This window comes from Miscanthus floridulus, chromosome 8 (genome assembly GCF_019320115.1).
Source record: "Miscanthus floridulus cultivar M001 chromosome 8, ASM1932011v1, whole genome shotgun sequence".
Lineage (NCBI taxonomy): Eukaryota > Viridiplantae > Streptophyta > Magnoliopsida > Poales > Poaceae > Miscanthus > Miscanthus floridulus.
In genome coordinates this window covers 35,239,372-35,311,460 of record NC_089587.1, presented here as the reverse complement: position 1 = coordinate 35,311,460, position 72,089 = coordinate 35,239,372, and the positions used below count along the sequence as shown (strand labels likewise).

At 42.9% G+C, this 72,089-nt stretch overlaps 2 protein-coding genes, 1 long non-coding RNA gene and 1 other non-coding gene across 5 annotated transcripts; all 4 read right to left on the bottom strand.

The window, feature by feature from the left end:
- Positions 1 to 22,456: 22,456 nt before the first annotated feature.
- Positions 22,457 to 24,567, bottom strand: LOC136471587 (L-type lectin-domain containing receptor kinase SIT2-like). Its single transcript, XM_066469331.1, has one exon. The coding sequence runs from the start codon at positions 24,435 to 24,437 to the stop codon at positions 22,521 to 22,523; it is 1,917 nt and encodes a 638-aa protein (XP_066325428.1). The 5' UTR covers positions 24,438 to 24,567; the 3' UTR covers positions 22,457 to 22,520.
- Positions 24,568 to 43,733: 19,166 nt separating this feature from the next.
- Positions 43,734 to 51,473, bottom strand: LOC136476165 (TOM1-like protein 9). The gene is made up of 10 exons (XM_066473891.1): positions 50,923 to 51,473; positions 49,163 to 49,241; positions 48,402 to 48,500; positions 48,209 to 48,322; positions 47,804 to 47,955; positions 46,692 to 46,773; positions 46,406 to 46,491; positions 46,040 to 46,219; positions 45,001 to 45,488; positions 43,734 to 44,644 (listed from the first exon to the last, which is right to left on the bottom strand). Exons 1-10 carry the CDS (start codon positions 51,021 to 51,023, stop codon positions 44,034 to 44,036), a joined length of 1,992 nt encoding a protein of 663 aa, XP_066329988.1. The 5' UTR covers positions 51,024 to 51,473; the 3' UTR covers positions 43,734 to 44,033.
- Positions 51,474 to 59,684: 8,211 nt separating this feature from the next.
- LOC136471586 (uncharacterized) lies at positions 59,685 to 62,427 on the bottom strand. Of its 2 annotated transcripts, none has more exons than XR_010762063.1 (3): positions 61,977 to 62,427; positions 61,195 to 61,263; positions 59,685 to 60,138 (listed from the first exon to the last, which is right to left on the bottom strand). It is a non-coding gene; the product is annotated as an uncharacterized lncRNA (long non-coding RNA). The 2 variants fall into 2 exon arrangements; XR_010762062.1 differs by having other exon boundaries at positions 61,195 to 61,260.
- A 9,266-nt stretch (positions 62,428 to 71,693) lies between these two features.
- Positions 71,694 to 71,800, bottom strand: LOC136478597 (small nucleolar RNA R71). Its single transcript, XR_010764320.1, has one exon. It is a non-coding gene; the product is annotated as a small nucleolar RNA R71 (small nucleolar RNA).
- Between the last annotated feature and the right edge of the window lie 289 nt (positions 71,801 to 72,089).

Genomic DNA, 72,089 nt, shown 5'->3' with positions numbered 1-72,089 from the left:
CTATCAAAGGACTACTATAAAAATTTCATGTCATTTTACCAAGTAGAACATCCTATGAAAAAATGACAAGGCAGCAAGGCTTGAAATAGCATAAATGGAAAACCCTATTAAAAAGTGTCAAGCAATAGATTTCCTATTTTTCTTAGCATCCACATACTACTAGGATTACCTCCAAAAATTTTCATGAATTTTGGATTCATAAATAATTTATAAAAATTTACACAAGGATTAACTATTCATAAAAGAAAAATCTATAACTATAGATCTACACATGCACTGGTTACCAGAGCTCATATATGCTAATACTAGCTTACCACAAAAATTTTATAAATTTTGGAGCACAGGAACTCTAGATATAAAATAAACAAATTTGAATGCATTCAAAAGCACATTTCAAATTTCTATTTAAATCTCCAAAAATTACTACTGTAAATGTCGAGAACATATTTTTCCTAAATACTACACTTCCTAAGAAGCACTATCAAATTTATTTCACAATTTTTGGAGCCAGCAAACTAAAGATACAAAAATTACAAAAACATGTGAAATCTGCATTCAAAATGAACTAGATTTAAAACATGGAGTCGCTGACATGCGGGACCCACTGGTCAGTTGACCCCACTGGTCAGCGAGACCAAAACAGAGCCGGCGGCGCTGAGCAAGCTCGCATGGCCATGGCTCATCGACGGCGAGTCCACCGGCGGTGACGTCTTCACCGAGCGACCTATGTGACCTAGCGCACCCATTGAGATACTTGGTGGGGCTTCTCGTCGACGCTAACTACGACGGTGGTGGCCATGGCGGCTCGGAGGAGCAGGACGGCGGCGCCACGCCGGTGAAGGCCACGGCGAAGTCACGCGACGCACTCTACAGGACTACTGAGACTCTATTACGGTGGCTACGCGACCTAAATGGCTGGAGCTGCTCCGATGAAGCACGGCCACGGTAGCGGCCATGGCGGAGCTCCGGCGAGGCATCCCCGCGGCGGCGCAAGGCGAACTTAGCTTACCAACTGATTGGCTGTGGATGCGGCTATGAGGGAAGGATAGAGCAGAGGGAGGCGAAGCTTTAGGCACGACTGATCGAAGAATGGGGCAGCGGTGATCTCAGGCGAGCTCAGCAGAGCAGTGCGGTGCTCGGCTGCTGCTGCGGCGAGGAATGAGGCTGGGGAAAATGAGAATGGTGAGCACAGGAGGGAGCGGGCGGACGCTGGAGTGTTGAAGCCACGCTCAGGCGTGTCGTGGCCTACGCGGTCAGGGCAACGGTGATGCGTGGCCATCGCCGCGGACACATGGCGCGCGGGCTCTGCCGGTGGTCGGCCACTGAACGGCGTCGTCAGTTGATTCAGTTAAGCCAGCCGAGCCTGACAGCGCATATTGACGACGATTTAATAGTTAATCCATAGCTCCAACGTGCAAACACCTTAAACCAAAATGATAAACCAAAGTACCAGCTACAACTTTCGTTCAAGGATCATGCTCCAATTCTCAACCGAGACTGAGAAAAATCACCCCCAACATAGGCCTGTCAGTCTGTCAGTCAATCCAAGACTTAGAAAATTTTGTTAAGTCATGAGATGTTGATTTTACTGATTTTTATGGGACCCATTCAAGCATGTTAGAAGCTAAATCAGCTAATGACCTAAAAATAAAAGTTGTTCCTTATGTCAAACACTACAACTTTGCTTTAGTGATCTCCTCCATGCAAGGTCTCTAACACCTAGTTCAACATTAGTCAAACATGTCACTTTTAAATGATGATACATACTCAAACCATGACTAAATGACCAAATTAGCCCTAGCCCTAAATACTAAAGTTGTTCATAATGATACTCTAAACATGTTTAAGCAATTTGCAAGGTCATTCAATCATTTCATGTAGTAGTCACTCATAGGGCTAGCTAGTGTAATCACATGAAACATGACTTAAGGACTTGATCATGGAAAATGACATTCATGAACCATGTTCCAATTGTGAACCTAAGCATTGCCAAAAGATTTTTGGTGACTCATATTAATCAAGTACATGTGTCCACTCATGATCATATGCATATACATATGGAGACATGAAATAACGAGAAAGGTTGCATATGTTAATGAAACATGCGATAACAAGCAAATGTTGCAGATGTTTCAATCAAATGTTTCAATTGTAAATGCTTGTTTATGAATGCATGATGATCATGCTCATGTTATGCAAGTCAAATTATGCAAGGCTAACACTTGAGGTGTTACATCAGCAAGGTCCATGGCTAGCCCGATAGAAACGCTCTTGGCCTCCAACTTCTGGGTCATTGTGCTTTCGAGCTCGGCCTAGAGTAAGCCGACCTTCTGCTGCGCGTCGTTGCACTCTCGGCAGGCTTGGTCACACTCTTGGAAAGCCTGGTCATGCTCTTCACGAGCTGTGCCATGTTATGAGTGGAGCCTCTCCGTGGTTTGGAGCAGCTAATCCCACTCCTTGCGTAGCCAATTGATCGCCACGGCATCTAGGCTCGCCCTCTTCTCTAGGGCCGTGAGCATCTTCTTGACCCCTAGCTTTAGGTCCCTTTCCTTTTCAACCTTGGCCAGAAGGTCGAGGATCCACTGGTGGGTCTCGGCATCCTTATGGAGCAGCACATCCTACTCCTACCTAACCTTGGTGGCTTCCTCATCGTCCTTCCATGACCTCGCCGATAGGGCCTCGAATGCCTTCAGCATCCCGATGGGCCTCAGCCACTCACGACTAAAGATTGTCCACCTTCGCAGCAAGGGGAGTCAGTTTGGCCACCCTCTGCTGGGTAGCAATGAGTCGAGCTATTGCCTCCCTATGTAGTCATGCCTCCTCGACGAGGCGGTCCCTGGTTTCCTTCTGTTCATGAAGGAACCGAGACTTCCCCTGGCTGCAAGCTATATGGGACTGCAGAAAGATGATGGTTTGGATGCAAAAAGCATATAAAGGAGGATGTGGGAAAGAAGCAAGACCAAGCAATACCCGGCCAAAGGGAACAATGATGTCACACAATGCGCTCGTGGCATGGTTCAAGGCCTCAAGCACGGACGCAATCCCTATGTCAAGGCTATCCCTCTCCATACTCTTGGCAATGTCGTCAAGGGTGAAAAGCATCGACGCTGAGTCCTACAAATCTGCCCACTAGAGCAGGGGCTCACCCCACGTGGGCAAGCCACTGCCCACTGACATCAGGGGTAGGGATGACTCCCCATCATCTCCAAGCGCCACCGACCCCTCTCACCATGATGTCCCCACTAGGACGCCCCATCCTGCTCCTGGGTAGAGGGGCCCACTCCCCTTGGCTCTTGAGGCACAATGTTGGAGTCACCCGCCTCCATTGGCACCTCAGGCGCAATGGCAGAGCCGCCCGCCTCTATTGCCTCCTTAGGGAGGCCAACGATACATCCTGCCTCCATCGGTTCCCCTAACGTAACCTCCCCTCTATGGAATGGGAAGGGTCCTGACGCCTCCAAGGACGAACCAATACCTGCCAGCGCATCCTTGTTCTCTAGGATTTCCCACTTGATATCATCGGCTACCTCATCGTCATCACCATCATCATCATCATTGCTGTCGGTGTCCTCCCCCTGTTCCTGCACATGCAGCTTCTGCTGCTTCTTCCTCTTCTTGTCCTCCCTTGCCTTCCTCAGCCGCTTGCCCTCGGTGCGATTCGCCACCCTCTTGGCCAAATCCCTTAGCAACAGCACTGGGTGATCCATGAAGATGATGTCCCTTGGCTGGTCTCGCTCCTCTCAAAGTTAGTATCAAGGGGTCAGGAAGTCAATTGAAGGAAAGTCAAGAGAAAGGGAAACTTACGAGGATGACATGGCCTGGCTCCGACCGCATCAGAGGATGCCTTGGCACTAGGTAGATGAAGTCAAGGGTAGCACCCGCATCATCCCACAAAGGCTCCATCGCCTCCTTGATGCGTTGCGCGATCTCGGAGTTAGGGAGCGTCCCCTCGGTGAGTGTCGTTCCATCGAACGGTGCCTCGAGCGCCATCTCGTATAGCAGGAGCGCACATGTCATCAATGGCGCCACCCTCCTTGTGTGGTAAGCCCCAATGATGCCTAGCCCCTTTAGGTTGTTCTCCTTTAGGATGTGGATGATGGCGATGTGGTCTCGGATCTTCTTCTTGTCCTTCTCTAGGACGCCCCACTTCCTCCATGACTCTAGGGCCTCTTCGATCAGGCGCCCGGTGAACTACGGCACAGGGGCGGTAGCGTTGTTCTTGAGATAGAACCATTGCAAGTGCCACCCCTTGTTGGACATTGATAGCCGCATCGACGAGTACTCACCGACCCAATTGTTCCATAGTTGGAGCCAGCGCACCCCATCAACATATGCAGCTCCTGCCTGCTGCTCTTCTCCCTCTTCTTCTAGAGGGTGACAACGAAGAAGTGTCTCCACAAGTCCAAGTGGGGGCTGACCCTAGGAATCCCTCGCATAGGGCGACGAACGCTACCATGTGCTAGATCCCATTGGGATTGAGATGCTGCAGCTCGATCTTGTAGTAGTGCAACAACCCCCGAAGAAATCTATGGGCGGGGGTCGTGAACCCACGCTCATGAAAGTGGGCGAACAACACAACATAGCCATCTGGCGATGACGACAAGTCCTCCTTGCTAGGCAGCAGCCACTTCTCGATCGAGGTCCGCATGCGGAGGAGACCACAACGGACGAGGCCCTCCATGCACTGGAAGGTGATGTTAGAACGGCACCATGGATCCATTGGAGGTGGGGGTAGATGGATGCGGGCTCAACAGTGGTGGAGATGTGGAGGCAGGAAACCTAAGTGAATTGGCGGCAGTGGTCGTGGCTGTGGAGGCAAGGATGCAAGGTATGGAACCTGAGGGGATAACCCTTTCATTTTATAGGGGCGATGGGTGCGAGGACACCAACCACCCACCTAGATCTCTGTGCTTGCCACGATCTACCACCACATCTTGCCGTGGGGCACACGCACGCAACCTATGTCTGTTCCCTTGGAAAACTCACTGGACATTTTGCCTCTTCGGATGGGCCACGACCTATCACAGGTAAGAGGAATCTAGAGCTAAAAACGCTACTACGGCCCATTTAGGCCTAGGAGTTCAAAGGTTGGCCCACCGATGGGTTCGACAACCGGTTCGGGCACCTTTTAAAGTGAGGGCTGGAATGGAATGGGCCCACTAGCGGCCAGTACCTAGCCGCACAAGTGTCGTGGGCATCCCATCCCACATTCAAGTCTCAGCTGGATAAGATCCATGATTTTTCCTTGAAGAAAGGTAGAGAGCCCTAGGGACCAGTCGAACGGACACGAGAACTATATGGATTGACTGCTAAGAACCTAGAGTCGGTCACCAGCTAACCCAAGCCAGATCCCCATGAACGGGATCCTAAGGCCCCACTCGGACTAGCCAGCTAACAACTCACCGAGCACCATGGCTCATCCATAGAGGAAAATCATGGCACGGCCCAATCCCTTTGGTTGTGGAAGTCATGGATGGGGTGACAATCACAAAGATGAGCGAACCCTTGACTAGATCCCCGCTACCCATGAGGGCTCGAGGAAAGTTGGACTCATAAGAAGACCAAATGCACGGTCACCTAACAATAGACCCCCATAGGGGTCAAAATCAGGAAAGACCTTTTCCGACCCACCAAATCTCATGGCTATACCCCGAAGGGGTCTGATCTCGATGAAGGGGAATCATTGTCCTCAAGTCATGTCGTGGGCGACAAAAGAAGGCCAAGACCCTTAAAGTCTTCCTATTCTAAAAAGCCTACGAAGGAGTATTCTACTCCTCTGCGGGCTTGGGGGCTACTATCGGGGACCAATACTAGGGTACCCAAAGAGGAGGAGCTAACAACCATCGACATGGATTCATCCGAGTAGTCAAGAGCGCGACTACAGGGCCAACCGACCCCTAGGTGCATGAGCTCTGCCTTGCCCAATTTCTAGGGGTGGGCTCCGCCTCGCCCAACCTCTAGGGGCGGACTCCGCCTCGCCCGACCCTTGGGTTTGCGCTCCATCTCATCTGGCCTCTAGGGCAGGGCTCCACCTCGCCTGACCCTGAGGTCGCGGGCTCCGCCTCACCCGACCCTAATGTCGTGGGCTCTGCCTTGCCTGACCCTTAGGTTTGGGCTCCTCTTTGCCCAACCCCAAGGCCACGGGCTCCACCTTGCTCGACACCATGGCCATGGGCTCTGTCTCGCCCAACCCTTAGGATTGCGCTCTGCCTCGCCCAGCCTCTAGAGGGGACTCCGTCTCACCTAACCCCAAGGCTGTGGTCTCTGCCTCACTCGACCTCTAGGGGAGGGCTCCGCCTCACCCAACCCCAAGGCCACTGGCTCCACCTCACCCGATGGAGACCCATTCCACCACCAACCACTCTAGGTCTAAGCGTATGGGCCTAGATCAAAGCTCTAACACCAGGGAAGGGACCAGCATGCTTTGATGTAACTTATGGACATGATGGGCCATACCTAAGGGTTCACATCAAGAATAACATCAGGCGTACCGGTGCTATTCTGCCTAACCCTCATACGAATACTGATAGGCACGTTAATTCACCACGATGTCTGCCAAATAGAGTGGAGCACCATGATCAGTAGATGAAGCCTTCGCATGGCGCCAGTGATGAATAGGTCCACGACATGGTGCCATCCCTTTTGACATCTACAGGGTCGGTGGGACCCGCTTGAAGAAGGACCCGGTGACACTAGAGGCCTTGGTCTCTCTCTCTCTCTCTCGTTCTTCCCTTTCCCTCCATTGTAACCCATGCTTTCCCATGGCCTATAAAAGGGAAAGCAGGGTGCTCCATTAAGGGGCATTGGACAATCTGATGGGGGAATCCATCTAACCAATGATCAGACAATCTGATCGATTGGAGCTAGATCTGAACGAACCCATCGAACCCTGAACACATGGTTGAGCACCAACCGAGCTCTGTTAGCACCCATTCACTCCATTCACTAGAGATTTGGGACTAGTCCCTCTCTCGCCCATTTGTAACCCCTACTACAAACTTTCAGTGCTAGTAACAAGAGTAGCAGCAACAAACTAGACATAGGGACATTTTACCCAAACCATTATAAATCGTGTGTCCTCTAAGTACACCATCCAAGCCAGATGTGCAATACTAGAAATTTACTCATTCATGGTAACTCAAAACATCGACAACCAGCATGGCGAAGGTCAAAATGTGGGAGCACCTAGGGAAGCCTTCACTGGCGATCATCGGTGAGGCAGAGGTCTAGGCACGGAGTTAGAAGGTACATAGAAGAGCTCCTTGGTGGAGGCCGGAGACTACGGGCGGAGGTTCCAGCAGTCGAGGTGGAGGCCCTATAGTCCCCGCCCGCATGAAGGGAGCTCTTACAGCGCCACGGCCCAAAGTTGGAAATGGGCCTCCTATGGGCTTGATGGTGAGTCCCGAATGGCAAAGGCGGTGCAAGAGGAAAATACCAGAATGCCCCTGAAGATTTGAACTGGTCTGAGGATATTCTAGGAATGTACTCAAGCTAGCATAGGGCAAAGATGTATGATGAAATAGTAGCAAACAGTGTCCTATAAAAAGGGGCAGCCAAACCCTATGTGAGAGAGGTTGGTGAATACATTTATGAAACCCTAATTGAGCCTAGGCCCACTTACCTCCATCCTAACCTATGCCCAGGGCACCCGGCTAGGCGAAGGTTCCTCCGTATCCTACTTGCTGGAAACCCAGTTTTCCAACATTTACGCCCACCGCGTGTTGGCCAAGTAAAACCCATAATGGCAAGAAAGAGAGCAGCCTCCGCAAGAGCACCTTCAGAGCCAACTAGAAGGGGGAGGCCTAGGCATAGCACTCACAGCACCTATGCTACTACTACTGAAGAGCCAGACATCGAAGAAGATGCTACGGAGGATTAGCCTACGGTGACTAAGGAGGAACCGGCGTAAGAACCAACCCTAGAGCAAGTGCTCCAACAACTCCAAGCTCAGTTGTAGAGTATGTAGCAGGAGAGAGATAGGTTGGCAGCAACCTTCACTACAAACCAGAGGGTAGTCCACGCATCACTATAGGCAGTGGAGATTACACAGCAGCTGACTGTTCTACAAGCTAAAATACAAAGCATGCAACCCACCCAGCCTCCTTCCAACACACCCAGCTAGCCCCATTTAGCAAATCAAAGCCAACCCAACCCTTCACCAGGAATGGCCGCCCAACCAACCTTTGGCACTCCTTACACCTTACCATCAGTCCACAGAACTATAGACTCTAAATCCTCATTGTCTGAAGGAATCCAAAATTCACCCTGGCCCTCTTTCTATAAGCCCATCACCCTACCCAAATTCAATGGAAGATCCAATCCACGCCAGTTCATCATGAGTTTCGAGGCAGTGGTAGCCTCTATAGGTGGGAACGACACTATCTTGGCCAAGTCATTTATTATTGCAACTGAAGGTGATGCATTGGTATGGTACTCAATGTCGAGGCCAAGTTCAGTATATTCATGGGAGGACCTCTGCGACAAGATCATCGCTAACTTCAAAGGTTCACTACCAAATCCTTGATGTCAATGGGCTTGTTTTAGTGTAAACAAAATCAAGGTGAAGCCCTAAGGGATTATTTTTAGAGGTTCATGTAGCTTCAAGCAAAGGCACCAAATGTCCCAGAGGATGTGGCAATTGAGGCCACAATTAAAGGTCTCCGTATCAGAGCCTTCGCAGCTTATCTAGCTCAGGAGAAAACAAGCACCATAAAAGAACTATACAGTGAGTTTGAGAAGTATTGCAGGTCAGATAACAACCTTTGTAGAAGGCTAGAAGAGCAAAATCAAAACAAGCAGTAGATAGGAGTAGCAGGAATGCTCAGAGGGGCAACAGAAGCCAAGGCTAGTCTAGCCTTAGCAAGCACCAGATCAACAAGTTTTTAAAATAGAGCAGCAAGGGAACAGCCAGCAATGGCAGTAGATGCCAGAGGCAGCCCCAAATAAAGCACCATAGAAGTAGTACAAAGGCAACTAATATAATCAAAAGAAGAACTAGAACAAAAACCAGGAACTAAGACAGCGAAGGCAATACTATTTTTTCCATGGAGAGAACAAAGGGCACATCACCAGAGATTGTCCAGATGCAAAGGAAACTCAAGAGAGGATAAAGAATAGGGCAAACCCTCAACCACCGCAACAACAACATACCAGAGAAGTCAACCATACCTTCACTACACCCTTGTAATAGCCTTATTGCCTAATCTACCCCAGCCTTAACTCCAATCAAATCCTCCCATCCACCTTAGCAGCTGCATACTACCCCAACTTACTACCCACTTGGTGACCAACTACACAGCAGTAAGGGTAGGCCAGTAACCAGCATGTAGAAGCCAACCTTACCTACATAAACCCAAGGCCTCCGCATATAACATTTATAGAGACAAATTAGCCAGCTCAAGTTCACAATAGACAACTTGAAGCATTACATCCACCACCACCTCCGCCACAGGTAGCAACACCCAAAACATGCCCAACCTAGAAAAGTAGCTCAACCCTCATACACCACTACCCACTATTGGCATGATACTACCAATAGCCAGAGGTTCTTCAATGGAGTTCCAGATAAAGAAGCAAAAGAAAGATCATCTTAGGCTTGTCAACTACACAGCAGTGTAGGGACCAGTGCGCTACATAGATTGGTCGAAGACACCAATTACTTTCTCAGAGCAAGACTTGTAGTTGGAAAGCTACCCCCACACTGATGCTATGGTGATCAAGGCCAATATAGCAGGTTAGGAAATTAATAGGGTCCTATTAGACTCTGGGATCTCAACAGATATCATCTTCGTCAATGCCTTCGATCAGATGAAGTTAAGCAGAAGCAAACTATAGCCTTTGGATTCCCCATTCATTGGTTTTGGAGGAAAGAAAGTTGACGCATTGGGAAAATCTCTTTGCCAGTGTCCTTCGAAGGTCAAGAAAATGCAAGAACCGAATATGTAACCTTCGACGTAGTAGACCTTTACTACCCATACAATGCCATCTTCAACAGAGGGTTCGCAAATAAGTTCAATACAGTAATCCATATGGGTTACTTGTGCATGAAAATGCCCACTTTGCACGGCATCATCACAGTTCACGATAGCCAGAAGGAGGCAAGAAACATAGAAAGAGCCATTTACAAGTCCCAGCGCAACATTAATTCCATCGACATAGCCAATAGCAATGCGTCGGAGCCTCCGGATATGCCGAAGGGCAAAATAGATCTCCAGGACCAAGAAGAAATAAAATTAGTCCCCTTGGAGAATGCAGTGCCAGACAGGAAAGTAATTATTGAAGGTAAACTTTCAAAGCAAGAAGAAGAAGAAGAACTAATAGAGACTCTAGCCAAAAACAAAGATGTCTTCACCTGGTTAGCCTTTGATCTGCAAGGAGTCAGCAAAGACATAATTCAACATTCACTTGACTTAAATCCAAAAGTAAAGCCAAGAAAGCAGCGACAAAGGAAAATGTCAGAAGAAAGAATTCTGGCAGCGAAGGTAGAGGTCCAAAGACTGTTAGACACAAATGTTATCAGAAAAGTCAAATATTCAAAATGGCTAGCAAATGTATTACTGGTGCCAAAGAAAAATAGGAAGATGAGAATGTGCATAGATTTCATAGACCTAAACAAAGCCTGCAAAAAAGACCCATTTCCACTTCCAAGGATCGATGCCTCCATTGACAAGGCGGTAGGATGCAAGCGCTTTTCACTCCTGGATTGCTTCTCAGGATATCACCAAATCTGGTTCAATAAAGAAGATGAGGAGAAGAAAAGTATTACTACTCCCTTTGGAACTTATTGCTACATTAGAATGCCTAAAGGGCTAAAAATGCAGGTTCGACCTTCACCAGAATGACGAAGGCAGTTCTCGGCCCTCAATTGCAGAAGAACATCATAGCTTATGTTGATGACATCGTAGTAATGAGCAAGAACAAAGAAGATCACATAGCAGATCTAAAAGAAACCTTCGCCAATCTCAGGGAAGCAGGCCTCAAACTCAACCTAGAAAAATGTGTCTTCGGTGTTAGCAGAGGAAAAATGCTTGGATACATTATAGGGCCCGAAGGCATAAGAGCAAACCTAGAAAAAACAAAGGTCATAATCTCAATGGTTGAACCATCAACCAAAAAGGAAGTCCAAAAGCACACTAGAAGGATAGCAGCGCTAAACAAATTCATCTCAAAGTCAGTAGAGCGCAACCTTCCATTCTTCAAAACTCTGAAAGGCAGAGACAAGGTGGAATGGGGGCTAGAACAATCGAAGGCCTTCCAGCAACTCAAAAGCTATATAGCTGGCAAGCTCCTGGTGATAGTACCAGATCCGAAGGCACCACTATTGTTATATGTAGCAACCTCCGACCATGCAATCAATGGGGTGCTAATTCAAGAGAAAGAAGAAGAGTCGAAGGTCATTCAATAGCATGTCTACTAAATCTCAAAAGCCCTATCAGGAGCTAAGTTGAACTACACAGAAAATGAAAAAATAGCATATGATGTCCTCATCTCATCAAGAAAGTTGAAGCACTACTTCAAAGCACACGAGATCATAGTACCTTCATCACAACTGCTCAGAGATGTATTCAGTAGCAAAGAGGCCTTTAGAAGAATAGGGAAATGGGCAACTGAGCTATCCCAATTTGAACTCAATTATGTGTTAAGAATAGCAATCAAATCACAAGCATTAACAGACTTTATGGTAGACTGGGCACCTTCAACACATCAAATATCACAACTCCAAGCTCAAATCTAGACACTCTACATAGATGGAGCCTAGGGACATTTAGGAGCCAGAGCCTCCACCATATTGATAGCACCATTAGGCCTTAGGACGAAGTATGCTGCAACGCTAGAATTCAAAGCAACAAATAACATAGCAGAATATGAAGGCCTCATACTGGGCCTCAGAGCAAAAAGGGTACTAGTAAAAACTGATTCCCAAGTTGTGGCTGGGCAAGTCAAAAAGGAGTATATGGCAAGAGAACCTGAGCTAGTCAAATATCTAGACACAGTAAGGGCACTTGAGCGAAGGTTCCAAGGATTCACCCTGAAGCACATACCAAGAGCAGAAAATGCAGAGGCAGATGAACTAGTGAAGGCAGTAGCAAACAACTCATCCATACTAGAGGGAGCATTCTACTAAATGTTACAAGCACTAGCAATGTAAGCAACTACGAAGGCATTCAAAATAGTCCTAGTCACTAAAACTGAAGACTAGAGATAATTGATCACAGATTACTTGAATAATGTGCACCACTCAGAGGATGAAGCAAGCATAGCAAGAATGGTAGCCAGAGCAAGAAGCTACACGTTGATAGATGGCATATTGTATAAGAAAGGTGTAGTCCAACCACTACTCAAGTGTATAACTCAAAACGAAGGCAAACAACTCCCACAAGAAATCCACTCAGGAACATGTGGCTCACATATTGGCCTAAGAGCATTGTCTGCGAAGGCAATCAAGCAAGGATTTTATTGGCCCACGCACATCAAAGATGTAGAGCAAATTGTTAAGATATGTGAAGCATGCCAGAGCACCTTCCCACACCAGTCAAAACCATCGGCTACAGTGCAGCTCATTCCACCCACCTGGTCATTGCAAAGATGGGGCATGGACCTTGTCGGGCCACTACCACCTTCGCAAGGGGGAACAAGTTCATAGTAGTAGCAATCGAGTACTTCACAAGATGGATTGAAGCCAAGCCACTAGCAATAATCACTTTAGAAATAGTAAAAAATTCTTCTAGCAGAATATAATCTACAAGTTTGGAGTACCAAGAACCCTAACAGTTAATAATGGGAAATAGTTCAACTCGGACAAAGTCAAAGAGTTCTACAAAAGCATAGGCACAACAATAGCCTTCGCATCAGTCTATCATCTAGAGTCAAACAGAGTGGTAGAAAGAGCTAACAGAGTAATATTCTCAGCAATTTTGAAGACCTTGTTCAACCTCCACAAAGGCAAGTGGGTAGAGGAACTATTGAAGGCTGTGTGGTCTCATAACACCACAACATCTAGGATGATGGGCTTTACACCATTCAAGCACCTATACGGTGAAGAAGCAATGCTACCCAAGGAGGTTAAGCATCAGAGCCTTTGGGTGATGAAGCAGGCTTTGGCAGTAGATGAAGAATATTCAAAAGAAACAATCGAAGGCACAAGGTTGGAAGCAGTAGAAAACATCACCAAAAATACCAACAAATGAGGAAATGGAGAGATAGCCAAGTAATCAGGAAGCTCATTCAAGACAGACACCTGATCCTAAGAAGAAAGCACAACGCGGCCAACGTAGAAAAGCTCCAACCTAAATGGGAAGGCACATACATGGTGAAGGCCACTGGAAGACTAGGGTCATTCTACATGACAGATAGCGAAGGTAACACAATGACTCACACCTAGAACATCAACAATTTGCATGGATTCTATATATAATTGTAAAGGGGTGGCTGCAACGGAAATATAAGCGAAGGTCACCTCACCTCTTTTAGTCTTCACATTTTCCCTTTACATTTTCGCGCAAAAAGGGCATGTACTCTTTTCCTCACAAAGGGGGCTCCTAGCGGAGGTGAGGTTTTTGATGAGGCAGGATCCATGTAAAACCCTCTAAAAATATAAAGAGGAATCCCCCCAAGAGTACTATGAAAAGCAAAGGTCAAAAGCGGCTAGCAATAGAGCGGCAACATTCGATAATGACATCACGACAAAGAGGACCTTCCACTGCCTTAGAGCCAAAGGCTTTAAAGCATGGAACGACCTCCATGGGTAAAATAACCTGCAACCTCAACAAAGCCCTGCCCATAATTAGGCATCAAGGATTCATCAAAACGGCCATAAGGCTACAAAACCTGACAAAGACCTACCTTTGTTGTAGGCATCGGGTGGGAAAAACACCTAGCGAAGACCTGTCTGTATCAGGCATTAGGTAATAATCAGGAATAAATGACTAAAGTACAATAGAATTAAAGAACCAAAGATACACCAAGTACAAAGAAAATCTATCAATCTCATATGGCTTTAAAAACATATCAAAGCAATAAACCTAGGCCAACCACCGAAATTTATTAAACCGTACAAGTATTAGGCTATAAAACCAAGAGCCCTCCCGCACTAGCCTCAGTCAGTGCATCACCACATCGCTAACTCCAGGGAGCGCTAGGTGGGAAGCTAAGGTAACCAAGACCCACTACACTATAGAGCAAGGCAAGAGAGCCATGGAGGCTAGAGTTTCCTTAGAATCAACAGAACCAAAGGATACCGTGTGAAGACTCGTAATTACAGCAGCTCACACAGCCCGACAAAGGCCACAGAGAGGTTGTACGCATCTACCACACGGTGTTGTACAACCTCCATAGGGTGTTGTGTAACCAAAGTTCGGCAGCAAGCAATCAGTATTAGAGGTTGTGGGAGGGTATCGCACGAAGACTCATAACATCCCCCCACAACCAAAGATACCGTCCGATGAGGCCTAGAATCAACCATGTTCAACGAGAGTGCAGCTACTCCAGCATGGCCAAAGGCAACAACAAAGCAGTCTAGGCGAAGACAACGCCCAAGAAATGCTTCATCAACCTCCATTGCTTGCTCAAATTGCATTGTGGCCTCTAGAGAAACATCAAGATTGAAGGCTAACACTCCTGATGAGTGCTCAAATTATGCCAAAGCCTTCACAACAACTGCAAGATCAAATATGAGCACTTCAACCTCTCCACAGCGACATGCTAGAACCTCCTTGTCGATAGCCAGAGACCAAAAGGTGGGGGCAACAAAAAAATCAAGTATGTAATGGAGCCTCCACGCAGGACACAAGGTGAAAGACTAGCGCTTCAGCTCTTCCACATGAACACGCAAGCTCATCCCCAATGGGATCCAGAGAAGAGAGAAGCTAAGGCAAGAGCAAGAAAATAAGCACCATCAGCTAGAACCCTTTGGCATAGGTAGCGATTGTAACCAGATTCTTCAATGAAACAAGTATCCAACCAAGCAGTACAAGCTAACCTTATTCAAAGAAAACAAACATATTATAACAGAGCGCATTACAAGTGCAAGCCATACAAACACAAACGTCCTACAAAATCTAGAAGGCAGTAACAAGGCAAAACGCAAAAGGCGCTGAGCCTTGAAAAATAAACATTACAAAGGCACGAAAGCCAACCAAAACAACTTACCATAAAGACTAAAACTAAACCGGTGGGCGAGGCTCACGCCAAGCAAGAAATCTAACAAACTCTATGCATTCGTCATCAATATCATACGAAACGAAGGCGAACATTTCAAAAACAGAAGGTCTGGTGAAACTTTAATGCCAATATTCCCATAGCTCACTGCTAACATAAATTCCATCCTGATACATAGTTAAGGGTACCACATCCTGCATAGGCCCAGAGAAGGAAACCTACGTAAGAAAAATCTATAATTAAGTTTTAGCTAGCGAAGGCACTGAACCAACAAAGGTTACATATAACCTAAACCTAAAACCACAACTAAAAGCCTAAACACTACACCACTAGGATAGCTAGAGTAGAAGTAGTTTCCCCCGATTACTGCGCTTGGGTTGGAGCCTTCAGCGTCGCCGCCTCCCGAGCTTTGGAAGCACATGCCTCCATGGCAACACGCGTAGCCTCCGCCTTTTTCAACTCCTACACACAACATAAAAGTCATAACCTTGAACACAAAAAGATAGCAGAAACAAACAAAAGACAAATCTTGCTAAGGATCCAGAGCTAACCACAGCACGACAAGCCTCCCCCACCGAGTGAGCATCCACATGACCAAACTTTACCCAAAAGGACTTCATGAAATTCCTGATAGATCTCACAAGGCCCCAGGAAGTTTACCCAAGCATGACCAGGCCCTCAATATCTATAACTTCCTTAAAGCCTTCGGTGTGTGTGCACCGTGACTGAGCAAGCATCTTTGAGATATTTGTGGTGGTAGAAAGAGCTCCAAAATCAATAGCCCCACCAACAAAATCTGGAAGCTTGGCGAAGTTGGACTTCATCCAAGAAAAGATGCTATACGCAGCAGGGTCGGGAGGTAGTGAAGAGGTAACACCACCGAACAGGCCAAGCGTGCCAACATAAAGCTTAGCCATAGCCAGTCCAATAGCCTTGGCATCCTCCAAGCATTTGGTTAGTATATCCACCTGTGCCTTCAAGGATGCGCAAGACTCCCTTTCACCATCAACCTCCTTGCGGAGGTTACTGGCCGTCTCAAGGGCCTTCAGGGCACATTCAGTAGTGAGCTGCTCGGTAGCCTTTGCACCCTCAAGATCTTTACCCAAGGACTCCACTTTTCCCTATAAGTTCTCAAAGTCACCATGGGCCATGCGGAGGCCAGCAATCTCACCCGCAAGTTGGGCCTTCTCAACTTCAACCATTTCTAGCTCTTTCTTCAAAGCTTCAATAGCTAAGTTATGATCCACCACAGCTTGCATACCGTGTTCCTCAAGAGCCTCCATGAGATGGTGGCTCTACAAAGACAAAGCTCATAAAGGTTACAAACACACAAGAAAGATCCAAAGAAGAAAGAGATGATGAAGACAATACGTACCACACACTACTGCTCCAAGTTGTACCGCAACAGCTTGAAATCGTCCACATGTTTAAGATGGTGGCAAAGATGACCTAGTAACAAACAAAATGTAAGAGGAGTAAGATCAAAAACAAGAAGTACAAACTTAAAAAGCAACCTCCAATGTCATTGTAAAGAGCTTCAAAGCATTCCGCTCACCCACTTATTGTGTTGTCGGAAGCCCCTACAACACAAGAAAAGAGTCAGGGAAAAAGCTCAAGCAAAACAGGGGAAAACAAAAAAGAAAGAGAGATAAAAAAAGAAGACAGACCTTCGCCACCAGCCTTACCATGGCTCAAAGGGCTAGGATTTCTCTTGAGAAGCAGAGCTCACAGAGAAGCATCTAGGCCGATGTGAGCGAGATCCTAATCGGCAGGCTCTGTAGCATCCCCTATAGCCTTCGTCAGGTCACCTAAAATACAAAAAATAAGTCCTGAGCAAAACAAAAGAAAAATAGCAAGTCAAGGAAAGACAAATGGACACTCACTCAAGTACAAAGCACCTTGATCAGCACTAGCAAGGGCATTCTCATCAAAACAGCACACCACAGTTTGGGATGCTACGTGCCGAGCCTACGTAGCGGGAGAGCGCCCCTCAGACACCTCCACAATAGGGACCTCCGCAGGATGGCAGGGGCCTGCATCTCTGACCCCTGCTCCCCTAGACAAAGAGGCATCACCACCACCACCATCCCCACCCTTAGAACTGGATGACTCATCACCTAGTATTCTAGGCATAGGTGCCACGGCGGAGGCCTCAGCGGTAAAGCCACCAGTCAACCCTTCGAGGGCAGTTGGGATGAAGTCATCACCACCAAGATCAGCGGAGGTGGTAGAATGCTCGCCTTTCGTGCTAGAAGCTGTAGAAGTGGAACCTCCACCAACATTCTCTGCCACCTCCTCCCCTAAACCAGCGAAGGCAGTGGCACAAGCAGCCAAAGTCCATTGCCTCTTATTGATCATTTTTGAAATGTCAGTTCCCTTTCTCTTCTTCGCCTCCGCCGCAACAGTTGTGTTCTTAGCAGTGGCTTTCTTCGCCTTATCCTCAAGTGACTTCAGAACCTTTAGAGGAACTATGTGTTCTTCATGATGCATCCCCAACTCTTCAAACACATGGTTAAGACAGGGCATCGTACCATCAATGGCCCTCCGCGCCAAATACTCTTTGTCTGACATCTCACCAAGAATGTCATGTGCTCCTTCTTCAATGGCCATGACATATTCATCAACCATTATGTCCTCCACCCGCTTTACATCAAAACGAGGAAACGAAACACCAACCCCATCGCTAAAAACTGGCAAACTATCCATTTCGATCCTCAATGCCAGCCTATTTCATCCTAGCGACCAACACTTCAATGCCACCATCTCCTCCACCAAATCATGGCCTTTAGAGTAATGGTAGGCTAAAGCAAAGGCCTTAACATAGGCCTCACATCCCTCAATGACCTCCGGTCTAGGAGTCCCTTGGGTCAAAGGCTTCATTGGAGTCATAACCGAAGCCAATGGATACCGAATGTGCTTTTTTCCTTCGCTATCCATAGAGGTCATGCCACTGGTCCTCACATAGAACCAATATTGCATCTAGTTTTTATTCCACTATTCTTCTAGGTGAAAGAAATCTCCAATCTCTCACCCTTCTATTGCCTCTTAGGCATGAAGGCACAGCTACCATATTGGGCAATGAGCTAGTCTTCGCCCACCTTCTTGGGTTGTTGTTGAAGCTCAAAGTACTCACAAAATGTGCCAATATGTGGCTCCGCACCATAAGACAGGCAAGCCCAGCAAAACTTACTCAAAGTAAGAATACCATTTGAATGAGATGGTGCAGTTGTACCTCAAAAGCCTCAAGAACATAGCAAAGAAACCGTGCAGTATGGAAGTGAAGGCCGTAGGCAAAGAAATCATGAAAAACGATGGCATCTACAGCCTATGGCCTAGGCACCATCTCATCCTATGAAGGTTTCGCCTTTTGAAAGGTCCTAATGGCTAGAGGGGGGGTGAATAGCCTATTAAAAATCTACAATAACACTTAACAAGCCGGTTAGATAATTATGAGGCGAAGCAAGTGTTGCGCTAGCCTACTAAAATAGCAAGCCACCTACCGCAATTCTAGTTTATATAGTTTCTATCCACACAATAGCTATGACACTACACTAAGTTAGTGTGCTCTCAAAAGCTAACTAAAGAGCCACACTAACCAAACTAACAAGCTCTCACAACTAGCTACACTAAAGAGCTTGACAACTAGTTTACGGTAATGTAAAGAGAGTGAGCAGGATGTTTTATACCACCGTGTCAAGGAAGGAGCCAAGCAATCACAAGAATGAATACCAATGAAGACCAATCACCTCAGAATCAAATGATGAGCACAATGATTTTTTACCGAGGTTCACTTGCTTGCTAGCAAGCTACTCCTCGTTGTGGCGATTTACTCACTTGGAGGTTCATGCACTAATTGGCATCACACGCCAAACCCTCAATAGGGTGCCACACAACCAACACAAGATGAGGATCACACAAGCCACGAGCAATTCACTAGAGTACCTTTTGGCTCTCCACCGGGGAAAGGTCAAGAACCCCTCACAATCACCACGATCGGAGCCGGAGACAATCACCACCCTCCGCTCGATGATCCTCGCTGCTCTAAGCCGTCTAGGTGGCGGCAACCACCAAAAGTAACAAGCGAATCCCATAGCGAAACACGAACACCAAGTGCCTCTAGATGCAAACACTCAAGCAATGCACTTGGATTCTCTTCCAATCTCACAAAGATGATGAATCAATGATGGGGATGAGCGGGAGGGCTTTGGCTAAGCTCACAAGGTTGCTATGTCAATGCAAATGGCCAAGAGAGTGAGCTTGAGCTGGCCATGGGGCTTAAATAGAAGCCCCCACGAAATAGAGCCATTGTGCCCCTTCACTGGGCACAACATGGGGTGACCGGACGCTGGACCTCAGCGTCCGATCGCGCGATGCGTGCCATCTGTCCCCTCTCTTCAAATGTTGATCGCCTGATCTCAATGGTCAAGTGACGACCGGACGCGGCAGCTCAAAGTGATCGGACGCTGAACCCCAGCGTTCAGTCGTTTCTAGTAAGCATCTAGAGACGACTTTTCATGACTGGACGCGTCTGGTCATGCTTGACCGGACACACCCAGTGTCCGGTCACTCGGCGACTCCTCTATCCATTGCCACATCAGTAGGACCGAACGCACCCTGTCAACGTCCGGTCACTGAGTGACCCAGCGTTCGGTCAGAGACCGACATTGTGCGCCCTCTGCTGCCACTGACCGGACATGTCGGTCCAATCGAGACTAGCGTCCGGTCACTTATAGTGACCTTCGTCTTTTCTATCTAGGGTACCGGTGGCACCGTCAGACTATTCGCATTCTACGGGCGAACACTTCGCCGGTGAAGTTCCTAGCCCTTGCTCAAATGTGCCAACCACCAAGTGTATCACCTTGTGCACATGTGTTAGCATATTTTCACAAACATTTTCAAGGGTGTTAGCACTCCACTAGATCCTAAATGCATATGCAATGAGTTAGAGCATCTAGTGGCAGTTTGATAACCACATTCTGATATGTGTTTCACCCCTCTTAATAGTATGGCTATCGAACCTAAATGTGATCACACTCTGTAAGTGTCTTGATCACCAAAATAAAATAGCTCCTACTATTTATACCTTTGCCTTGAGCCTTTTGTTTTTCTCCTTCTTCTTTTCAAGTCCAAGCACTTGATCATCACCATGGCATCACCATCATCATGTCATGATCTTTATTTGCTTCACCACTTAGAATGCGCTACCTATCTCATGATCACTTGATAAACTAGGTTAGCACTTAGGGTTTCATCAATTCACCAAAACCAAACTTAGAGCTTTCACCTGCCTAGAACCAAAACAGTCCTCCTTCTCCAAAGCCTTGATCATATCCTTTGTCATCAACGAAGACCCAAAATCCCATGTCCTGCCAGCACCGGCCATGTCTTCTGCTTTTTCGGTGGTGATTAGGTCACCAACGGAGGCTTCGACACTAGCAAGATCCTCCTCCAAATCAATAGCCTTCGCACTAGCCAGCATACACTCCTCGAAGCGCTGGGACCAACCGCTAGCCCTAACACCGAGGACGCAGGAGTACAGAACGAAAATGGTGGTCCGGTGAGGAGCGGGACTAACAGTAGAAGCCACCTCTTAGGCTATAAAAAGATCAGCAGAGAAGCGAAGGCAAAGCGCAACTAAGCGAAGGCCAAACTCAAAAGGGGGCTTAGAAAAGTGAAAGGATTGAAAGCGATAGCTCAGGTGGCGTGGATGGGGGCCTTCACCTACCCCTCCCTTATATAGGCCATGAACCGATGCTCCAACTTCTACGCCCAACGATCACATCTGTTCAGCAACGTGTCGGTTCTAGAGCCACCGCAACCAATAAAAAAGCAACACGTCAAGGCCATAACGGTTTGATCCAGGTGACCTAGGGGGGGAAAGGGGGGAAGCCTCCGTGACTCAAATATCAACGGTAAAATTGAGGGTCATGGCCCGCTCGCATCAGACCATGCCCTCAAGGGGGGACTATTGGGATATAGACATATGAGTAGCGGAGGCTCCTACATAGCAACAACTGTCCACATGTTTTCTTGGCACGCAGGTATAAAGGAAGGAGCCTTCGGGTATGACCACTGGCGTGGCGGAGGTCAAAACACGGGAGCACCAAGGGAAGCCTTTGCTGGCGATCACCGATGAGGCGGAGGTCTAGGCACGGACTCAGATGTACCAAGAAGAGCTCCTTGGCGGAGGTCAGAGACCGCGGGCGGAGGTTCCGGCAATCTAGGCGGAGGCCATGCGGTCCCCACCCGCACAAAGGGAGCTCTTACAGTGCCACGGCCCAAAGTTAGAAATGGGCCTTCTATGGGCCTGATGGTGAGGCCCGAATGGCAAAGGCGGTGCGAGAGGAAAAGACCCGCAGTGCCCCCGAAGATTTGAACTGGTCTGAGGATATTCTAGCAAAGATGTATGATGAAATAGTAGCAAACAATGACCTATAAAAAGGGGCAGCCAAACCCCATATGTGAGCGAGGTTGGTGAACACATTTATGAAACCCTAATTGAGCCTGGGCCCACCTGCCTCCATCCTAACCTATGCCCAGGGCACCCGGCTGCGCGAAGGTTCCTCCGTATCCTACCTGCTGGAAACCTAGTTTTCCAACACTCAAAATGCGAGAATTGTATTCTTTTGTGAACGGACGGAGTACTAGTGACGGATTGAGAAATTACTGCTCCCTCCATCCCTTTTTATCCGTCGTTCTCACTCCTCGAGAAATTAAATATACTCAACCTGACCAAAATATATATAGAAAAATATTAATATTTATGATACATAATTAGTGTCATTAGATAGATCATTGAATGTATTTTCATAAAAAAACTTGTTTGGAGATACAAATGTTGCTATTAAATTCTACAAACTTAGTTAATTTAAGAAAGTTTGACCAGCACGCTTCTCATGACAAGAGATTAGGATTTTGGCGAAGCTAGCCGCAAATCCTATTAGCAATGTAATTGTCACTCTCTCACAACCCTACTTGACCCTATCGGACCCTCTAGTTCTTTCCATATATAAGAGTCTAGTACAATAAAACTGTCTAGCCTAATCCTCTTAAGCACGCTTCTAATTACTCCTTACAAGTCTTGGGTGAGATCCTTTTTTATTGGCTTGGTTGATGTCATGGCCGCTATCCCTTGTATATATAGTCCCCTCAAGGCTCCATACATGAAAGTTGGAGTCCTACTCGTAGTAGGATTTTACACTAAGTCCTAATAGAACTTGAAGTCCTAGTAGAATTAGAAGTCCTAATAGAACACCTCTCTTGAGTCTTATTACAAATAAGATTTGAGTCACCTTATACAACAATAATTAAACAAGACACAAGGATAAGAATGTTGATCAAATTATTTAAAAACAGCATAAATTTCATCGTCCTCCAGAGAGGTCCGACATTGTACCGAAGCTTGACGTGAGCTGTGGATATGACATCACACTTGGACTAAATGCATTGCTTTGCATCACTCTCACCACGTTGATGTTCAACTTGGTTGGAGTCAGCACAGGAAGTGGCATGTCACCATCCAGGTATTCCATTATTTTGCGCATGCTTGGTCTAGAACAAGGAAATGGATGCAAGCACAAAAGTCCAATCTTTAGCACGGTGCATGCCTCGTCAGCATTGTAGCCATCATTATCTAGGACCCTCCTATCCACTGTTTTTGTAAGCGATCCATTCTTCCAATGCTCAAGAACCCAATCGACCAAGAAAAACTGATGGTCGTCTCCCTCGGTGCTTGTGCTCTGCATCATTGGTCTTTTGCCACAGGTGACCTCGAGAAGGAACATGCCGAAGGCAAACACGTCTGTGTGAGTGGAAGCCTTGCCCGTGCGTACCAATTCAGGAGCCAGGTACCCCATTGTGCCCACCATATGTGTGGTCTGTGGGTCCGTACCATGATCATACAACCTTGCAAGACCAAAGTCACCAAGCCGCCCGTTCATTTCATGGTCCAGGAGAACATTGCTTGCTTTGATGTCTCGGTGGATCACAACCTTGTCCCATTTCTCGTGAAGGTAGAGCAAGGCAGAGGCAATTCCTTTGATCACCTGAAACCTCTGGGACCAATTCAAAGTTGGCTTGTTATTACGGTTGCAATGGATGTATTTATCAAGGCTGCCATTTGCCATGTAGTCATACACTAGAAACAGCTCGCCTTTCCGCCGGCAGTAGCCAAGTAACTGCACAAGGTTGCGATGCCGAAGCTTGCCGATGCTGACAACCTCAGAGATGAACTCTCTCATTCCTTGCCTCGACTCGTGAGACATGCTCTTCACAGCAATATCCATGTTGTTACTAGATCCTGGCACTGGGAGCACTCCTTTGTATACCTTCCCAAATCCTCCTTCTCCAAGTAGGTGTTTCCTTTTAAATCCACTTGTAGCACGCCACAGTTCCTTGTAGGAGAACCGGTGTGGACCGAACTCAGCCTCCCAATCCTCTCGCACCTCAGCATACCTTCGTCTCCTTAGCACAAGCATGGCAATCACAGTGCCCAGTGTTAGAATGAACACGGCAGTAGCTACTGGCAGGATGATCTCCAACAGCTTGGAACGATGCTTGGGGCCAACATGGGGTAACTTTGGCAGCTTGGATACATCAATTGGTGAAGCTGGTCTGTTCATCCCGAAGCTCCAGCCAAGCACGTAGTCACGCACGTTGATAGGCCCAGCTGTGGCAGAGAAGCCAATGTACGCTGGGTCTTCCAGCACAGTCGAGAGGTCGTAGGTTGCAGACAGCAGTGGCCTGGAAGGTTTGGCCACTCCGAGTTCAGCCAGTGTCACGTTGATCTGCGTGGTCCCTTCATCGTAGTCCACCCACAGTTGCATTTCCCTGTGGTCATTCAGTGTCAAGTTCTTGAAACCACCACCACTCTCGTCGTCGTAGAAGCCGGCGACCGCAGAAGACAAGGAGGAGACACCGTTGATGTCAATGCCAACATGGTTGTCGTTGATGTCGTGGAGCTCGCTGTTCTGGTAGGTGTCGAGCTCGACCGCGAAGATGCGGTTACTAGACTTGCCATTGTTCTTGCTGTTTAGGAGGCCGAAGAACATCCCTGGCGTAGCTTCAGTGAAATTATGGTTGGCGGGTGCGATGAAGAAGGCCATCCCGTCGTCGCTCAGCAGAGGGTATGTGTTGACGATGCTGAAAACGAAGCAGGCTGAGAAGGATTGCACTTTGCCGCCAGGTGTCTTGCGAAAATGGAGAGGGGTGGGGTACAAGGCGTGGCCTTTGAGGTTGGTTGTGCCACTGGACAGATCAAGGAGGCCGCTTTGTGTCACCATGGCACTGCCCTGAAGGTTGAGGCTGGATTGGGTGAAGCCGGTGAAGACAAATTGGTCGTCTCCAGTGGCCAAAGTTGCAATTGTTGCGAGGCCTAACAAGAGCAAGAGGATGAGATGACGATGAACCGGCGCAAGCAGCATCAGCCGAAGGGGGCTTAGAACTTGCATGCTGCAACCGCTCGGCAAACATGCCGGGACATGAAGATGAGTTTCTTTTGGGCCAAGCATGGCGTTTTGCGTTGCACGCACTCTGCAAAGCAGCAGCACCTTGTATTTATTTGCAGCTGCTGCTAAGCCAGATCTTCTGGGTAGTTACGTTCTAGAAACCTTTTCTTCTTCAAAATTAGTGGCTGTTGACGCTATTATTGAACTAAATTTCTTGCAGTTTTTTTTCTGGAGAAAATCTTTGGTTTGTTTAATAATACAGTAGAGGACAAAAAAAATATTTCGTTTGTATCTGTCACATACGTTCACTAAAATAAGCACATGTAATCCTGTTCATTTTCTGAATTGTTACGTGCACAGACCATAAGTCTACAAAACTTCTTTATGAACGGAATGGGCTACCTTGACCTGTCGCGAGCCTCAAGGCCGAACAGAGGACCAGAGAGCAATACATGGAGATCTTAAATGTTTCTCATCAAAGAAACTGAGTCATATATATGTAGGCTGTTGCAAAGACCAACCTGATTCTCTCTTCTAGCTCTCAGGTCAAGTACATTGCTACAGGTCGGCGGTCTCATATTCCATCTACAGTGCCACGTAGGATTTTTGTTGACGTGAAGAAAAGACGGGTGAGAGAAAGAGGTCATTGTTTCCTCTTCTAGCTCTTAGGACAAGTGCATTGCTACATATCAGTGGTCTCATATTTCGTCTCATGCCCCCATCTAGGATTTTTGTTAATGCATGTGGAGGAAAAACGGGTGAGAGAAAGACGTCATTGTTTTGTGAAGCAACTGCCTCATAAGCTAAGATTTAGGACAATGAGACACCTGTTATTTGTTGTGATGTAACCCACAACTTTACTTTTACTCTATGCATAAATTAAGGAATTGTGAGTTACTATAGAACAACATAAAAGACAACCTACATATGTTGTCTATCAAGTCGTCTTTAAATTATATGGCACTACATGAAACCGCCTACAAGACACATCAATGTACTTGCCCTAACAGAATCACATAGACAGTATACTGGCCGTAGGAATAAAATTAGCAAGATGCAGTAACCCAACGAGCAAAGGAGGTAAAATACAAATTGTTTGAGAAACTCGGCTAAGACAATTAGGACCCGGCTTAGCCTATATGAACCTAGCTATAGACCGGTTTTGTGGTTTCCAGGCCACCAAAGTTTTCAAATCTGACTAGGCCTATTTTCAAACCTAGCTAGACCAGTTTTGATAGATTTAATTTCAGCCTAGAAACTTTTGGAGGAAAAGCTAAAACCTAAGAAAATGAAATTCAAAATACGTGAAAATTTTGCACATAACTTGCCTACCCAATGGGAAAGGTGTTCCAAGAGATCCTGCCAAAAATATTAATTAGGGTTTCCCCATGAATTTTGGATTTCCTCTCTCAAAATCAGGGTTTTGACAAGGAAACTCAAAAAAATTATTTCAAGGTGATGGTGGGAAATTTATTGAAGGGTAAGCCTAGGTGTGTTCCCAATATCTTATAGCACCTAAAGACCTGTCAAGAACACCTCAAGATCCTCGGCTCAAGGGACTTCAAGATTTTCTTCAAAATGGGTAAGAAAAGAGGGGTTTTGGAGGTAGGAACTTAGGAGATAAAATTTGGGCTTCAAGCCATGATACGAACAAGTTTCAAGGGTCCCAAAACGCTCCAAAATTGTGCCTACAACTCAGACAAATCAGGAGACAAGAAATCTCCAAAAATGGCTCCAAAAATGCCAAAAAGATAAATTTCAAATTTAGAGAGAGAAACAATTGAGCCAAAAAATATGCTTAGATTACTTGAGGAAATGCAGTTATAAGACACTCTAGCACTAATCACTACTAGAGAACAGACTTTAGAACGATGTCCCAATTTGACATTAGCCTCGGCATTTTTTGCCCCCAGGACTAAAGGATCCTTTAGTCCTGGTTGGTAATACCAACCGGAACTAAAGATTCCTGCCCAACGGTCGTCCGTAGGGCAGGGATCTTTAGTCCCGGCTGGTATTACCAGCCGGGACTAAAGGTTTACCTTTAGTCCCGGCTGGTAATACCAGCCGGGACTAAAGTTTTTAGTCTCGGTTTGGGTGATGCCCCGGGAATAAAGATTAATCTTTAGTCCTGGTTTGGCCTCCTAACCGGGACTAATTATCCCGGCCTATAGACCAGCTCATTTCTTCCTCCCCGAGCCCGAGTCATTCCATTCAAACTCACTGCCTCTGTTCTTCAGCTTGTTGTTGTTCTTGCTCTCTCCCCCTCCATTGGTGTTGCTCTTCGATTTTGGAGGTAACAAACTTAATCCTCTTATGTTTTATCAGTAGCTTATCTCATTTTGCGATGTAGATGCATGTGTAACTTTATATGTTGGACTTTATTATGATTTTATAAGTCATTTTTAGCTCAAAATCACATGATGATTTGCATATATGTTTGGATAAACAAAAGTTAAATTAGTTCATCAAAATCACGCATCGCTTGTCCTCGCTGGAGCACGCGCCATCCTCGTCCCCGGCGGCTTACGTGATCTTAGAATTAATTTTTCCATGAAATGAAAAACTTAGAAAATAGTTAGAAAATTATAGAAAATCCGTACTAGTTGAACTTGCGGACCGTGTTCAGCTCGGCGAGCATGTTCTCTGCCGAGCGGTAACGGACGTCAAGGAGGAGCTTTGATTTTACGAGGGAGAGCGGCAACGGTCGTGAAAGACCGTGTTCCCTTCCTCGTAGAATCAGAGCTCTTCCTTGGCCAAGTACGGTGCCGTCCGATGGAGAAATGCTCGCCGAGATGATCACGTAAGCAAGGTCAACTAGTACGGATGGTTATTTATTAAAACATGTTTTTGAGCTATGTGATTTCTATGTCATTTTTAGCTCAAAATCACATGATGATTTACAATAGTAAAATCACTTGATAGTTTGGTATTTTACTATTATACATAGTACATATTTCATGGTTTAGTTAGATAAATAAATAATTTTAGTTTTGTTTAAATATATTATTTTAGAAAATGTGAAATTTACACTACTTTGCAAAAATAAGTATAGAAAGTAGATGACAACTGGTACCGGATCCTCGGCTTCTCGTTCGGTTGCGAAACGACTGAGGCCAGAACTCCCTCTCATTATCTGCGGCAAGTGTAAGCAGAAGATTGTGATGGAGTACCGAGTCAAGAGACAGGGACCCAACAAGGGTAGTGTTTTCTACAAGTGCCCGGATCGCGATGTGAGTTTCTTACGCATTTGATTATTATGGCTAATTGATCTGCTTTTCTTGAATATTTTTGACTAAATATTTTTTGGCTTTAATTTTAGTGGGAGGGCAATGGATGCGATGGTTGGTACTGGGAGGAAGATTATGCTACATACGTGCAGAATTCGGGTGCGCTTGAGGTAGTGGTTGCTGATGATGAGGCAGTGAGCCAGCAGGAGAAGCTTATTGATATTCAACAGAAGAATGATTTGTCTATTTTAGTTGCGTACGATCACGAAATAATTATGTTACTGAAGTGCATTGTAGTTTTAGTTTGTTTAGTGATAGTTGGGATTTCTTACGTTGTAGCCAGGCTTAGTTAATTAATCAACCGTGTGTGTGTCATCTATGTTGTGTAATAAAATACTTAATTATGTTCAAGGTTTTCATAATTTGTCGTGTAATGCAGATTATGTCACGCCATTGGATGTACAATGCCGATCGTCGCTCCCAAGACTTTATTGAGGGCGTGCACTATTTCTTAGGTGTGGCCGAGGCAAATAAGCAGGATGGTTTCATGTGCTGTCCATGTGCCATATGTAAGAATTTAAAGGAATATTCAAGCTCAATGAGTCTTCATTCACATTTGCTTAAGTCAGGTTTCATGTCAAACTATATATGTTGGACTAAGCATGGAGAAAGTGGGGTCATGATGGAAGAAGGTGAAGGAGAAGATTTAGACATTGATGACATTATTGCTCAGTATGGTGCCTTTGATGATACTACAATGGGGAGAGATGAAGAAGAGATAGCGGCAGAAGATGATCTCGGTGATGCTCTTGGCGATGCCATTCATGATGCACAACAAGAATGTGAAAGTGAAAAAGAGAAAGTTAAGTTTGAGCGCATGCTTGAGGATCATAGGAAGTTGCTATACCCGACGGCCGAAGAGGGGCAAAAAAAGTTGGGTACAACACTGGAATTGCTACAGTGGAAGGCAAAGAATGGTGTATCCGACAAGGCATTTAGGAATTTATTGAACCTCATAAAGAAGATGCTTCCGAAGCCAAATGAATTGCCCACCACTATGTATGAAGCAAAAAAGGTTGTCTGCCCTTTGGGATTAAAAATCCAAAAGATACATGCATGTCCTAATGACTACATCCTCTACCATGGCAATGAATATGAGAATTTGGATGAATGCCCGGTATGTAAAGCAGCGTGGTATAAGATCAGGCGCGATGATCCTTGTGACGTTGAGGGTGAACAACGTCCTAGAAAGAAAATCCCTGCCAAGGTTATGTGGTATGCTCCTATAATACCACGCTTAAAATGTTTGTTCAGAAATAAAGACCATGCAAAGTTGTTGTGGTAGCATAAAGAAGACCGTAAGGTAGATAATATGCTGAGACACCCAGCTGATGGGTCCCAGTGGAGAGCGATAGATAGGGAATTTCCAGAGTTTGCAAATGAGGCTAGAAACTTAAGGTTCGCCTTAAGTACAGATGTTATGAATCCTTTTGGGGAGCAGAGCACTAGTCATAGCACTTGGCCAGTTACTCTATGTATCTACAACCTTCCTCCATGGTTATGCATAAAGCGGAAGTTCATTATGATGCCGATCCTCATCCAAGGTCCGAGGCAACCTGGCAACGACATTGATGTCTATCTGAAGCCATTAGTTGAAGAACTTCTAGTTTTATGGAACAAACCAGGTGTACGTGTTTGGGATGAGTACAAACAAGAACACTTTGACCTACGAGCAATGTTGTTCGTAACAATCAATGATTAGCCTGCTTTAAGTAATCTTTCAGGTTAGACAAACAAAGGATATAATACATGCACACATTGTTTTGATGACCTTGACAGTATATATTTGAAAAGATATCGAAAGGTCGTGTACCTTGGCCATCGTCGATTCCTTCCTTTGAATCACCAAGTAAGAAAAAAAGGTAAGCATTTTAAAGGTAAGCCAGACCACCGGAAGAAGCCTCATAACCGAACCAGGGAAGATGTACTCGCAATGGTCAAGGATGTGAAAGTAGTATTTGGAAAGGGACAAGGCAGCGAATCTGTTCCCAAAGATGCTAAGGGACACGCACCCATGTGGAAGAAGAAGTCCATCTTTTGGGAGCTACCCTATTGGCAAGTCCTAGAGGTCTGCAACGCAATTGACGTGATGCACCTGACAAAGAATCTTTGTGTGAACCTGTTAGGATTCATGGGTGTGTATGGGAAGCCAAAGGATTCACTTGAAGCACGCTAGGACTTGCAGGGCATGAAAGAACGAGACAACCTTCATCCAGAGAAGACAGATGATGGATGTCATTACTTAAGTCCTGCTAGCTACACGCTTAGCAAAGAAGAGATGGACAGCATGTTCGAATGTCTAAGCAGCATCAAGGTCCCATCGAGATTCTCCTCCAATATAAAGGGTATAATAAATGTGCCAGAGAAGAAATTCCTAAACTTAAAGTCCCACGACTGCCACATGCTTATGACGCAATTGCTTCCAGTTGCTTTAAGAGGAATTCTACCTCCACATGTACGTCTAGCCACCGTAAAGCTAGTGCATTCCTCAATGCAATTTCTCAGAAGGCAATCAATCCAGTGGAACTAGCTACTCTACAGAATGATGTGGTTCAATGTCTTGTCAGCTTTGAGTTGGTGTTCCCTTCATTCTTCTTTAATATCATGACACACCTCCTAGTTCATTTGGTGAAGGAGATTAGTATTCTTGGACCTGTGTTCTTACATAACATGTTCCCCTTCGAGAGGTTTATGGGAGTCTTGAAGAAATATATGAAAGTCCGTTCTAAGCCTGAAGGAAGCATCGCCCAGGCCTATGGAACAGAGGAGATCATTGAGTTTTGTGTTGACTTTATTCCTGACCTTGCCCCGATTGGCGTTCCCAAATCGTGACACGAGGGGAGACTTAGTGGTAAAGGAATTTTAGGGAAGAAAACATATATTGGCATGGAAGATGATTATTTTAATAAAGCACACTACACAGTTCTTCAGAACTCGTCATTGGTGCATCCGTACATCGAGATACATAAGGAGTTCTTACGATCCAAGTTTCCAGGGAAGACTAAAGCTTGGATTAGGTGTCAGCACATGGAAAGTTTCAGTGGTTGGTTGCAAAAAGAATGTCAAGGCGATGACAATATTGATGAGCAACTATATTTATTGGCTAGGCAACCATCATAGCATATCCTCACGTACCAAGGATATGAGATAAATGGGAATATATTTTACACAGTTGCCCAAGATAAAAGGAGCACCAATCAAAATAGTGGTGTTCACATAGATGGCACATATCCAAATGGGAATATACAAACATATTATGGCCACATAGAAGATATATGGGAACTAGACTACGCACCTAATTTTAAAGTCCCTTTGTTTCGGTGCCAATGGGTGAAGCTAACTGGAGGAGGGGTAACAGTCAACAAAGAGTATGGAATGACAACAGTGGACCTCAACAATATTGGGTACAAAGACGAACCATTCGTTCTTGCTGTCGATGTGAGTCAGATGTTCTATGTGAAAGACATGTCTACAAAATCAAAGAGAGGAAAAAACAAAGACATCAACTCAATGATCAATGAGCCAAAGCGCTACATAGTTCTTTCTGGGAAAATAAATATAGTGAGAATTGAAGACAAGTCAGACATGTTAGAAGATTATGAAAGAAATGTCTGAATTCCACCCTTCATAGTGAAGAAAAATCCAAGCATCATGTTAAATGATGAAGACACTCCATGGTTACAACAAGATCATAACCAAGGGTCATACGTCAAGAAGAAATTCACTGTTGTGCCCGCATGATACAACGATGCACTGTTGTGACATAGTTTTAGAAAGTCTATGAAATTCAAGAATTTATGACTAGTGTTTGATAAAACTTTTTCAAATGGGAAAATGAGCTATGTAACAATTGTAGATCTTGCTGAGATGATCAAACTTGGTATTTAGAGATTTTTCATCTGAGGTCATTTAGTGTCTCATTTGAGCAAGTTTGACCAAGTCAAATTTGGTCAAATGAAAAAATAACAATTTGACTCTAGTATTATGAACTCTAAATGACTTCAAATTGAACAGTTTTGAATACCAAGTTTGTTAAAATCATCAAGATCTATAATTGTTGTTTTGGTCAACTTTCCATTTGAGATAGTTTGGATGGTTCAAATTTGTGATTTTTAAATTTTGATGCCTACAAACTAGTTTTCGGAACCCTAGATTGTCTCAAATTGAAAAGTTTTGAATATCAAGTTTGTTCACCTCATGAAGATCTACAATCCTTATATGGGCTATTTTTTCATTTGAGAAAGTTTGAACAAAATATAGTTTAAGTTTCACAAGTGTGTGACATAGTTTTAGAAAGTCTATATGAGATTCAAGAATTTGTGACTAGTGTTTGATAAAACTTTCTCAAATAGGAAAATGAGCTATGTAACAATTGTAGATCTTGCTAAGATGATCAAACTTGGTACTCAGAGATTTTTCATCTGAGATCATTTAGTGTCTCATTTGAGCAAGTTTGACCAAATTAAATTTGGTCAAATGAAAAAACAACACTTTGACTCTAGTATTATGGACTCTAAATGACTTAAAATTGAAAAGTTTTGAATACCAAGTTTGTTAAAATCATCAAGATCTACAATTGTTGTTTTGGTCAACTTTCCATTTGAGATAGTTTGGACGGTTCAAATTTGTGATTTTTAAATTTTGATACCTACAAACTAGTTTTTGGAACCCTAGATTGTCTCAAATTGAAAAGTTTTGAATACCAAGTTTGTTAAGCTCATCAAGATATACAATTGTTGTTTTGGTCAACTTTCCTTTTGAGAAAGTTTAGACGATTCAAATTTGTGATTTTTAAATTTCGACGTCTACAAACTAGTTTTCGGAACCCTAGATTGTCTCAAATTGAAAAGTTTTGAATATTAAGTTTGTTCAACTCATCAAGATCTACAATCCTTATATAGGCTATTTTTTCATTTGAAAAAGTTATAGAACAAAAATACTACATTTTCTTTATTTTTATAGGTTCAACGAAAATTTCCTGTCATTTTGATCAAAAAACCGAGAAAAAATTGAAACATTGACGTTACAATAATATGATAATAAATTTCCTATCGAATAATATTAGTTTTATTAATTTTAAGTTACAAATATATTTTTGCATTAACAAAATACTTAGTATTAGTAACATTTATATTCTATATTCATAAAAGAAATTAAAAACTTTAGGTTACAAAATTTTCCTATTTACAATAAATAATTATTTAATCAATAGTATTTTTTAAAATAAATATTGCAAAGTATTGAAGTTGCTATAGAATTAATTAGTATTAAACAAGGAGAACAAAATCAAAATTCCAGGCATTTCCAATTACTTTGGCGGGCTGCCAAAATTTTCAGGTCTTCAGTCCCGGCCCAGGCTAGGAACCGGGACTAAAGGGTGGGTGGACTTGCCCGTCCAAAAATACCTTTAGTCCCGGCTGGTAACACCAACCGGGACTAAAGGGTTGGACCTTTAGTCCTGGTTCGGCTTACCAACCGGGACTAAAGGATCTTTAGTCCTGGTTAGTGTTACCAGTCGGGACTAAAGCGTTCTGGCCTATATATATCGAACGGTTCCTCTGTTCATCTTCTACTTTTCGATCTATAACGTCGATCTCGTCTCTGCCGCGCCGCCGTCGTCGTCTACCACCCGGCCTCGTCGTCGAGCCCCGTCCGGCGGCCATCGAGATCGTCTCCGCTGTACGTCGTCCTCGCGCGGCTCAGCTCAGCCCCGTGGCCGGCCAGCACGCCCGCCATGGCCATCCGCCCCTAGCCTGCTAGCTATAGCTAGTGCTCGTCCATATTTTTTTAGATACTTTTTAGATAGTTTTTTTAGATAGTTTTTTAGGTAGTGTTTGATATATATGTTAGATTAAAATATATTAAAATTTAATTAGTAGTTTATTCTTAGTTTTTTAGATAGTTTTTGATATATGTTAATTAGATTTAAATGTATTAAAATTTAGTTAGTACTTTATTTAGATAGTTTTTTATTATAGTTTTTGATATATTTAGTAATTATTATTCTCTCTCTATATATATGTGTTAGATTTAATTTTGATTTAGTAATTCTATCTATGTATATATGTTAGGTTTAATTAGATTTAGTAATTAATTCTATCTAGAGATTCTATATGTATACATATATATGTACTTAATTATTTCTATGTGTATATATACATGTACTTAATTATTTCCATGTGTTGAGAGAGAGAGAGAAATTGTATCTAGAGAGACATTCTATGTGTTATCACATGCATCTTTAGAGATATATACATATGCACTTATTCTATGTGTTCAGAGAGAGAGAGAAAATTATATCATTCTATGTGTATATATACATGTACTTATTTCCATGTTTTTGGATTGAAAGTGTTTTTGATTTGATTCCAAAGCCTATACCTTATTATTGTTTATCCTTATGAAATATTATGTGTTATTATATTTAATTGGATTTAGTAATTCTATATGTGTTATCACTTGTACTTATGTTATGTGCCATAGTAATTCTATCTATGTGTTATCTTGAAGATATAAATGGCTGCTCCGGATGATAACTTGAATGATGACATAATGGCGGATATTATCAACGCCGGTACCAATGCGGATATAGATGACACGAGTCAGTACTTTGCTGATTATGAGGATATCCTGAATATCCCGATGGTTGAAGATCAACAAATTTTTGCGTAAGAAAATACTGGCGAGGTATATTCGATTATCTATCATCTCTTATAGATACATGCGTATGTATATTTGTTGTTAATCGTTGTGTTTCTACTCATGTAGCCGGTCTCTGGATCTACATCAACCACCAACAAGAGTAGGAAAGTCCGAGGGCCAAAAAAGTCATTAGAGGGCCGTTTCATAATATCAAAATTCGACACCGACACCGGCAAACCATTGGGACCACATGCTCAGACATATATCAATCAATGTGGGTTCATTGTAAGGGATAGGATTCCAGTTAGTGCTCGTGAATGGAAGCAGAAGATATCCGCTCCTAATGTTAGTTTTGTATCTGATCGTGACAAGAACCTAGCTTGGAGAGATATCACTTAGCATTTCACATTACAAGCAGATGATGCTTTGAAGGAGCTAGTGAGGGATTGGACAATGAAGAAGATGGCAACATTGTTCCAGAGTTGGAAGAAGACATTGTATAAAAAGTTTATCTTGAAGAATGAAACACCGAATTTCAATGCTAAGGCGTTTGTCAAGTTGGAGTCCCATTGGGATGACTTCATACAATACAAGACATCTCAAGAGAGTGAGGAACGTGTGATGAGGAATCAGCAGAATGCCCGACAGAAGCAATACCATCATCGCATGGGATCAGGTGGTTATAGGAGTGCTATTCCCAAGTGGCAGAACCTAGAAGTAGATATTACTGCCAAGGGAATCATACCTGAAATAATAGAGAAGAACTAGCCTCAACGCGTGAAGAATTGGTTCTACGCTCATGAGGGAAGCCTAGACCCAGACACTAGCAAGCTAATTTTTGGCCAAAAAATTGAGAGAGCAACACAGAGACTAGCTCGTGCTAGGGAAAAAGCTGGTAGTGGTGTTTTCAAGCCCAACAGAGAAAAGGATGAATTGACATGCCCTAGAGAATCCCGAACACGGTGGTTGAACAAGAGGCTATGGGGCGGTTCCATGGCTACAAGCATTCCCAACAGATAAGGATACCTACAGAAGCCGCCAGAGAAAGAAGGATGAGGAGGCAGACCGAATCCGTATATTGGAGCAATTTGTTAATGAGTCACGACAAGCATTGCTTGAATCACATGAACGAGAAAAATCTTTTGAGACAAGAATGCAGGATGAGATCAAGAGGCAAGTGCAGCTAGCAATGAGTCAAATGCAATCACAATCAATGCCGGGAGTCACCATTAGCCCCGTTGGTCAGATGAAAAGCAGTTGTGCTTCCACGGAGCTGCCAGTTATTCAAGGTGACACTGGGTTGTGCTTCCCTGTTGATGACATTACCGAGCCTCTAACAACATGTGAGCTGTACATTCCAGATGGTAATAATGCATCAATCATGGTGGCTGTCGGGGTTGTATCTCCAATAGACCGAACGAAGACACCAAGAATCCATGGGTCAGTTATTCAACCTGGATATGCTAGCGTCTTGGTCGATAGAGTGCTCAAAGGTTACAGCAATGTTCCTCTTAACATTGAAGGCGGTGATGGGGAGAAGACACTAGGAGAAGCAGAGAAGACATTTATTCAATGGCGCAAACGCTTCATCATCATTCTTGAGGCGCCACCGCTTCCCCTACCTCAACCTAGGTATGAATGAAAGTGAATGAAATATTATTTTCCATTAATTTTATATTGGCTTCAAAAATAATTGACCCACAACTTGTTTTTGTAGCAGGGTCTCCCCCAGCCTAGCCCAATCATTCATTCCCCATCTCATCATAGCGTCGTGGGGGGTGAGATGACTTCATCCCCACGGCGATCTCCAACTCCTACACCGGCCCTATCGTCTCCACAACGATCTCCAACTCCTACACCAGCCCCACCGCCTCCACAATGATCTCCAACGCCTCCACGCCGGACTCCAACACCGGCCTCATCGCCTCCACGCCGGTCTCCAACACCGCCCCCACCCCCTCCACAGCGACACACTACAAAGACGTCTAAGGTCCTGGCGGCAAAGAAGACCCCAAAAAAAGAGTTATTTCTTAAGAAATACTTCCTGAAAAGACTGATGAACAAATAGCAGCTGAAGAAGACAAAAAAGTAAAAGATTTTTTTATAGATATCCAAAAGCAGAGACAAGTGAAGCTTAAGGAGAAGTCGTACTTTTACATACCACGAGATCAGCTGAGGCAGAAGGTCAAAGCTCACAAGAAAAAGATGCTTAAAGTTCGTAAGCCTCCGCCACTATCAGACTATGACCGCTCCCTCGTGAAGTCACATGATGCACATAAGAAAAGGAAAAGAGCATCAGGGAAGGATGTCCCACAGCTCGGACAACAAAAGCAACCAATGCAAAATCTTGTTGTTGCTAATGAATATGGTTCCAACATAGAAGTCTATCGACCAGACAACTCTGGAGAAGTGTCGGTTCAAGACCTTAATACTTTTTTTGAACAAACTGGTTTAACCTTGGATCAATTGACGGGCAAAGCTCCAATCCAGAACCTGAAAGTTGATACCTGGAAGACTTATAAATTTGGCAAAAGTCTGTATAACCCTGCGGCTCTGAATGAATTGGGTACGCAAATATACTTGCTCAACAAGTGGTACATGCAGGCGTGTGGCAGGGGTGAGCAGTGGATCTTTGTTAGATTTAGAGACCATCATTACTTCCATGGCGATGACATCTTACATATTAGTTTCGAAGAATTGCATCAACTATACCACTTGAACGCTCTGGACAAATCAATCATTAGCTCCTTTTGTTTGTAAGTGATTCTTATTTTTATTTAATAAACTCACTTCCATGCGTACGTGTATATAATTATCCTCACATGTAACTTATATTTATATACAGATTCCAGATGTCAGAGCTCCAAAGAATACAAGACACTAGTGTTAGCTTCATTGATCCTTATATCGTATTCAAAACCGATATTATTGTCAAGGAGCACCGGGTATCTGAAGCACAGACGAATATCATGAAGTTCTTCGTGAAGCGGCACGACAAGACAACAATACTTTTCCCATACAACTTTGAGTAAGTGTTAATAATAATGTAGTCTACACATTTTATGTAATATCAATACAACTTATATGCATGTACGTATGTGTATAAACCAATGCAGGTTTCACTGGATACTCATTGTCATTGAGTTAAACTCAAGTCAGTTAGTAATCTTGGACTCATTGAGAAAAGAGCGGGCACTATACCAAGATATGATAGACATTATCCAGGGGTAATTTCAATCTCTCGCACACAACTATTATTGAATAGACTTTGCCATAATTTATTAACGATCGTACATTATTGGTCGCACAGGGTTTGGAAAGAGTTTATTCGGCAACACCGCAAGGATTGCAAGGCACCACTTAATGTAGTTGAAATACCAGTAAGTTGTACTATATATACTTCCCCACGTGTTTAATTACTATATCGTACTTCAATTTACGTGTGAGATGATGAGAATAATCTTCTTCTCGTACAGTGGTGTTTGCGGCAGCAATCAGATAATAACTTGTGTAGATACTACGTTTGTGAATTTATCACTACATACATAAGAAGAACTGAAGATGTCCTCAGAGTACGTATATATCAATTTTTTATTTATTTTTAAATGAATATATATATATATGTATTAATGTTTTTCCTTTTATTTCAAATGCAAGACTGAATGGTTGAAACGAAGGGTCATGCAAAAAGACCATCTGAAAGCAGTTTAAGAGTCAATAGCAGGATATCTTCTAGAAAAAGTGCTAAATCCCAACGACGAGTTCTACTTTGATCCTAAAGAACTAATGATGTAAATTAAATGTTTATTGATATCATTATTTTCAAGAACAAGATTATAAAAGTGTTGTATATATACATATATATCTATAATATATATAGTTTCATACTTTATTTGAATATAATAATGCTCGAGATGAGAATTAGATGTAATTATATGCGTGCGTGTATTTATATTAGCAGCATAGAATACGTACATAAAACATATTATATATTAAACAAATATGTGTAACTGAACTGAAAACAAATTAAACAAAAAAAAGAAAAAGAAAAGGAACCTTTAGTTTCGGTTGGGGTTACCAACCGGGACTAAAGGGTGTGGCCACGTTTGCTCGGCTGGAGGGCCTTTAGTCCCGGTTGGTAACACCAACTAGGACTAAAGGTCCCTCTTTAGTCCCGGCTCGATAACCCAGGACTGAAGGTTCTACTTTTAGTCCTAGGATCGTTGTCCCGACGCGGTAACTGGGACTAAAGGCCGTTATCGCCCGGGACAATAAGTCCATCCTGTAGTAGTGAATCAAAGCTAATATCATAAAAAGCTCCAGAACAAGAGCACCTCCCTTGTGTCTTTTCTGTAACCTTAGCCTTCTCACACCACCGCAAAAAATGAGAGAGTTCGTCCAAGGAGGATGCCCCAATAGCCACTCTATACATATATAGGCACCTATTGAAAGTTCAAAATGTACCTAGATGAAGCACACAACCAAAATACCCTCACGGGTAAAACCAGCCAACATTTTTCTCGGTGTATCGGAGGGACCCGAGGACTTCACGACTTCGCTTTATTGCCTCAATGCAAGCTTCGCGGTGGTGCCACACATCCTCTTACTTGCCACTTCCAATTTTGAGGGTCAAACATGTTGCCGGTGGTTTTGAAGCCTAAACAACCAAATTGTCTTTGCTCATTTTGATGACCAAACTAGTAAACCCTCATTGATGCCTGGCATGGTGTGACTCACTGATGTGGACACGTGTCCTACCTCCATGTTGTTTGCCTGACGGTCCACCAAGTGCTCATGACACCTCACCTTGACTCTAATCCAACCCTTGCCTTAACTCCAGTCAATGTCATCTTCATCACCCATGTACTCTTGCCCTTTCATGTGCATAATGTGAGGCGCCCACGATCTGTCCTTGGCCTATTGGTCCTTTGGTTCAAGCCTTATTGTTCACCTTTCACCATTCTTGGTCCACCACGCATGGACTCCTTGCTTGACCTTCTTCATCACATGTCAACTATCTTGGTGCACCCAACACCTACACATTCACAAGACAAGATAGATGTTGCACAATATATTCAACACAACACAACATGACACGTGTCCAGTTAGCCATTAGCATAAACAAGCACATATGAAATATGAACTCGACCAAAAAGGCTCCTAAACCTCTAAACTCTTGTGTCAATCATTCATCGCACGTGGATGAGACCAAAGCACTTCTCAATTTGGTATCTTAGTATGCCCTTTGATGAATGCATTGACCAACATTAAAGCACATAGAAGAAGGTTTGAAAGCAAAGACAAAAATTATCATTCAGGTGCCCAAAAGCCAAGTAAAAGCAAACACAAGGCCACTTGATATGAGAAAGGTTCATGAAAGCTCCAAGTAAAAACTCTTTGTTCCCAAAGAATGGGTGAAGGCTAAACACAACCGAAGAGTCAAATAAGAGAGACAAGGGCTTCATGCAATCTCAAAAGCACTCAAAGTCATTTCATCATTTGTTAATCACTCATCTCAAATTAAACCAAGGTTCTTGTCAACATGATTTAAAATTATCTTCCTTGATGATTGGATTGACAACATCCAAGCATAAAGAAATGGTTTGAGACACAAAACTCGGAAATCGCATCCAAGTAATCAAAAGCCAATTAAAAGCTAAGAGAATAATAACTTGCAATGAGAAGAACCTTAAGAGGCAAGAAGAAATACCAACAAGGAAAATTTGTATCCAAGCGATCAAAAGCCACAAAAGGGCAAAGATCAAAGTCACATGGCATGAGAAGAAACACAAGGGACAAACCATATTTGGCAAATAAAATCTCTAGGAACCGATTGAGGAAAATCCAATCATGAAAAGGTCTCAGTCGCCAAAGACATGAGCAAAATCTCAACAAAACCTAGACAAAGAATTCATGGTACTAAAAAGAGGTAAAAGCTCAACATGGCCATGGAAGAAGTAAAACTCACACAAAGCACTAATTCCTCGAGAAGAGGTAAAAGATCAACACAACCGGGTGCAAAAGATGGATGCTCCCCCTCAAATTGCGGACTCTTTTTTATATGAATGCAAGACTCCCCCTTACTTTTGTAACCATATTTGCTTATCCCTTGTTGGCAATTCAGATGCAAGACTAACGCTTTGTGCAATTTCTCCCCGTTGTTGGTAATGCAATCATCAAGAAGAGTTCAAAAGATACCAATTGAAGAAGATGCTTAGGAAATACCAACTGAAGGCAAAACACAAAATCAACCGATACCAATTTAATGACAAACTTAAAAGCACTTGGTACCAATTCAAGCATGAATGCCATGAGATGGGGTGCAATCCTAGAAAGCTTCTCATGTAAATTGCAAAGCATTTGAAAGTACTAGGAATAGCAAAGCACTATGACGAGTAAACACGGACTGCCTTTTCCAATGGCTAGCAGGGGCTTCACCACTTGTATAAGTGCTTCCCCTAGCTCATTTGAGCTATTCTTACCACCAGCAGTGAAAACACTTATAGAAGGAGTTTGTGTAGAGTGGGACAGCTATCCAGTCATAACATGAAGAGTGAGAGAGTTAGCCTTGAGTGCTACCTTGTCCTTGTAAGGATTTCTTTGAGTTGCTACATGAAGACTTGTTACTCTTGGTGATTGCCATCACCTAAACGACCTAGTAAAGGAGTTGGTGACCTTCTTCGGTGGAGTTCTTTTTTAGGAGCTTCAAAAAGGTGTACATGATCTTGAAGGCCATCATTCCCGAGTGGAAAAGGGCATTGGATAGCAGAAGGGAGTTTAACCCGAGTCATGCTGACTCATTGGTGCTCCAACGTGCATTAAACGGTTATGGCAACAACCTGATACCACGAAAAAACATGTTTGTATCCTTGCCTTTGTTTGTTCTTACATTACTTCTTGTTCAAACTATCTAAGCTTTAGCTTGTCATTTGCAAGTCTTATTGAGTGACCGCGGTGGAGTGAACTTAGCATAAGTTTATTCTTGCTCCTAAGGACATTAATCTCTTTTTTTTGCAAGAATCCTAAGGACATTAATCTTTGTGTGAGCTAGATTAAGGAGTTATTTAGCTTGATGCCTTTACATTTTAGAACTGGATTCAACCATCCCCCTATTGGACCATTCTACCCTTACAATGGTCATTAGGGACACCTATGTGAATCAACTAATAGAGGCAATATAAATAGCATTTATAGAAGTGGGCCTCTTAATGCCCAAACACTCAGGTAAGGTATCAATAGCGAATGCATGCAAAAAAAACATGGTTCCAAATAGCCTACTATATCATAGTTGCTATAACTATTCATAGTCTACCACCGTAGTATTGTCAATTGTTCTAGTATTGTCCCTATTGGCGCTTTAGCTCCGCTAGACACCTCTATATGGCTTAGCCATGAAATAATTTTCCCACAACTAATCCGACCGAGGCAAATACTCTGAGTATGTTAATTTATTAGTGAATATATATATATATATATATATATATATATATATATATATATATATATATATATATATATATGTGTGTGTGTGTGTGTGTGTGTGTGTGTGTGTGTGTGTGTGTGTGTGTGTGTGTGTTCATGAAATTTTCTTAGTTAAATATTTGCGTGCATAACTACTTAAGATTTTTAATGTTTATATTAAACCATTAAATTAAATTGCTTATGATATACTCCCTCTGTCCATAAATAATTCAATTCCTATAGTTGTCTAAAGTCAATTTTTCAAGTTTGACAGAATTCATAGAAAAGAGCGCCAAGATTTATGACACCAAATTAAATCATAAATTAGATTTTCATAATATGCTTATTAGGTATCACAAATAGGTGTATTTTTCTATAAATGCAGTCAAATATAAGAAAAGTTTGACTTGGGACAAATCTAGCAATTGATTTATTTAGTGATGGAGGAAGTATTCCATTCTAGATTTTTATAGCTCCTGGAGGACGTCACAGTTAAATATCTTTGTCCGCTGTTTAAAACCTTGCAAAAACATGAAATGGCTTGTAACTAGAGCCTCAACTAACGTTAAATTGACATGAATTTAAAATTTAGGAAGTACTGTTTATCCAAGATTCACTATTGCAGATACTCATATGTTTTGTTTTCTTCTCGTATAGTTATTGTATCTAACAATAATAAGTATATATTGTTTGAGAAAACTAATAATAATGTAAACCTACAGAATCAATACTCCCTCTATTTTGAAATACGATAATGATAAGATGAGAACGTCTGTCCATCCGTCCGGATGCGCTATCTCAAAAAAAAAACACATGTGGCTCGTTTGCTCATTCCACTCTCTGCGGTGCCTCCATCCAGCGTCACACCCCACTCTGATGCGCCACCTCCGCCATCCCCCGTGGCGCCTTCGCCGGCCTGCGCTCGCCACTGGACGCTGCACTCGCCATCGGCCGCTGCTTCCCGTCCCTGCCCGGCCAGAGCTCCCCGCCGGCCCCTTTTCCCGCCCCTGCCCGGCCAGAGCTCGCCGGCAGCCGCCTGCACCCGCAGCCGTCCCCTTCCTCCCGACCAAAGCTCGCCAGCAGCCTACGCCCGTCATTGGCCTATCCCCCGCCTCCCCCTCCGCCCAACTGCAATGGTGGCAGCCCGCAACCCCGCCAAAGCTCGCCGCCGGCTGTCCTCACCGCCCCCTCCTCTCGCCTCCAGAAGGGGCCGCGACAGCGCTGACCTCCACCTACCCATCTCCCGCTCTATGATGCGTTGTACGAAAGAAGGGTGAAAAACACATGTTATAAGCCTATATTTCAAGTATTTCAGATGTTCCATAGGTATGTTGCAAATGTTTCATATGGATGTTGCAAAAATAGATCGGGATATTGCATATGTTGCAATGGTTGTACACGTATGTTGCAAGCTTCTGTTTTCAATATTTCATCTGCTTTTTCAGACGTATTTTACAAGTGTGTTTATTTGTATGATGCATATATTTCACACATATACTGCAACTATTTTATCTGGACGTTGCGTATGTTCTTACAATGGTTTTCAGGTGCGTTTTTGCAAGTGTTTCAGTCCAGACGTTCGGGCGCTAGCAGTACTGTTTGAAATAATATTTCCTAATTGTCATTTGTTAAAAAAACATAGTGGGCAACACATTACTAGCCCGACTAGTCGCTATGAATCAGGCACTGTTCTGAAGAACAAATCTGAAGATAAATAAATAAGGGGAAAGGAACAGGGGTGTATGGCTAGGGAGAACAGGAATCCTCTGTTTCTGCCTAATATTAGCGCACAGGGAAATTATGACAATATATATTGCTACTGAAAACTCAAGAATTTACATATAGACACACTTGCTATGAGGCTCCGCCACAAGCATCATAATCTCCGCTTCCCAATATGAATTCCTACTCAGATGAGCTTACATCGAGAAGCCATCTGGCAATTGCATAAAACGTGGCAAAAGAATTATATGTACTATCAGGAAAAGCTTCTGCTGCTGGCAAATAAGATGAACTTAGGTACTTTCTTCTTCACTCACACTTAGCCGCCAACCTTGCCAGCTGCAGGTTTGTTCTGCTTCATCTTGGCGATGCTCAAGAGATCGCCAAAGAGTGCATCCTCAGGTCTGCTCTGCTTATTTGCTGTTGTTCCATTTGGATCACCGTTTTGAACTGAAAGGCCATTCATCCTCTGGGCAAGCTCGTTTGCACTAGCATAAGCATATGCAGCATTAGGAATATAGTAGCCCCCGGATTGCTGACCATATCCATAACCCATATGAACACCGTAAAGCTGTGGTTGGTTCATTCCATAATATCCTCCAAATGCTGGTTGGGAATACATGCCCATTCCTTGATTCATTTGCATTGAAGGATGCATCCCCCTGTACTGCATGTTCAGCGTAGCCTGTGGTTGTAGAGCGCCAAGCTGAGCGCCAGGCACAAGTTGCAACTGCATTCTTCCTGGCTGTCCCCTCGGCATTGGTTGTGCTGACATGAATTTGTTCCCATGCTGACTGAGTTGCACTGGTTGGGGCTGCACGCCTGATGGTTGCGGTGCCATTCCACCAAGCTGATCGTCGTCAAATGGGTTAGTGGATCGCTTAGTTTCCCATGGTGCTGGTGGAATGTCTCCATTTTGATCACCTGTGCCTGTTAACAAGAAATCGTCAAATGGTGGAGCTATCTTAAAATGGATTGGCTAAGCAAAGAAGTATTGGACAACGTTGTCGAGCTAACTATTTGATAAAAGCATTAGCCCTGCAGGGGCACGATGTTAAATGATTATAACAAGGTCTATAAGTAACACTACTGTACCTACAACACATGAAAATAACAGAGAAGAAAACAATAATGTTTACTGCTTATCGTGAAAAGTTCTGCATCTAACTTGGACTAAGCAGTGGTTCAATAAATGTCTATTACTTATAGATCTTTCCCCAACTTCTGATAAATAGATCCAGGAAAACTTTATAGAACTAGAACACACTAGGAAAGAAATCTAGTACCATAATTTAGTGCTTGCTTTTGGTGATTTGTTCCATAAGCTGGCTGCCCATTCCATGAATCTGTAGAGTTCAATTGGGACTGCTGATCATAAGGTACAATGGCATTGGATCTGGCCCCATTTGGATAAGCAGCTGGATGCTGCGGCAACACAGGGCGCACTGGTGCAGGATATGTCTGTGATGTGGAGATAGTAGAATTTGAAGTCGAAGATTGAAAAGAATTTGGAAGGTTATGGTTGCTATTGTTGGCAGTATTTTGTTCAAACATATCGGCAAAGGCTAAGACATTCTTGTCTGAAGCTGAATACTCAGTGACAGGAACGAGTGCTAGAGAGTTTGCAGGTTCGGGTTTGATATAATCATCTCCACTAAGGAGGTCGATACTAGAAGCTGGTGTTACAGGTGCTTTTGAACTACTAGATGGAGGCGCAGGAAGGGCTAAAATCCCAAAGGGAGACTGGTTGGTGGCACTTGTACTTGCTGAAGACCTGAAATACATAGAAAGCAAAAGTTTTAAGTGAGGAAAAACTGAACCAGGTTTGTTCACTATATGTAGGATTACTGCAGACAAAAACAATCAAACAATTTTGCATCCAGTTCCAAGCAGGGCTCAGTAAACCTGTGGAAACGTTTAAATCGAGATTTTGATTTATACCCTTTTTTCCTTGCAGGACAGATGTGTGTCATTGTATTAAGCAGGAGAAAAAAAAAATCTAGCAAAAAGGTACTAGTCAGATATGTTCCAGAATTAAACATATTTGCAGGACAAGGGAAGAGCACAACAAAAGAAAATTAAACATCAAGATAGGATTTATGCTCTTATGTGGACCAGGTGTCTTAGGTGCTAGTCAGATATGTTCCAGAATCCAGATAGGATTATATAAATTTAAATAAAAAATGTTTGTTCCAAATATCCAGATTTTGCCTGGTAAACAGTTTCATGAACCCAGGTTCTAAGGGCTTGTGTGAATCCAAATACACATGTCTCATGTCTAGTAGAATCTTGATTTAAACAGAATGCTTAATATGATATTTCAACCTTTGAATTGGTTCTTCCATGCTATATGGCTTTCTTGTTGAAGAACTCTCAGTTTGGGACTGCAGAGACTTTGGCTTTTCCACCCGAACTGCTACTCCTGCATCAATAGCATCATGTTTTGCGAGAACACGCTGCATATCATCATTCAAAGAAAGACCCTGGCTGAGCAACTCCTCATTCCTGAACAGAGCATCAATGCACAAGTCATTAAAAGAAGAAAATTTGGCATTGCCTACATGGTTTGCAATACATGAAGTTGGCGCTACTGAAATGTCAGCATGAAACATGTAAAGCTGTCACTATATTCTCTTTCAGATACTGTTCATGTCATCATAAAACTAGAAAAGAGTCATCAAGGGAACTTACGAGGTACTGTTGACAAGCTGCACTACTCTTTGCTTGTAAGAACGGCATTGATCCACAAGGTCAGCAATGACATCCTGTCTAAGCCCCTGAAATCTGGCACTGTAAGTAGATTGATTTGAAATCTTGCACCGCAAGTACAATTTATAAATATTGCACTGCAAGTAGATTTTTTTGAAACAAATTTTCGAGAAATGATGAAGATGGTCAACAGCGGTTCTTCTTTCTTATTATAAAGCATAATTAATTTTCTGATGGCGCAATAGCTACAGGTGCGTCAGGAAAGTACCTCTCTGTTACCCGGATCTAAAGCATCCAGCATCTCTGAAAGAACATCCATGATGCCACGTGCGTTCTGAATTTCTGTAAGGCTGGTGAAATAACCGCATTCAGTAAGGCTGGTGAAATAACCGCATTCATTTCCAAACTTGCATATTAATCACAGGCTAAATAAGCTAACAAATGACAACGGAAAGTTCAAAAACATCTAAAACATGAAATAAATAGAAAGCAATCACTACACCAAAGAACCTCAATAAGCATCAAACTGAGAAAAACTAACATGAAAAAAGGAGGGCAACAAATCTGAGCATCAGAATGTAAACACTTCATAATATTCTCAGCATATTCACTAAACACTGTACATGAGTATAATTTAGGTTGTTAACCATAGCAATGTGGTAAAAATATTTTCAAGCCACCTAATCGAGCCTAGTCGTACGTGTACCGATAAACTGACTAATCATCAACCAGGTGGCAAATCAGCTAGTCAAGAAGTTGTTCTGCCTACTTTCGCTGCTACCCAGGATGTATATTATATAGTATAACTGCATAGTATTAAGTAGTTAAGGTAAGTACTAAGCGGTTAAGTACTGCTACTAGACTATAGCACCAGCACACAACTGCACAAAGAAATTATCATAAATTGGCAAACAAAGCAAATATTAAGCATGGTCAATCACTTGTGTACCAAGAACAAAAAGCCCAGTGCCCAGGTGTCACCAAGCCCAGTTGGCCAGCTCAAAATTCTCTCCAGTCTAGTCGTCCCTAAGCTAATCAGATGTTAATCGAGAATTCGTGATTAGACACTGATTAGTCAGACAATCAAATTTATAATCACACTAGTTGCAGCGGAGTGCCAAATCAAGGTCCATGGACCAATAAGCCTGATTAATCACAACTAATAATTCAAACAACTTAATAACATTGCATGCTAAAGCAAAGACTCCACACACAGTTTTTGTGATGATCATCAATAATTTTAATGACATCATGATAAACACGTATGTAACATCATATTTGCATAAGATAAATTAAAGAAAATTTGGCATCATATTTACTTTAGTTCAGTAGTTAAACAAGCCAATTGTATTATATTGTTTTTTTAAAAAAAATGTATACCTTAATGCAGGGAAATCTGAAACTGGCAATTCAAGTTCCTCCTGCTGTGAAATGCGTAAAGATGAGGGATAGTTTTGTAGAGGCTGAGTCTGTGGAGGAGTAATGATTGGCACAGAACCATTCGATCTTTGAGGAAATACGACTCCAGCACGCTAGCATATGTATGGACAATGGAGAAATTGAATCAGTTCTAGAATTGATCGATATTCAACAAAGAGTACTAATTTGTAACCATATAACTGCATGCTTAACAATTGTGAAAATTAAATGAGTGACGAAAAATGTCAGTATTTTCTGCAATTCTGTTTTTGGAGCTTGGAAGACAATGGCCATTGGGAGAAAGTACTTCTAAAAATGAGAGACCAATACAATATTACAATATGCTTTATATGTATAGAATAATACCAAGAGCTCCTCATATGCTGCATAGTATTGTGGATATCTTGCACGTGCACCACCAAAAACTTCTTGCCAACTATCTATCAGCGTGAGAATCTTCTCTTTAACATGATAATCATGCTAAAAAAATCAAAAGAGAAGGCATTAAGGATTTGTTATTGACAATCAGTAAATTAAGGTTTAAACTGTACGCACATACCCTTTTCTTTACTATCTTGACCATATCATGAAGTATGTCTCTCTCAGCAACAAGCATATGCACAATGTCCCCACAATTTTTTATCATCGTCTCCAGCAACTGAAATAAGTCGAACAATGCTGTAATTCAGTAGAGGGTTATTTAAATGTGGTCAACAATTTTCAGGAGGCCTTGGACCAGACCATTTCAATGTCTCCTACTATATTATGTCCTAAGCAAAGCTTGCCAGGTTCTGATTACTATTCACCCCTGAATCCTGATAGTACCAGCATCAGCTAAATCCTCCTTACTGTCTCTTTAATCTTCCTGTTTTGAGCCACATAGTACATGTAGATAAATGGAAACATTTCCAATGGCCACTGGGAGGACAGTGCAGCAGGGGATTGACCAGTGGAAATTCCAATTGCCAATAGTTGGGATGAGACAATCTTTTAATTTATTTTGGCTAGAATAGAGTTTTTCCCCCTTTAAAGTCCACAAATGACCTTACAATTTTTCACCTTTTTTTCCTTTATTATATAAACAGTGCAGTAGGGGATTCATTCCTCTCCTGTTTTAGCTAATACAATTATGTTATTTTACAACTCAACTGTATGCAGGGGCAATTAGTCTTTCAAGGAGCATGCCATTTGTAAGTACAGATAACATGAAGGGTCCAGCACATTAACAAGGACCAATCAATGAATCCATAAAGTTTCTACCAACAAACAGTCCATGAATTGAAGTCAGGTAGTAGAAAGGGATTTGAAAATCACATTTACCGTGAGAGCAAGAAGCTGGACCTTTGGGTTCTTGTGTGCAATGCATTTCTTGAGTGACTTCACCACATCTTTTGCTTGCCTAAGAATATGACAATACAAAAATGTTTACTACAAGGTGATCATGGCACATCTTCACAGGAATGCAGAACGACCAGAATTACAACAATGCAGTTCTAGTTTCATGAAAAACTGGGTCAATTCTTTTTCTTCTAATAATATATGCACCAATGTTCTTGCTGCCCTTTCTAAAACAAAGATCTAGTTTCATGGAAGCATGTTTTTCATATATTTTAATATAATTTTTTTTTAGCGTGAGAGCAGGAGCTCTGCCCTTCAATTAAGATAGAGAAAAGAGAGTTTTATGTATCAAAACACAGTTAAGACCCCATACTCATCAAATGGGCTTTATCCCCTGTCTAAGTTGGCTCTCTTTCTTTGCACAATATCCACATGCATTGGTGACTCCGAAGTGTTGTTGAATATTTTGATATAATTAGAGCAAGTTCCAAAGAACAATTAGATATTCTCTTTATACTTCAAATGCAAAGTAATAATCGAATTAACAGAGATTCCATCAACGAGTCGTGGCACAAAAGTGAAAAGAATAGTTCACATGGTGGAAAAATGAAAGCAGACATTAAGTGACAGCAGAAAGAAACCAATTTTGAAGAATTACAAGCAGCATCAAGCAAGACCTGAGACCATAGCAGTAAGTATAGCTTTTATAAGGATTCCTCCATTAAGGATCATAGAACTAGAATATTTATGAAGCAACCCTGAAATTGAAAACTATGAACAGAGCTCCTTCCTCCTCTTTCTTTAATTCTCAACTCCTGCTAGCATAAAAGATACATGATCTTGAAATTGACAACTCTTCTTTAGCCAAAATACAGAAAAATGATGAATCCCAGTCCTAAGAGACAAAGGCGGGCGTACCCAGTGCAGAGAGCTCCCGCTCTGTGCGGGGTCTGGGGAAGGGTGTCAGTGGCAAGCCTTACCCTTTGCAATGCAAAGAGACCGCGACTCGAACCCGGGACCTTCCGGGCCCGCCCTTCTCCTAAGAGACAAAGGCAAGAAAAAAAAACCAAACAAAAACCATGACCAAGTGCACCATGTGTGTCCTGCAACGCAAGTTTTGGGAATTTCTGAAACAAATTAACCTACTGCCAACAAAATTAGAACTAAGAAAGAGATGTTTTAACAGTGCTCAGAAAAGCTGACACTCAAAACCAACAGTTTTTATCGACCACGACATTTGGACCCCCAAAGTTGGCATTTGGACCGATAGCATGAGAAAATACAATAAGGGATGCCGGTTTCACACCTGAATTATGCAGATTTTTTTATTAAAAAAAACAAACAATTCCACAGATAAGTAGTAACCCAGAAAAATTTGCAGGAACGGATTGATCTTAGAACACACCTCGACATCTAAATTTTATGACTGGAGCAATTCAGGGCCCGACACTCCCAAGGTAGTTTTCCCTTCACAGAACAAAATGAACTGACGAGTGACGGCAGATACTGCTAATCGTAATCGGAAACCACAAATTTATCGGCCCTAGAGTTCACAGTCATCCCAACAAAAATAATTCAATAAGTAAGACTAAGCCCCCCACCATTTGATAGAAATGGAGACTGCTTTCAATAAATTTTACAAAACCCCATCATTCAGCAATAAAACAGTAATATCAGTACTGAAAAACCGCAGATGAAAAGAAAAAAAAAACTAAGAAGCGAAGTTGTGCGTGCGTCCTCACCCGGGTTCGCGGTTGAGGATGTCACAGATCTCCAAGTTCATCGCCCAGTCGGGGCCGATGAGCATGTCGCTCGTTGCCCGCTCCACCATCACCGACGACATCTCCGCTCCGTCCAAACACCACCACCACACAACGACGACTCACTGAAGCCGGAGCTGCCGGGCAACGTGAACGAGACAGGCGGCCGCTCGTCTCCCCCAACAAAATCCCTCCTTTCTCCCCTGTTCTTGATCTTCTTGGCCGCCGGCCTCCGGTGAATTGGAAAACAAAAACAAGAAATGGTGGTTTTTGTGGTGGATTCGGTGGCGGAGGGAGCGAAGGTCGTCGTGTCGAGTCGTTCCAGGCGGCGGGGCTTTCGGCGAGCACGATAGAACACGACGATTTTCTGAATTGTGTTGTGACGACGCTGCTTGTACTCTTCTGATCGTCTCTGTTCGGGTTGGTTTTCCTCCGCCCTAGTTTCGTCCCCTTCGGTCTTCCCTTCGATTGCTGTCTTTTTCTTTGTTTCTTTTTTATTAGTTTTTCTTTGAACTGCCACGGGGAGGTACTTGAGTTGAGTCCGGACCAATGATGTACGTACTCGCCATTATAATTCTTCTGCTTATGTAATGTTTGGACGATTGGGATTTGGGCATTTCGCCGAATTGCGTGCGCCAAGCCGAAGCCGGCAATGTTTTTTTTCCTTTTTCTATATACGTATTATTAATTATTAGTACAGTGATATCCTAAATTATCTTGCTAGTAGTCAATACTCATCTGAGGCGGATCAAAAGAAAATTCAGGCACAGGTATCGGATTAAATTAATGAAAAACAAATTTGAGTTATTGTTGTAACCCAGCAAGAAACATTTGGTGCCCGAGAAACGGAACACACATAGATGGTGAAAATTTGTTACCGTGGCTCGTGAAATTCGATCGAGGTGTTTTGAGAAAACTCCAAATATTTTTTTCAAATGTATTTTGGACATTTTGGGACCAAATGGATGAATTTAAATGAGAGATGGCTCCACAAATACGAAGATAAGGTGAGACAATGAGCCAATAATATAAGGTCATTATATACATCTTTGAGATGTTTTTTTGTTAATAGTTTAGAAATAAATAGTTCACTATGGAGAAGGCACTGTAGCAAATGGAAATTCTAATACGGCTTAGAAAAAAGAACAAATTATATCAAGCATTGTGATATAATTTTGAATACACAGAAAAAAGGAAGGAGGGGGAGAGAGAGAAAACGAGGTCGGAACCAAAGTATATGCAAATATGGTTCACACCTAAAAGACTAGTACGCTCGGATCACTTAGAAGTTAGAACCAAATTGTAGCAAAAATTAGCTCCACTGGATACGAAAAAATCTATAAACGCGTCCCAAGAATAGGCCCATTGAGAAGGCACACGTATGATTGTTCTAGGATCAATAGCCCACCTATAGAAAAGTCTCAAACATCATCGAGATGCTTGCGCATATACAATAGGGTATGGGGTTTTTTTTTGACAAATACAAGAGGGTGTATGGTTTGTTAGAAAGGTAAAAAGATAGATGCATTGTACAAAATATTGATTGAAGCCCTCAACCGGAGCGCTCAATCGTCCATGGCCCTTTATATTTATAAGATGAGATGATCATGTTGGGAGTCAAAACTCTTACAAAACTTATGTGAATATATAATTCCAACTTGGTTTTTGTCTGTCCAAACCAGCCTGACAGATTTTGAAAACCAGCGCGGGTGTGGATCTTCCCGAGACCGTAATTCTCCCATCCAGACTTCAAATTGGACATTCTAATATACATTTCAATTCATCTTGATGAGAGCTACGCAATTGTAAAGTCCGATTTGCAATTTCACAACTTTGCAAGTCCAAAATAATCCTAGGTTGCCAATTTTGGATGCAAACACAACGTCTTTTGCTTTCTACAATATCCAAGAAAAAGTAAAAGTTTTCAAGTCAAGTATTATTTGAAATATATGGTTTCATATACATGGTTCATCCCATAGAATTTCAATGCTTCCTTTTGAAACTATAGAATTTCAATCCTACTAAACCCTTAGAAAGAAAAAAAAATGCTATGCTACCGAGTACTCCTTCTATCCCAAAATTAGTCTCCGTCTCGCACTTCAAGGAGTCATTGAATTTTAACTTTGACTAGATTTAAAGAAAATTGAATCACCATTTGTATCTTCAAATAGGTTTTTATGAAAATATATTACGTGGTTAATCTAACGATGCTTATCTAGTATCATAAATATTAGTATTTTTTATCATATATATATTTAATTAAAGTTGAAATTGTTTGACTTCTCCATATTCGAGATGGAGACTTATTTTGGAAGAGAGGGAGTATATGATATGGTCATTGTAAGGGTTAAAATTAACAGTACTAAGAACGATAAGTAGAGGAAATGTAGAAGGAGAACTTGTCCTAACAAAACAAGAAACATATATATAGGACTGGCAAACCAAACGACATAGCTCACTTGTCTAGGTTCCATCTCAAGCTGGTTAGGTTTCTAATATTACCAACATGTTAAAAACTGTACTTAACCGGAATGCCCTCATTTTATAAATGTCTTATATAAGAATAAAGAGCACTCAGGGGAAAAGAGAGAGAGAGAGAGATAAACATATGTGGGATTGATCACTTGCTCAACAGATAGAAGGCGCCGTCGAACAACAATAGAGTGTTTAGGAATTAACTTATTCTAGATGGAGTGATGCATTATAAGTCCGTTTCTCAAATTTAGTAGAATATTTTTATTCTTCGTACTGGTACTAAATATTATCCTGTGAGAGATGAGATAGGAATAGATCAACTCATTCTATTTTACAAATCAACTAAAAATTAGATAGTAAGATGACGATGGATTACTCTATTTCACGAACCAAACACCCCAAGAGTCCAACACCATCCAGATTCGGTGTCCGCCTTTTGGATAAATTTGAAGATAAATTGCAAGGAGCACGTGTGTCCCCTCTCCAGATTCGGGCTCGAATAGACCACGTTGACCTCAGATTTGGTTTAGCCACTCCACTAAGCAAACCAATGGATGCAATCGTGCAGCGCTTTCCTCCTGCCGCACGATAGAAAAAGGTCAACAAATCTGGCCGGCAATTTCAAAGCAACGTGGATGAAATTATTACGGGCTGGTCGGCCGGAGTCTGCGACGGCGACGGGCGGAGGCGACGAGACGACGGCAACGAGCAGCGCAACCAAATCCACACGGTGGCCTCTTTTAGTCTTTTCCGCAGTGCGGCTTTAGCAGCGTCGCAGCAAGTAGGGCCCGCCCGGAGTAGTAGTGCCACGACGACGACGACTGAGGAGCCGGTTGGCTAGTTCGTATCGTTGCTGTTTTGTGAAGAAATATTGTTGGCTGGTTGACGACGACGACTGACCATTAGCAGCCTGTTTGGTTGGCTGGTTCGTATCGTTGCTGGTTCGTAAAGAAGTACTGCTGGCTGGTTTGTATGAAAGAAAAATACTATTCCAACTAGAAATTTACAATCGTTTATGACACGCCACAGCCAAACAAACAGGCCGTAAATATGGAGTCGTCCACTCCTGACTAGGCAACTTGTAATGGCAGGCAGCTATCACTTCCGTGGCCACGGTAGCGTCACCTGTCTGATCTAGTCTAGCGGAGCAAGGATTCTGTGACAGGGTATTCCATATAAAAATTTTTGCAATACAAGTACATTGGATCATGCGTCCCTAACAATAATCAAAATGCACTAATGGCCATAACAAATCCACAGTAATACCCAAAGTACAAATTGTTAACATAATGGTATTGTAGTAGTATCTTACAAAACAGTGAAGGCAGCTTGTGGTCTGTGCGCAACTTGGGAGGTGCGGTCGCAGTTAAAAGTGTTAGTTCTGAAGAAGAAAAAAACAGTGTCAAATTTAAAAATAATTTTAAAAAAGCGTAAAAAAAATTCTCTGTACGCACGCAGCTGGCCGCTTGAGCCTTGACCATGTTGGCCTGCTCTGCTGCTGGTTTGTTGGCTTTTGGTCCAATAGGTTATATAAATACTATGTATATTTATTTTTTACACCTAAATCTTAGGTATTCCAATAAATACCCTGGCATACCCCTGCCGCCGCCCGGGCTGAAGGTCACGGGGCGCCGCCGGCGTCAGCTTTATTTTCACAGCTCACTCAGGCTTTTCGCAGCCCCCGACGGTCGTTGAGGCCACAAATATAATGCTGCTCATGCTTCTTGGCCGTCGCCGCTCGCGGCCTGTAGATGACCAAATGCGCGGCCGGGCACGGCATGACGCCGTCTAAGCATGATCCGTATAGACATACGCGTTCTGTTGGCACAAATAAGCAAGGGTAACGGACATGTGACATTTAAGGACATGCACCATCCATAGATAGTTTATTATTTGTAAGTTCTTCTGCCTCGTACAAAATAACTTGGTAGACAATTTTATACAACACAGGTTATCGATTTGAGTGTCTATAAACTATCTAACGTTTGTATATAACCATAATAGCATGATTCATGTATACTACGGTATTTCTCCATAGCCCTTAAAGGGCATGGAATTTGGCCTAGACCTAAAGAAATAGCTAATATGGCGTGTTGGGAGTGGAGATCGCGTAAGAATATGGAGAAATAACTGGACATCCAGAATTCTAACTACAAAGGTAACTGGGAAGAGAATAGGCCTTGTTTGGATGTCGTAGTATTAAGAAACCATAGTATCAAGAAATTGTAGTTTTAGAACCATTGACGTGCAAAACAGTGGTTTAGAAAAAACAGGTCTAGAGTGAAGTTTTTAAACTCCAATACCATGGTATTCAAAACCATAAAGTTTATTGCACTCAAACACTTACGGCACTCTAAAACCAAAGTCTTTCATAAAACCATGATATTTTTCTAAAACTCCAAAAATATTTTGTATCCAAACAAAACCTAAGGCCCCGTTTAAAGGGGCTTCGACCGGCTCCAGCTCCTACGTAGCATTTTTGTAGTAGTAGTTCTATGTATAGCTAGCGGAGTCGACCAGAGCCCCAAAACTCCGGCTCCTCCATTCCTTAGTTTATTTTTGAAGAGCCGAAGCCGTTTTTGATGACCTACGCTTCAAAACAATGATGTACGATGTTTTTGGAGCCGAAGCCGCGCACCTGAGAGTCACACCAAACAGAGCCTAATATGTAGACTTCGATGGGTACATCACAGGTAAAGTCCGATGTTCAAGGGATGAAGGCTGTGTTCGGCTGGCTGGCTGGCTGGTTGCCGGCTGACCAGCCACCTCACAAAAACATTGTTTACGTTTTGTCAGAACAATATTTTTCTCTCACAACAATCAGTCGGAACAGTATTTTTCAGTCCTGTCGAACAGGCCCGAAGCTTTGATCAAGAAATTGTTCCTTGCCCATGACGCTGAAGAAATTCTAAAGAATTCCATAAATGCAAGTAGACGATGTCTTGGCATGGAATTATGAGAAGAGTGGCACCTGGCCGCAAGGTTATCTTGTTGCTTTGCAGTTTTTTCTAGGCATGCAGAACATTGCATGAACAAGTACAGCCACGGACGGTGGCCATCGGATATGGGCAAAATTCTAGTCAACACCGGTTCCACAAAAAATAAAAATCTTCGCGTCAAATGAGGGGCTGGCCACTATGCAAAATAGGAAGCAAAGGAGTTTGGAAGTGGATGGGACATGTCATTTATTGTGTCAATGGTTTCCATGCAGTCATGGCATGTGCCAAAGCAAGGGCACTCATGGAGGAGTTGAGAAAGATCTCGGACATGGTGCCCGAACAGAAACTTCAGAATACAAGTCCGGAATGCTTTTGATCCTGCTACATAACATAGAAATGATTCTATCCATGGAAGTGGCACTGCTTCCATTGTAGGTTCAACAAGGTTTATTGTTATCTATTGGTATTCATGTTAAACATTCAACATTGTAGAAATGAAGATGCCAAAAGGAAAGCACCAGAATTGACCAAATGGAAACCGAAGAAAATTGTACAAAGCAAAAACGATAGAGAGTGAAGGAAGAAATATGGATTGAACCACCGGATGGATGGGTAAAACTAAATATTGATGCATCTTTCTTTGCAACAAGAGAGGAAAACTATAGTGGAGACATCATCAGAGACCACTCAGGTAGAGTATTATTATCAGTATGGAGTGTAAGCACAGATTGTGCCATATAGTTGAAGCGGCAGAAGTTGTAGCATGTTTTGAAGGTGTCAAGCTAGCGGTTGAATGGATAAAAAAACAACTATAATTGAATCAGATTGCTATTCCATAGTGGAGTCCCCGAAAATGTCTATGGAGAACAGGTCAAGATACTCAAATATTGTGAAGGAGATTAAACATACTACGAGGATGCTTCCAGAAGTGCACGTTAGTACAATTGGGAGTACAAGGTAGCCCACAAATTAGCTCAATTAGCAAGACACTCAATGCATTGTGCTGTTTGAAGAGTCAACTATCCTAATTGTATAAATGAGCTCCTGAAACTGGATTGTAATATTACATTTGATCAATGAATGCACTCTTTCTCTCACAAAAAGAAAATGATTCCGTGTATATATATACAAATGTGTTGCTTTTTGATACAAAATAAATCAATAGTGATTTAGTGAACCAAGTTAACAAAAGTTTGGTGATCAACAATGATTTAGTACTTTAAATTTGCCCAGAAACAAATAGTTGTTGATCCCTCGAGCTAACACTTAGAGCTTCTATATCTTGCGACCCACTGGTTATTTTATCCAATTATTTAAACATGGTAGAGCTATAGATCAACAACTGCTTTGATTAAGGTCGGTTGAATTGTTTACATATGAAATCAAAAGAAAAGGATACCTGGCATGCACTATTGGACTAAATTTGAACTCTGAGATTTCACCTTACTAGGATCATAGGCAAACTTAATTCCAAATCTCAAATATATCACATTGTAACAACAACCTAGACTTGAAAGCTCTTGTTCTAATTCCAAATCTCAAATATATCACATTGTAACAATAACCTAGACTTGAAAGCTCTTGTTCCCACATGGTTAAAGATATAAGTAGGGTCACAAGTTATGCCAACAAATTTAAACATTGAAGAGAGTATCGAACTATGTACGAGGAACTTAAAGAATTAACATAGTAACTTCCCCTCATTTCCATTAAGCAAGGGTATAACTAGTTTCAGCACTATGTTGGGAGTTAAACTTTATTCTTATTCATCATCATTTTATTATTATTTTTAAATACGAAAGTAAAGGAGAACTAATATGACTTGGCTGGGTACGACTCTACATGAGCAATGGAAAGATGATACTTACCTTGGCGGGGTACTCTCCCCCAAGCTTGCTTTGAAACATGTTCGAGTAGCAACCTATGTGTCTGAAGCACATCTCCATATGCCTCTCGTTCCCCACATATAGCTGCTTCGGTAGCGACTATCATGTCTTTTTATGTCTTGACGCAAGGCAGTGTGATCATACAATGGCTTTACATTTCCTAGACCTGATATCAATGTTCTCGATGCAAGGGCTAAAGTAGGAGATGTCACATTCAAATCCATCGTAGTAGTCACTCGCACACCTTCTTGTACCGGTCCACCTAAAACACTATGCCATGCAGGCACTTTTGCCTCGAGCTTAAGGGCTAACTTTATCACGCTATACAATCCGAGACTTCCACAAGGCAAAGGAATCTTGGTTGCATAGTTGTGGTAAGTCATAAATAAAGAATAATCATCATCAACTCTAAGCATGTGGCCTTGCAAAAAGTGATCATCATCTAAATTGTCATTTGCCTTGTATGTAAGCAAATGCCTTTTATGTAAGCAAATATGGCATGGTCCAACAAACAAGGTGAGAAGCAACCTAGAGAGGTGCTTTCTACACTCCCTACTATAGTGAAAACTCCTAACCATTGTTCTATCATGGACGTAAAAGGCGAAATATGTTTTTGTTTACCATAGCAAATAGGTACTTAGATTATATTCATCGGTAGAAATAGTACGCAAATCAACTCTTGGGTTTTAAGGTAAAGCCAATCCAACGATGCATAAACCTAAGAGTAGGATTATGAAAACCATTGGTCCTAGGAGCACAGCAAGGACATTTACCTATTATATAAAACTAGAGATATTTACAATCATACTTTTCCAAAGAACTTTCTATGTCTAGCACACAAATATTATGGAAGTCAAGGGTTGTAATATGATCTTTCCAAGAAAGAAACAACATTCTTTCGGGGTTGATTATCACCAAAAAAATCATTCTTGTGGGGTTTTGGGAACCTCCATAGAACCATTCTTTGTTTGGTAGTCTCTTGTATTAGAAGGTATGACCTAGGTGGTCATAAGTTATGGAGACAATTTGTTGACTATAAATACAATAAGTCCAGTCTTAACATTTTTGTTCGACTTTGGGGGGCCTCATAGTTCTTTAAAGGTTTAATGTGGGTAGTGTCTACAGCAAAAATGGGGTTTAGATGGAAAACAGGAAATGGCAAGAAGGTGAAATTTTGGGAGGGCAACTAGTTGGGAACCTCCGGTCTAGCTATACAGTTTTGGGAGATTTATATCCTAGTAAATGAAAAGTCTAAAATGGTGGCCAACCTTTAGGATGGAAGCAATCTTAAATACACCTTTAGAAGGTGTGCGGACAATGGACTTATGAATCTATGGTTAGAAATAGTTCAATTAGCCTTTGTTGTTTGCTTTTCTGATGAGGAAGATTCTTTTATTTGGCGGTTGTTGTCACACCCGATTTTAAGGACAAAATCGAATGCACAACATATGTATGTTAGGATCAATTTATTCATACATATGTCAGCTTCATTACAGTATCATAGCATATTTGCTTACATAACAAAAACCACTATTCGCCTAAACGGTCGTTTAGCCTATTTAAACACCGTGTAAACGCTACACGGTGGTGCGCCGTTTCTGTTTAATCACCTGTTTACCCCGTTTAATTGGCCGTTTAGCCCGTTTAATGGGACGTTTTGCCTGAATAATGGCTAAACGGTAGGTGACCGACTGTTTACCGTTTAGCGTTTAGGAAAACACTGACGAAAACATGATTACAAAAATGACCCATGGGTCTGAAAGAAAAACTCATAAACTACTAGTGGAAAGGGATACCATCTCCACGGGAAGGTTGACCAGGGGCAGCACTAGCCTAGTACACGTCATCAGGGTCAAAGGCACCGTCTTCAATGTACTCCTTCTCGTCATTTCCAGCATCTGGGTGGGGTAGCAGGGGGACAAAGAGGAAGGGTGAGTACATCAAAATGTACTCCGCAAGCGTAGGAAAGTATGACATGAGGGCCAACACAAGGAAAGGCTTACCAGGTTTGACACAAGCACTTAAGTTACACATCCTAATATACCTTAAATCCTTAGCACCTAATTACTATGTGAAATCCACCTTCTCCTCAAAGAACCACCTGAACCAACACTTGGATTCCATCCGAGCAACCAACACTGGATTCCATCCAAGCAAACCACTCGAACCAGCCATTCCCTTTCCAAGGGAACCACCAAATTGAACTAGATCCATCTAATCATGAAAGAAGTCCAAGTTCGCTCTTGACCATGAGCACGACTGATATATCAGTTTTATACTCTGTAGAGGTTGCACACTTTCACCATGAGTCGTGTTTCACATTTATGAGGTGATCAGCCTCTTGACCCACTTCCAAGGTAGATCAATAGGGTTTCACTACAAGGCCTTTACAAAGAGTCCTCCCATATGTATTAGTTCTCACAAGGCACGCTGGAAGCCATCTCCCGTAACCTAGGACTAGGCAAGCCTAGGAGCCAACTCCTGTACCAAGCGGTATCCTGCATAGAAGCCTTCTTCTATACCCATGTCACTGAGACTAAAATCCACATAGGGATCCCCCTAATTAATTAGCCAGGCCCAGCCCATCCAAACCTCATGGCTGCGCTGTTAAGCTAGGTTACATGCTCCGAGAATCGGTCCTTAGGGATCCAGAGCAGAATCAAACACAACCAATGATCCTACTTAGATTTCCTATTCACCATGTTGCTAAAAAAAATTACCAGTAACCATTGCATAGATCATTAATCAAGATTAAATTACTACCTTTCCCATCCCAAGACTGCAAAGCTAAGCATGACATCTACCCATTCAAACCGGGTTTCAAGGATGATGTAACAAGTTCTAGTAAACCCTAACATGGGATTCAATTTAAGACCCTGCATGCAAACTAATGGTCTATCTAACTAACTCAAAATAAAATAAATGTAGGAGCAAGTATGGTCAAAGACACTTGCCTTCAAATTGGGTTTGTTCCGCGATATCAAACTGCTGGTCCTAGAAGTTCTGGTAATCGGCACCTTCTACTGACAAACAACAAATATGGCCCACAAAACATAATAAGAACAGTACCCATACAATGGAAAAAAAACATGCTATAAAGTTTACTAACGCGTAGTACTCGACGATACGAACTCGTGAGCGAAAGAACCACCTAAAACAGAGGTACGGTTTGAAAGTTATAAGCTTTTGAAGTCGGTGCCAAATCTGTAAATAAACTGAACCCATTTTCGGATTTTAAATAAACAAAACTGAAAAAGAAAATGGATCTGGACTGCAGGTACGAAAACTATATAAGATAGGTGACGAAGTGGAAGAACAGCATGACTCGTGAAACAGTGATTTAATTTGATATAAGCAAAGAGGCTATATTGTAAATTTGCGTGCACTATGCTGTGCACTCGGTCCATGAACCGTGGACCGGGGAGAAGCTGTGAGAGCGGTGCACCATGAACCATGTCCACAATGGTGTATTTGGAGTGTATTTCTGGATTTGTTTTCCTAAAGGAAAACGGCCATAAATCATGTATGACATCGGAGTGACATCATCAAGCTAACAAGAGAAGAAAGACACGCACGAGTGCGAGTGCACGACCGGGCTGCTAGCTTTGGTCTCCGGCTCGCCGCGCAGGAAGTAGCTCACGGCGGTGCCATGGCCGGACTTCGCCGGCGCAGCTCGGCTGCGAGCTATAGGGCGCGGAGGACGTCAGGGAGACGCGCAAGCGGAGGAGGAGCTCACCGCGCGTCCGATGAACGTGATTTCAGCGACTGGGAGTGGCACCGAGAAGGTGGCGACCGACGGGAAGGCGGACGAGGAATTCCGGCGAGCACTGGAATGACCCCAACTCGTCACGATTCCCTGGAGAAGAAAGGAAAGGCGTGAATCGCCTGGTCAAGGCGAATCCAGCAGTAGCAAGGGTAGAGTCAGAGACGGCCAAAGCGTGGAGTTCAACGACGGCGGGTGGAGCTCGGCAATGGCGACGGCAGCTGGGATTTGTGGCACTAGAGTGACTATGGAACACAGGGAGCGATCGGTTGATGGCGAAAGATGCAGAGGAGCTGGAGCTTGGGTTTATATAGGGAGAAGAACGACGAATTTGGACGGGATTCGAGCTCGGTTCACTGCCATCAATGGCGGCCGTCGATTAAAGGCTATAATGGACTCCAAACTGCCGAGTGAAGGAAGGAGAGTGATGGGTGCGTTTATGGGGTCGGATTTAAGGCCAGAGTAAAGGGGTTGGGCTCTAATGGAGCTCGGGCTGGCCGGGATCAGCCATGGTGGCTTGACTCCGTGCACAGAGAGCGGGTCGCGACCGGGGACTCGGTGAGGGTGGAGCAGGGCCAGGCACGGCTTGGTCCGCAGCGGCCTGGTCTCTCGCGGGCGCGCTCGGTCGCGAGGACTGGAGCGCTCGTCGCCCGGTCATGGCGGATGGAGAGAGAGACCGAGGACGGCGGGAGGTGGGAGACGGCACTGTTGTGTTGATGCCCTCTGACAGGTGGGGCCACCTGTCGGCGAGTGGAGCTTCGGGTCCCGCCTGGAAGTGAGAGGGAGGAGGAGGGCTGCGGTGGGCTTTCGGCCCAAGAGAAAAGAGTGGCCAGGCTGAGAGTTAGAAAGGGAGAGGGAGACAGTTTTCAAAATAAATTCATTTTCCTTTTCTTTTACTTCAAAGCCAAATTCAAATCTAATTTAAAAACAACTCTTTTGAACAGTTTTCAGACTTAAACATTTTCAAGATTTTGAAACAAAAAACATTTAAACTATGTTTTGATAAATAGAATGAAAATTTATTCGCCCGTAATCGAATTTTATAAATTCATTCTTCACACAATTAAAGAAATGCAAAGGCATGAATGCAACACCCCATCAAATTAATTATAAAAGTTTTTAGAAAATCACATTTTACATTTTTAAAATTATCAACAACCTATTCAAATCTTGGAAATTTTTTAAAAAAAATTATAAAATCATTTATTTTATTAGAGTTTTCTATTCACAACCCAAAATAGAAATTTTGGGGCATGATAGTTATTGACGGTGAAAATGTCACAAAATTACACACTCAAAACATCGTCAACAACCTCAGCTTCAAAGGAAGAGTAACCTGACATGAACATATTTTATCAATAACAGTGTCCACTTGTAACTTGAGGTATTTTTATGTAGGAGATAACAAATGGAGGCAAATGAGCCGGTGGGACCACCATATGGAGGTCGCCCGACTAGCATATGGACCCACCAGGCCTTGCCAAGGTGGAAGGATCCATGTGAAGTATCCCAGAGCCATTCCCCACACCCTTGGATCACACTTGTGTTTTCTCTCAAGGGTGGAAGATGAAGTCACACGGATTTATAGGCCCACAACGAAGCATCCAAGGTGACAAAAGTGGCCAACACACTCCATGACATGTAGGGACACCTTCTAGAAGTGGTGGGGTCCAGCTACCATAGGGAGGTCACCTGGCCTCCCCATGGTGGCTCTAGCCCTCCACCACCTTCCCTACACATTAAGCACATGTCAAATGATCTTGGCCCTTGGATTTAAGGCGGTTCTATGGCGGTGGATCCAATGGTTGCATGATCAAGTTCACATGGATCACTGACATGGAGCTCCTCCACCTCCACTTATAAATAGAGGGTCACTCCCCCCTCTCCATTCATGGTGAAGAAGCCTACAAGCTCAAGTGAAGAGTAGATAGTCCACTTTATCTTAGTAGTGTAGTATAGAGTGGGAGTTAGAGTTGAGTAGTGAGCTTTGCTCGGGTCTTCCGGAGCTATCTTCTGGAGAGTCTAGTATAGCTCTTGTACCTTTTTGTTTCTTTTGTAAGACTTTACCTTATTCAATATATTACTCTTTCTCTACTTTACTCCCTCTTTACTTTGTGCAATATTATACAAGTTATAGTATTGTTGTGGCTTATCTGGTCATAGAGTTGTTATACACTAGATTGTGATCCTAGAAACACACCTGTATTGCGATGATCGTCTGTCATGGGGTGCTCTAGTTGGCCTCATAATTATAGCTAGAGTAGTGAGAGAAGGTGTAACAGTGGTGCTTATACACATCTTGCCTTTGGTTACCGCTTGTTGCATGGATAGTTTGTGGTAGCTAGCAGGTGGTGATAGCACTGTCTAGCCTTTGTATTCCACCACATGTTGTAGGCAAGTTCTTAAAAGGTAGGGCCCCCATAAAAAGGTAGCCGCTTCGAATAGGGTTTCATTCCCTATTGTCTCGTCTATTGCCTAGCATACTTGTTGTGAGGTATCAATCTGTGTTTCTCAATTGTGTGATTTGGTTAAGTTACAGGAGTAGAGTTAGAAACATAAGAGTCCTATACTCTATCGTTGTTCTCTCACCTAGCTATACTTACTAGTTATCTTATTTATCTTTATCTTGGCTTGTTTCATCATCATCCCTTCCTACCATATTCCGTTTACCCCCTTATATTAGTTGATACTAAGTTGTGGTATATAAGGATCTCTCTTTTATTATCATTCCTAGCTACCGCTTTCCCTTGAGATAAAAATAAATAATGATACCTTGGAATACTCTAGGGTGAAGTGCTACAGCGATATATTCTATGGGCTTGTGGAATTATCCAATAGACAAAAAATACCAACAAGCATTTCTGGCATCGTTGCAGGGGAAAGCATCAGCCTAGGAATTTTAATAAAATTGAATCTAGAATTTACCATCAAATTAGTTATCAATTAGTGTAGGGGCTTACCCCTGTCTTTGTTTCTCGTTATTGTGAAGCAAGACAGTGTATGAGCGGTTTCCAATTGCCGGGAAATTTTGTTGAAGATCCTGAGCAATTATTGAGGAATACTAGACACTGTAAAGTTCCTCCTCAAAGGTTCATCTCGAACCTGAATCTGTTCCAGGAAGGAAGCTCTACACCACCACCTAAGGAAGCTATGGTTCAAAAGTCGATCGCTGACTTCTCAGACCCGTCAGCCGCTGATGTGGCCAGGGACCCTAATTCAACTTGGGGGATGCCACTTTTGAGCTAAAGCCAGCGCTTATCAACATGGTGCAAGCCAACCTATTTTGTGGGAAGCCCCATGAGGATGCCAATGCCCACCTTCAACACTTCTAGGAGGTGTGTGGCACCTTCACTATTGAAGGGACCGTGACGCCTAAGAAGGGGGGGTGAATTAGGTAACTTAAAAATTCTAACTCTAAACTATGGCCTCTTTTTCTAACCTTAGCAAAACCTATGCAAAAGATAAACTATCTAAATGTGCAACTACGATTTTGCTAGTGTGTTGCTATCTCTACCGCAAATATAGTAAAGTAATCAATGTAAATGCAAAAGCTAAAGAGCAAAGTAGAGATATGCAAACTCCTGTCAACGACTCTGGTATTTTTACCAAGGTATCGAGAAGCGCGCAAGCTTCCCCCTAGTCCTCGTTGGAGCCCCTTGCAAGGAATCCCTCGCAAGGGCCAAGCTCCCAGTCGGGTAACTCCGTGGATAGCCTCGGGCCTTCCCCATATGCAAGTGGGTCTCCGACATGCCTTCCGGCAAGCCTCTCCTAGATGCTCCCTGCCGTCTTCACTATCAAGCTTCCGGCCGAAATGCCATGGGCCTTGTTCCCTTCAATACACGGTGGTGGCCACACCACAAACGCGGTTGGTGTGATCTCACAAGACTTCAAGCCCCTCTAATGTACAACAATGGTGCTTGTAAGCACCAGGTGGTAAGAGGTATGTAAACCTCACTAAACACTAGGCCTAAACCTTGAGCAAGCGCATAAGCGATGGTCTAATCAACCTAAGCACTTCGCAAAGCACCTACGCTAATCACCTGATGAAACACTAAGCACTATGCAAGTGGAGATCACTAAAATGGTGTATCAACACCCTTGGTATGTTTCCTTAGCTCCACACTTCTTAAATGGCCGGTTGGGGGATCTATTTATAAGCCCCACTGAGAAAGTAGCCGTTGGGAATGAAATCCCACTTTTCTGCTACTGACTGGACTCTGGCCAGCGTCCTGTCAGTACTGACCGGATGCGTCTAGTTACAAAAATGGCTTTCTAGAACCTTACTGATGTTGACCGGACTCTAGAACTCAGCGTCCTGTGCAGCGTCCTGTGCATCGGAGCGTCCAGTGCAGCGTCCTGTGCAGCGTCCGGTCGCTGCTGTTGACTCTACTGTTGCTTGATCGGAGCGTCCTGTGCAGCGTCCTGTGCCCTCTGTGAGCTCGTTTCTTCGTGATCTTGCATCCAACTTAGTTTCTATCTTCGTGCTTGGACTTTGCTTGATATCTTGTATCTTTTCTTGTGCTCCTAAGGTCTTGCTTATAGTGTTGATCATCGAATCATCATATCGCCTTTGTCCAAGTCACGTCTTGCACCCTATTGAACTACAAAACATAACACTTGCAAATTCATTAGTCCAATTTGGTTGTGTTAGTCATCAAACACCAAAATCCAAAGTAAATGGGCCTAGGGTCCATTTTCCTTACAATCTCCTCCTTTTTAGTGATTGATGACAACACGACCAAAGCAAGCAAATAATAAATTTTTTGAAATTAAAAAACTATCTACTTGCTAGGATGCAATGCAAGGGACAAGATTATGTGATGCTAAAAGATACTATATATAAGATACTATATGCAACCTTATCTTGCCCTTGCAATGCAACCTTATCTTGCCCTTGCAAATGTCCCTATGTGATATTATGGATTAAAGCCTAGCTTTCTAAAAAAATTCTCCCATTACTTAGACTAACCCATAATTCACTTTCCTCTCTTTCTCGGACCATTACTACTTGTAACTAAATGCTTGTCTTTGGTCCTTCAAATTCTCCCCCTTTGGCATCAAACACCCAAAAGGAATACATTAGTAGCACAAGGAAGGGTCAAACTTTATGAACCAAATGAATGATTTGATTAGCCTAGAATAGGTCACAAAACTTGACTATCACATTATATAGACTAAGCTCCCCCCTAAATTTATGCATACATATGGTAAAAAGCAAAGTATATGCATAATTAGCAATTCATTGCACAAGAGAGGTTAATCTATATAATGTATGGAGAAAGCAAATAAATATCAAAGTGAGATCAACATGGTGATATCGGTTTAGAAATACCACATGTGAAAATCAATTTGATTTCTATCAATTGAAGTATAATGCTTTCCTCCGGAGACTCCATTTTCCTTGCAATGAGACTACTACATAATATAAGCTTGAAAAGGTGTTAGTCTCAAAGCATCCAACTTGTAGATTAAGCTCCCCCTAAATTTGTGCACACAAGTGTTGGCTACTTGTAAAATTTGTGCATATTTTTAGAGAGATTATCTACAATTTGGACTTTGGCACATATTAGATAAATAATTGTAAAACAAGCTATGTGCCGTGCTCCTAAATAATTTTAAACCATGTAGGTTTGCTCCAAGGGTTGATAATAAAACTGAGCAAGCCTACCATATGATATACCTATTGAATGCATGACAAAAGATTTAAGCAAGTAAATGCAAACATAGGCATGAAAGATAACTAGATGCTTTAAGAGTATATCAATTGAAAAACAAAACCAATTGAAATGAATACTATTTGAAAGTAATGACATCTAGTTACCTAACATGGGAAGGGGAATTTGGGTCCATAGTATTCACTAACCTACTTGGCAATGACTTTGTCCATCATGATGCACCCCATGAAATGCACCCAAACTTTGCCAAGTCTCCAAATTCCCCGAAGTCTGATGGACTTCTCACTTCCCTTTCGAGATCCAAACCTTCTTAGTGCTCTTCATGTTGGAAATGATTTCCTTTGGCACCCAAAAGCATTTGACCCCATTGTTGACTTGCTTGTTCACCTTGATGGCCACCACCTTGTTATTTTTCTTCTTCTTCAAGAGATAAGGTGTGGAGGCCTTCTTGTCCACCTTGTTGGTGTAGGTGTTGGAGAGCTTGCTTGTTTGCTTTTTCTCCTTCTTTGCTCCTCCCCCATTCTTCACCTTGCACTCATAGGACTTGTGACCTTCCTTGTGGCACATGTAACAAACCACGGTTTGTTCTTCATCAAGCTTCTTCACTCTCTTGACGGTGTTATCTTGATGAAGTTGGGTTTGCTTCGCCTTGCCTTTCACTTGAGTCAAGTCCTTGGTGAGGCGAGCTACTTCTTGCTTGAGTTGCTCATTCTCCTTTGCAACCTCTTGTGTGCATGTATCTACAATAACTTTCTCAACACAAACTTGGTTGCACAAAGGTGAGTCTAAACATAAATCATTACAAGAAGTAGAGGCATCCTTTTTAGACGTGTTAAAGATAGAACTTTTCTTTTTAGATGCCTTGGTGGGGGTTGTGTTAACGGCTTCAAGATTAGCAACTTTATTAGTTAGCTCATCACAATGTTTGCATAAGGTTTCCATTTTAGCAAGCAAACTATTATATGCTTCTTGTGAGCTAGCTAACTTTACTTTTAATTTTTCATTTTTCTTTAAGAGTTGCTCATCATTGATTATGCATGCATTTGTTGTTGCACTAGTCTCAAGTTTCTCAATTTTAGTAGATAGTTCAACATTGAGATTAGCAAAGTTCTCATATTGTTCAAGTAAGGTTTTGTATGCCTTTTGTGAACTACCTAGGTCTTCTTTTAAATTTTTGAGCTTCTTTTGTTGACTAGTGCAAACTTTAGCATATTTATGATTTTGTTGCATAATTGTATTATAAGAAGGCAAATCATCACTATTGCTCTCACTAGAGGATGAGCTTTCATTACCGCGTGCCATAAGGCACACATGAGAAAGAGCTTGATGATGAGTGCTTGCGCCCTCGCCTCTTGTGATGATCTTCTTCACTTAAAGAATCATCCCATGACCTTATTGATGTGAGGGCTTTGTTCTTGCATGCCTTCTTCTTTGCCTTGGGTGTGGGCTTGTTTGGACAAACTTCCACAAAGTGCCCCAACTCGCCGCATCCATAGCATCCTCTCTTTCTTTGCTCGTTTCTTTAATTAGTGAAAACAAGGTCTTGAATTTGGATGGGCACACCCTTGACATTGAGCCTTACGATCATCTTCTCCACCTTTTTGATAAGTTTGATTGATTCTTCATCAAGGTCAGAGGTGGAGGAGGAAGACTGATCATCATCACTTGATTCTTGTTCATCATTATCATCATCATCATCTTCTTCTTCTTCACTTGAGGAGCTTGAGCTTGAGCTTGACTCAACTTTCTTGCACGTCATCTTTTTCTTCTTGCTACAAGCGAGAGCTTTGCCTTTGCTTGATGAAGATGCTTCTCCTTGACCCATCTTACGTGACATTTCAAATGCCACTAGCTTGCCAATGACAATGCCCGGGGTCATGGTGCTCAAGTTCTCCATGTTGTGAAGGATGGTGATGATGCTTGCATATTTCTTTTGTGGTAGAACGGAGATGATCTTTCTCACGATGTCTGCATCATCTAGCTTTAATAATCCTATTGAATGGAGCTCATTGATAATTAGATTCAATCGAGAATACATATCACGAACAAGCTCATCATCATTCATAGCAAAGGAATCATAATTTTGCTTAGCTAGACAATGTTTTTGCTCACGGACATTACTTGTGCCGTCATGGAGCTCTTGGAGTTTTAACCAAATTTCATGTGTCGTATTTAAGGTCAATACTTGGTTAAACACATCTATGCTAAATGATTCAAACAAGCAATTCTTAGCTCTAGCATTAAAAAGCATTTCTTTTTCGTCACTCTTTGTGGGCTTTTCGGGATTCTTAATGGGTTTCATCCCATCACGAGTGACTCTCCATACACCTAAATCAACCACCTCAAAGTGGCAAGCCATTCTAGCCTTATAGTAGAGGAAGTTAGTGCCATCAAATTGTGGAGGCCTAGCGGTATCCATCCCAATCACTCTATAATAGCGTCGGCTCAACGACGGTTAAGTCAAAAGGTCCAAATATGAGCCATCCGGCTCTGATACCAATTGAAGGGACCGTGACGCCTAAGAAGGGGGGGTGAATTAGGCAACTTAAAAATTCTAACTCTAAACTATGGTCTCTTTTTCTAATCTTAGCAAAACCTATACAAAAGATAAACTATCTAAATGTGCAACTACGGTTTTGCTAGTGTGTTGCTATCTCTACTGCAAATATAGTAAAGTAATCAATGTAAATGCAGAAGCTAAAGAGTAAGGTAGAGATATGCAAACTCCTGTCGATGACTCTGGTATTTTTACTGAGGTATCGAGAAGCGCGCAAGCTTTCCCCTAGTCCTCATTGGAGCCCCTTGCAAGGAATCCCTCGCAAGGGCCAAGCTCCCGGTCGGGTAACTCCGTGGATAGCCTCAGGCCTTCCCCACGCGCAAGTGGGTCTCCGACATGCCTTCCAGCAAGCCTCTCCCGAATGCTCCCCGCTGTCTTCACTATCAAGCTTCCAGTCGAAACGCCGCGGGTCTTGTTTCCTCTAGTACACGGTGGCGGCCACACCACAAACGCGGTTGGTGTGATCTCGCAAGACTTCAAGCCCCTCTGATGTACAACAATGGTGCTCGCAAGCACCGGGTGGTAAGAGGTATGTAAACCTCACTAAACACTAGGCCTAAACCTAGAGCAAGCGCATAAGTGGTGGTCTAATCAACCTAAGCACTTCGCAAAGCACCTACGCTAATCACCTGATGAAACACTAAGCACTATGCAAGTGGAGATCACTAAAATGGTGTATCAACACCCTTGGTATGTTTCCTTAGCTCCACACTTCTCAAATGGCCGGCTGGGGGGTCTATTTATAAGCCCCACTGAGAAAGTAGCCGTTGGAAACGAAATCCCACTTTTCTGCTATTGACCGGACTCTGGCTAGCATCCTGTCAGTACTGACCGGACGCGTCCGGTCACAAAAATGGCTTTCTAGAACCTTACTGATGTTGACCAGACTCTAGAACTCAGCATCCTATGCAGCGTTCGGTCACTGCTGTTGACTCTACTGTTGCTTGATCGGAGCGTCCTGTGCAGCATCCTGTGCATCGGAGCGTCCTATGCAGTGTCCTGTGCAGCATCCTGTGCCCTCTGTGAGCTCGTTTCTTCACAATCTTGTGTCTGGCTTGGTTCCTATCTTCATGCTTGGACTTTGCTTGATATTTTGTGTCTTTTCTTATGCTCCTAAGGTCTTGCTTATGGTGTTGATCATCGAATCATCACGTTGCCTTTGTCCAAGTCACGTCTTGCACCCTATTGAACTACAAAACATAACACTTGCAAATTCATTAGTCCAATTTGGTTGTGTTAGTTATCAAACACCAAAATCCAAAGTAAATGGGCCTAGGGTCTATTTTCCTTACAACTATCAAGGGTGTGACAGCAGACGCCATCCGCCATCGCCTTTTCTCGTTCTCTCTGCTTGGGAAGACAAAGCAATGGTTCTATGCCAATAAGGATGAAGCCACCACTTGGGAGAAGTGTGCCAATGCATTCCTCAAGAAGTTTTTCCTGATGGGTAAGACCAGTGCCCTTTGTGGGAAGATTTCTAGCTTCCAACAATAGTATGATGAGATGATTCCCGAAGCATGAGAGCATCTCTAGGAGTACATTCGTGCCTGTCCTCATCATGGGATAGAAGATTGGCTCCTAATCTAAGGTTTCTATCATGGGCTGACTGGCATGGCCCTTAGTCACCTGGATGCTACCGCTGGAGGGGCATTCCTTCAACACAATGTGAAGGATGCCAAGGACCTCATCGAAAAGATGGTGGTCAATCAAGGATGGAATGAAGAATGCCTCTAGCCAAAGAAGAGAGGTATGCACACCATTAATGAGGTGGACATGCTCTATGCCAAGATGGGCCTCTTGATGAAGAAGATTAAAGAAGGTTCCAAAAAGGAACAAGAGGCCATTCAACTCCAC

Bases quoted from the DNA above. Each gene is read 5' to 3' on its own strand.
- LOC136471587 (XM_066469331.1), bottom strand. From the start codon at position 24,437: ATGGTGACACAAAGCGGCCTCCTTGATCTGTCCAGTGGCACAACCAAC.
- LOC136476165 (XM_066473891.1), bottom strand. From the start codon at position 51,023: ATGTCGTCGGTGATGGTGGAGCGGGCAACGAGCGACATGCTCATCGGC. The intron at 47,956-48,208 runs GTATTATTCTAT...TACATATGCTAG, and splicing joins CAGCATATGAGGAGCTCTTG to CGTGCTGGAGTCGTATTTCC. The intron at 46,774-47,803 runs GTATACATTTTT...TTATTTCACCAG, and splicing joins TCAGATTTCCCTGCATTAAG to CCTTACAGAAATTCAGAACG.